We start from the raw sequence: 72,089 nt of genomic DNA, 5'->3' as shown, positions 1-72,089 counted from the left end.
TGCTCAAACAGTTCCACCACGGCTGCGTCAATGCATCCCAAAATCTTCGGAAAGATGATCAAGCCATACATACCTAGTGCAAAAAAGTTCTATAGTCTTCCATTCATCAGGGTGGTCATTCATTAGTTTCCTTATGTGGATCCACTCAATTCCCTGCCTGTTACCTTTGTTTCGGAGTCGGTCAGTCACCCACTTTTCATCAACTCCTGCAATCTTAGCCAGTCTATTCTTGAAAGACTGACTCTTGATTTGTTTGATGTAGGCTCTCTCCAGTTTAATGCTTTCACAGTACAATAGTGTAGTATACTCCTCGATGGTAGGTACCATGTCCTCCTGGTTAAAAGTGAAGCAACTGTATCCCGGGTTCTAGAATCGAACCAAGGCTCTGATTAAGGGCTCATCGGTCTTAACATGAAGCAAAAGTGCAATGACACCATATCACTGACTGAACTTCTATTTCCAATCATTCTTCCAACTGCCCCAGATGTCCCGAAGCTCTTGCATGTCGTTCTGCTTTAGGCTAATAGAGGTGTAGCTAACCAGTTCTGACACATAGCTTCCTTGAAGACTGTCTCCCTTTTCCTTCTGAGTCTTCTCGGACCATAGTCGTACCTCGGGGTTTTTAATCTCTCGTATTACAACACATTTATCCATTAATTTAGATTATTTTGTGTAATAAATATCTTTTTAGGGATCAATGGCCTCTTGTTATGATGCAAATGATGAAAACAAAATAAAAGAGGACAAAATAAAAAAAAATTAGTGAGGTAAATCAAAATAATAAAATGAAAAATCCTACCCCACATGATATCTACTCGAACATGCTTAGTATTCCTACTCGGACATGATCTCTATCCCGCATGCTAATTTTAAACAAATCCTAACCGCATATTTGTCTAGTTCGCATGCTTTGAACAGAAAGTAAAGCATGAAATAATTCTGGCATCCTAGGGTTTGAAATTAGGTTTTGGGGTAGGCTCTAATTCTTCAAAGTCTCCCGGTTTAGGTGCTAAAAAACGGTACCTGAGTTCTCCTTGTTGGTGCCCCCTTGGGCGTGCCAGACCCTTAGTCCTAAACCCATCACAGGCTCGTGTGGACTAAGTTAAACTCGAGAGGACACATTCCCTTATGTCTATGCGGAGAATAAATTCACACGAAGACATAAGGTATATGAATCCCGAAGGCTACTTGCTAGACATATGCGGTGAATAAATTCACACGAATGCGTCGCTTTCACCCCACTTAAAACGGGTTCGGAGTTCGGGTTTAGAGCCTTAGATGAAAAAAGACTTTAAGGGCTGAAATCATTGAGAAAACGGTTAGTACAACTATTTACTCAAAAAAATATAATCAAAAGTAAGCAATAAAGATCGAAATGTTACCTTAAAATTTAAACTTACCCTTTTTGTTAAAAAAAACAACTGAAAATTACCTTAGCCTGACTCACTTGAAAGTCCCTAGCAGAGTCGTCAACCTGTCGCAACCATATTTCGGTTGCGACCCCGGGATTGGGCTTCGACTTGAAAAATGTGGATTGGAGTCGCCACCGATCATTTATTTAAAAATAAATGGGTTGATCGGATACCCTATTTCTTACCTGATATGCATCTTACCAGAAATATGTCAGGCTCGGGAGTCGGTTACGGTCAAGGAAGGATTAGCACCCTTGAACCGCCCTTTCGGTACTACGTAATTTCCAGTTGTCTTAATTAAGAAAATTGTAATTTTAAATTAAAGGTAAAATTTGATCATGAATTACTTACCTCTGATTAATTGACGAAAATACCCTTAAAAAGTCATAAGATGTGTTAGAGGGAAAAAATGAATAAATGAAAAAAAAAATGAAGAATAAAAGTAAGTAAAAAAAATAAAAGGAAAAATAAATAAATAAATAAATAAAATATGAAAAAATATATATATATAAGTAAAATAAAAAATATAATCATAACATAATGATAGTAATATGAAAATATAATATAATATAAACAAATAAAAAAACCAAAATAAAAATAAATAATATATAAATCAAATATAAAAGTAAACATATAATGATAATTGCTTATAAATAAACTATTAAAACATACATATATACGTATAATGATAAAGTAAAAAAACTAGATAAGATAATTACAATATATATATGATAATAATACGTTTAAAAGTAAAATTTAAAAAAAGTATATATATATATATATATATATATATATATATATATATATATATATATATATTAAAAAAATAACCAAATGAATATAAATAAATAAATAAATATATGTATATATAATAATAATATATAGTGTAAAAAAATCAATTGAAAATCATTTAAAAAAACATACACATATATATTTATATAATGACAATAATATAAATAATAAATAAATAAAAATATCCATACAATAAATAAAAGGACTAACATAAAAAAAAATAAAGATTGGGGCTAAATTTGAAAGACAATTAACGTTGATATTGCACATTATGGGGATAAAAAATGAACACGCCTCGGGGTAGATCTAGGTTCAAAACTTCAAAATCCCACCCATTTTTGGTCATCGGCGCAAGCCACGTTTTAGATTATTCGAACCAAATCTCAAGAAAAATAACGTGCACATACGAGAAATGAACGAATCAAAAAAATGCTACCTTTTATTTCCTTTTCGAATAGTTTACAATAACTTTGCCTTTGTATTTTCCGTGTTTTCCTCTGTATTTTGTCTGTAAATCGTGTGTTACAATAGTGAGTTACAATAGCTATTTGTAGTGCTTGTGGATCTTATTTTTAGGAGTTTAAATCATAGTAGAACTCTATCTTATTTTTAGGAGTTTGAATCCTAGCAAAATTCTATCCTATTTTTAGGAATTTGAATCCTAATAGGACGAAAAGGTGTGTTATACTACCATTTGTTTGAATTTCCAGAATTATCCCCCCGAACTTGTATATGTCCGTGTATAGTTCATCTTTGATAGTTTTGTTGCGATGACCTGTTTCAAATTCCAAATGAGAATTCAAGATTGCTGCTTTTATTGTTTGAAATGGGGAAGCTTTGAATAATATTGAATTGAAGGAAAATATATAACCTGTACCTGTTGTCAACTCTATCAGGTACTTGAACCCGAAATCGGCTATATGAGGTTCAAAATTATCATCGAAGACTATGTTACTTGACTTCAAATCTCCATGAGAAATTGCAGGATTGCAGTCATGGTGAAGGAAGCAAAGTCCCTTTGCAATTCCAATTATAATTCTGCACTTGGTTGACCAATCTCTTGGGATTCTTACCTTCTCAGCCAAATTTCCATTTGGCAAGTAATCATACAAGATGTAAGCCATATGCTTGTTGTAGCAGAAACCAAGTAATCTGATCAAATTCCTATGCCTTGCATTTCCCATTTGTGTTATAAATTCCGAGACAACCTTCATTCTCTTTGGCTCCCATTCTATCTTTCTCACCAAAACTGTTATTCCGGTAGGTAACACTGCTTTGCAAACGGCAGCTGATAGCGGCGGCAGTTCGTCCATGGACTCTTTCGAATCGAAACTCCTCAAAACGTCATTTGCTTTAAACTGAGGGAGTCCGATAAAAGAGTCCATTTTCCATTGGCCTTTGCTTCCTTTGCGGAGATAAACTAGCCAGAAAACCAATGTTGAAATGAGAATGGCTACTCCTGCAGAGAGCAAAAGAACTAACCTAAGCTTTCCAGTGCCTTTGCTTCCAAAGATGGCCATTGAAGCCGCACATGATCTGAGAGGTGCACCACATAGCTCTGGGTTTCCAACATATGCACTTTTATCCATTGATTGCAGTACTTTTTCAGAGGGAATGGAACCAGATATATCATTGAATGACACATTTAGAAGCAATAAGTTTGTAGATTTCCCAAACTCTCCGGGGATTGAACCACTGAAATTATTATGTGACAAATCCACGAAACTTGTAGCAGGAAGATTAGCAAGCTCCTCTGGTATGTGACCGATCAACTGATTGTTGGATAAATTAATGATCTGAAGTGTCTTGCAATTGGATATACTCTTTGGCACAACTCCTGACATATTGTTCATCTGCAGTTCAACAAGAAGCATGGATTTGCATGATCTGAAAGGAGGTAGATTCCCTGAGATGTTACAAGATGATGCAGAGAAATTTTGAAGAAGTGGCAAAGACCATGTTTCTTCAGGGACCATTCCCCCTAGTTCTGGATTGTTAGAGACATTGAAATATTGAAGCTTTGAAGCTTGAAAAATATCCGATGGAATTCCACCAGTAAACCTGTTCCTGGAGAAATCTATGTATGTTACATCTGGAAGATGGCTCAAAGGAATTTCACCAGAGAATGAATTGTCCTCGAGTCGAATTCGAACAAGCGAAGAACAATTGAATAAAGCTGAGAGATTGCCTGTAAGCTTGTTGGAAAACAGGATTAAATTAAAAAGCTCACCGCCTGCGCAGATATGAGGTGGAATGCTGCCAATGAAGCTGTTGGTTGAAACATCCAACCATCTAAGTTTCGAGGTCTCGCCCAAGTTTCTTGGAAGTGATCCAGTGAAGAAATTGCTCCATATAAACAAAGTATCCAGTGATGGAAGTTCTTCTATACCATCTGGGACAGTGCCATTCATTTCATTGTACATGAGACTGAGCAGTCTTAGATTCTTCAGTTCAGAGAAACTCTGGGGAATAGGCCCAGATATCAAGTTATCAGAGAGATCCAAGTAGGTGAGAGGTAAGATTCTGCTGAACTCTCATGGAATCAATCCAGTGAGCTTGTTTCTGAATAGAAAAAGTGACTGAAGCTTGGTGAGATTCGAGAGCTGGATCGGGATCGAGCCCGAGAGATTGGCACCAGCAATATCAAGATACTGAAGCTCACTCATGTTGCCCAGTTGCCATGGGATGTTCCCTTCATAAGAATTGTACCCAATCTCCATATGTGTCACGGTCTGGAGATTACCCAATTCTGGTGGTATGTTTCCAGAGAGGAAATTCCCAGCTAAGTGAAGAAATTCCAATCTCTTGAAAGACGCTTATGCAGATGGTATTGGTCCACCGAAGTAACTCCCTGCTAAGTTGAGAACCTTAAGGGATTCAAGCTCGGGAAGCTCAACAGGCAATGGACCTGAGAAACTATTGCTGAAAGCATCGAGAACAACAAGGTTTCGAAGACCGGAGATTCCTCCCGGGAAATGGCCAGAGAAATTGTTTCTGCTGATATCCAAGCTTCTTAGACCGGTGAGGTTGAAGATTTCAATGGGAATCTCTCCAGAGAATGCGTTTTGACTGATGTTGAGTTCAACAAGCTCAGTGAAAACACTGAATTGCTTTCCGGGTAATTTACCACCAAGTTTCTTCGTGGAAAGGTCTAAACCAATAACAACGGTGGAGTTGTTGTCGCATTTGATACCAGACCAAGAACATGCATGAACTTTCCCCGAACGATTTTCACCATGACGCACTAACCAATCGTCCAGGCTGTGAAAATGGTCGATAATCTCTGATTTGAAGCTCAAAAGAGCGTCTGAATATGGATCAGCAGCTAATACCACTGCGATTAACATGGAAGACAAGAGGAGTGGCCACAGGAAAATCTCCATTGGAACTCGCGGGGAAGAAGGAAGAGAGACAAACTATACTGCAAGTGGTGTTTTTACTGTGCTTTTGTTAGATGGTCTTGGTTGCATGGGAAATGGCGATTAGTTGAGATACGAGAGAATAATATTGGGTTGCTTTTGGGCACAGCATGGGGACATGCGGTCCTACGTTTATTCGGATGATGTTTGCCATCACCGAATAAAGCTTTCTTTGAGCCATCTTTAATTTGCTTACTTTTCACTGGAGAGAATCCTATACAATTTGTCGCCATTTTCTTAATTTTGATTAGTATATGAACACTGTGGGCCATCACTAAAATCATCATAATCCATTGAATACGTTAAAAAAAACTCTTTCACACATTATAATTAGATAGAATTCGAATCGATTTGAATTAATTAAAATTACGTTTTGAAATTCGAAAATATAATAAAAAAGAAAAAAAAGTTTTTATTTATTGCATGATCCATTGCAATTGAAGCTAAATTGCATAATAATAGATACAGGTGAATCATTAACTTTTTACTTTATAATTTAAATTATAATATTTCTATTTAGTTAGTACTTATTTCCAATGTATTTCGATTATTTTGTAACATGCAATGCAAGCCATGGTAGTATATGCATGGACAAAGCTAAAGATGTGCGATAGGATCTTCGTATCATCTCATGCTGTTGAAAAGACAGGAGCAGGTGCGGAGATGGTAAGGCTAAAGACGAGAGTTGTAGTAAAAAGCGACACAATTTCCATTGATTTACGATGAGCTTAACCCCTTTTTTTTTCTTCCTTTCAAGTAAACTAAATTTTATGGTAAATTATACGTTTATTACTTAAATATTAAATTTAAGTTTATTTGAATATTTAAACTTTTAATTTTAAAATTAAAAATTTATATATTAAAATAAATTAAATTTGATAATTTAAGTACTAAACGTATTAAATATTTAACCGTAAATATAAAAATAAAATAAAAACTAAATATTATATGTAATTTTATAAAATTAAAACTTTAAATATTAAAATAAATTAAAAATTAAATAGATTACCCCAAATTTTAAAGCGTACAATAAAACAATGGTAAGCCCTCTCTCCTTCCTTGCAATGCGTGTTCCTTGGCAGTGACGGTTAGTCATTGTGGTCCACATGCAATCCAATGATTAAACATACAAAGAGAAAGTAGGAAAGAAGAAAGAATCCCTATCCCTATCCCTATCCCTATCCCTATCCCTATCCCTATCCCTATCCCTATCCCTATCCCATAGAGGGAAGCGGCAACTAGCAATAATGGAGGGTTTTATGATTAAGAACAAGATTTCAAGTTGAGTAACCCTAAACGGTAAATTTGACCGCGCTTCACTTTTTCCATCTAACTATAGGCTTAACCCTGGGTAGAGTTTCATCATTTGTTCTTTGTTTGTGGTTTGCTTGTTAATTACTCCTTCATATATATGAAAATAAATGGGATTCTCCATATCTATAATGGTTGATTTTTTATTTATAAAAAAACAACAACAACAAAAACTACAAGAGTACTGTTTTCAGTGACAACAAATTTTGGTCTTTTATGTTCATTACTTGGGGGGGAATGTGGTTTTTTGTTTCCATGACTGAATGTTGGGAGCTTACGTCCATAGTCATAATGGAGGATAGCGGGAGGGCTTAAATACTTGGAACCCACACCCATTCACGAGAAACAGAAGGTAGGACAGAATCTGCAGAATTTCACAGTGGCTCCGTGATGCTCAAGAATTCCACCTGCGTGTTATAATTAGGTTTCAATTTGTTTGGATAAAATAAAAATCTGGCCTTGTGAAAGCTATGAACTCCACAAGAAACAAATGCAGTAAGTAGCCCAGAGTTAGAGGGAGCTTTCATGTGCCGTCAAAAGCCTAACTTTATCACTACTTCTTCCCTCCTTTAGGTGCTATGGCTCATGGGGGCACTGCCTGGAATCTTTCAAACTAAAGCGCTTTCAAAGCATCTTAGCAAACAAGTTTTATTTCTTAAAGATAACATTTAACTCACACGAGGGGGAATTGAGAATCAACTAGTGTGTATCAATAGCTATAAACCATAATTAGGGGTGAGAGTTTGATGTAAAAAAGAAGATATGTAAATAGTTTTCACCCTGACATGATTGAAAAAGACCCTGCACCGGCTGCATGCATGGCCGTGGGATGTGGAAAAAGAACACATCTTTTTAGGGTAAAAGAAAGAAAGTACTGAAGTTGAAATGAATTAGATACCCACTCAAGTAGTCAAAAAACGGAGCATAGTTTGGTTAATGTTTGATTTGATTTGATATCTTAAAGTACAACTAAACATGTTTACCAACTAATAGAGCATCTCTGTTTTTCTCATCGGTAGTGTTACCCTTGTAATTGAAATATGACCATTGGCAGCCCTTTAGTTGGGGCATGGCTATGGTGTGAATGGAGGGTAATTTTGTGTCTCCATGGTTTCCTTTAATGAGAAAGCTTGGGGAACATTTGGTCAAAAACAGGTGGTGCTGAAACAAATGAGCCAACACAACGGATAAATATTCAACAAGAAAAAACAGTGTATTGTTATTTTATACACTCCACTTCCATTTTAACTAATTATTTTAAATAAGATATATATAAAAATCTATTGGCTGTTTAAAAGTTACTCTTAACTTTTTAATATTAAAATGTTCATTACTTTATGTTTACCCCCATATTTAAAAAAAAAGTCGATTACTATAAATTGATTAGTATTGATGTAGGAATTATACACATTTAATAATTTTTTATTTATAGGCAGATATATGTAAATATTATAATCATTTGTCTTCCAAGAGAAAAGAACACATGTTTCACCAATTCAATCTCCTCATCATTTTCTTTCAGAAAAAAATCTCAGCTTTTGGCAAAATGAACAAACAACCGGTATTCCAGTTCAATTCCAAGAAAAACACAATTCTTTTGTAACATCCTCAATACCGGGTTAGTGATTAAATTGTAAAATTTCAGAATTTGGTGATTAAAGTTGAAAAGTTGAAAAGTTTAATGATTTATTTGAAAATATTTCTTAAAGGGTTGTTAGTAATTTTTAAAAGAATTAAAGGGCAAAATAGTCATTTGACTTGAAAATGATAATAAAATGATATATAAGCATGTGGGGACAAGGATGAGGAGATATTTTTCTCTACTTCTTCTTCTTCTTCTTCTTCTTCTTCTTCATGTACGAGAGAAAGAGAGAGCCAAGCTTGTAAAGGTAAGTTTTCTAATTAGTTGATTATTTATTGAATTAAATGTTGAATTTTGATCATTAGATGATAACTAAGCTCAAGGAAAGCTTAATTTATCTTAAAATCAAAAGATAAAGGAGTTATGACAGATTAAAGAAAATGGGTTTTTAAGTGAAATTTTGAATAAGAATGTTTAAATGAATTTGGAGCATGAATTTGACTTGTCATCTATGGGAATAAGAAGTTAGAAGTGTTAGAATTAAGTTTGGATAACATAGAAAATTTAGTATGATTCTTAGCCTTAAGAATTTGGATGAAATATGGAAGATTATAAGATGTTGGAATGATAGGAATTTGTTAAATTTGTTATAGATGAATTTAGTAGCATAATAAGGATTTTATACATGAAAATTTGAGTGAAGTGTTGATGATTTTCGGATGAAATAGTCTATTCTGGGCAGGTGCATCGATGCACAATGAGTGTGTACCGATGCACTAAGACAAAAGTTGAAGGTGCATCGATGCATTAAGGAGTGCACATCGATGCATTAAGGAGTGCATCGATGCATGGGAATTGCAAACCTAATTTGGGTATCGATGCATCCATAGTGCATCGGTACACTCCTAAAGGAAAAGTAAATTTTTGGTTTATTAAATTAGCCTGAGTTATTAACATTAAGTTATAAGGTTTAGGATTCTGATAATCGTCTCAGAAATTATGTTTATGTAGATATTGAGCCTAAACAAGTTCTGGAACAATCAAAGAATTAGGATCGAATCAAAGCAAGGCTAAGGTGAGTGCAATTTAATTTGTACTTATGTTATAGAACGAACATTGGTTTGCGATGAGCCAGTGATGGAGTTACTATGGTAAGAAGTAACTCTTAAAATGTTATGATATGACATGCGAGTTACATGAACAAATGAAAAGGGTATAAGCCATATAAAACGATCTATGTGATTACATGCACATGTGATATATGTTACATGATATGAACATATGTGATACATGTTATGATGAGATAAATGCTTACACATACATATGGTATGTGAAAGAATAAAAGAAATATGTGATTATAAGATCAATGATTATACGTAAATGTGATACGTGACAGAAAAGAAGAGATATATGTTTATAAGAGAAACGATATGAATAAGTGATGTGAATATGTGAACTGTTATAAATGATAATGCCCATGTTATGTGATATGAGAGCTTGGGGTATAGTTGGCATGCCAAGAGTCGAGGGTTTATCTATGTTCTACGGAACATATGGACTGAATTACCTATGTCTTTCGGGACATATAGACAGTATACCTATGTTCTAAGGAACATATGGACAATTTACCTAGGTTATTCGGGACCTATGGACAGTTGCCGAGGTTCTTTATGACCTCTGGATAGGTCATTCGGGACAATTATACGAGTTGTGGTGACAACACAGTGGTGCACAACCTCAATGTACTCACATACCATAAGGGTGCGTTTGGTTCACGGAATGTAAGATTACCAGTGGGAATAAAAGATTACCAGGGAATAGGATTACTGGGAATGTTGTATTTTGTGTTTGGTTGGTTTAGCAGGAATGTAAGATTACCGTGTTTGGTTAAAGGAATAAAAGATTATTAGAATGTATATTTGACCAAATTGTCCTTATTATATATTTGTTTTTTTAACAAGTTGGAAAATATTTATATATTTTCTTTTAAAAAAATTAAATTCATAAAATTTATATATTTTTTTTACAAAATTGAAAATATAAAAGGTTAAATTAAAGGGTAAAATTTTGTTTTAACCCCTAAACTTCATATAAAATTTTAATTATAGATTTTTTTTATAAATCTAAAATAGTTTAAGGATAAATTTGTAATTTAACCTTCGTAGAATTTTTATTATTCAATGACAGAATAAGGATATTTTTGAAAGAAAAAAAAAATTAAAGGGCATTTTAGTCCAAAACGCAGGTAATCCAACAATACCTAAGAAAAGGGAGGTAATGACATTCCCGGTAATATACCCCAAAAATCCACTATTGGTAATGTAAGATTACCGGGAATGACATTCCCGGCCAACCAAACGAGGGAATGTGGATTCCATTCCCATGGGAATCTCACATTTCCCCAACCAAACACACACTAAGTTCTCACAGTTATACATGGGCTAATAAAGAGACAATAACAAATATAATATATGAGATGTATATGTTTGTGGTGATATGAAATGTATTATATGAATTACATGATGATATATATACAAGTATGTATTTTGTTATGTGAAATGTTCTATGATTTATATTATATGTTTTATATGCCTCACTAAGTCAACGACTTAGCGTGTGATTGTTTCACGCATAGGTTCTGAGAAGAGGAATATTGATAAGAGTTATGCAAGTCATGTCAGTTCTCCTTTCCAAAGACCATATCAGAAAAGAATTGAATAGTAGGTATTTTGTAATAATGATAGTGGTTGACATGTAAATAAAGATGTGAAATATGATATGTTCTAATCGGTTTTGTAAAATTATATGATTGAATTTTGTAATGTTTTAAAGTATATATGTACATGGTAAATGTATAGTAATGAAAGGTTAAATTTTTACGAGTTTTATGAACGTTTTACGAAAGTTATTGTAGCAGTGCATCGATACATAATCGATATTCGAAATTTTTCACTGTTCACGGTATTGTTCATTACTGTTCAGGTATTGTTCATATCATATAGTACTGTTCACAAATACATTTTTTTTCCAAATTTTCATGATGAAGCATAATTTAATAGTATTTATTGTATTTTCTTAATATAAGTTCAAATGTTTAGTTATTTTGTAAGGAAATTATTTTAAAAAGTCAATGTGACATCTCGAACTCATATCCGGGTCGGGTACAGATTGGGGTGTTACATCTTTCTCAACAAAATATTGTAGCAAATGATTCTGGATTAAAAGATTACAATGAACCCAAAGGGCATTGAAAAGAATTTTAATGTATGTGGGAATATTTTGTACAAAATAATATCATACCGTTCAAGCTTTCAAAGTAAAAAAAAATATTGTTCAAACGTAAATACACGTGGCTTCTTTAGCCACTGATTTTACCAAATGCTAGTCTTCTGGAAACAAGTAAACTACATACTTAAAAGATACAAAATTTGGGAGAGAAAATGTCACCAAATTTTTTGGAATCCAACTCATCGAACAAGTCTTGTACTTGACCCAGGAAATGCTTAAAATTGGAGGTTACTCAGTTGTTGCAACCTTGGAGCACTAGATGCTTAAAGGCAGGCAGAGTAGAAGTGGAAATCCTCACCATCCAGTGGTATGGCAGATTCAAGCCTCACACGATTCAGTCGAACACTGCCTAGAATGTACTCGGGCAATTCTTCCTCCACGTTTGCCTGCAGAAGGAAAGTATCCAGGCTTAAGATGTGTATTGTTAAGGGAACAATTCAAGCTTACAATGCACTTTACATCTATGTTACTTGGATTAGGGTGCTAGAGTCGGATATGGTTATAGATAGGCTTTTCTAAGGTTTCCCATGTATTGGAGGATCTTTAGAGGTTAATATCCCCATACTCATGTGTCAGACACGGGTACCTCAAGAAAATTAAAACTTTAAAATTCAAGTAGCTACTCTTCATTACTATAGGACTATTTTTTGTGTTTTTCCTTTTTGTTCACAGAACACAGTCTTCTTTTTTTTTAGCTTCTAGAACACACACACTCTTGAATACTGAGAAGAGAACACTCAACAGATAGTTCTCAAGCATGCCCCAAACTTTCCCAGCTAATTCCGCATATAATTCACTTGACATTGCATGATAATAACCATTAAAAAGTCCCTACCATTTACTAGCTCAGTTATAATGCAAAACCAGACCCGCATTTTAGAAGACCGTAATTACTCAGGTGAACAGTACGACAGGACACAAACCTCCATTAGTATTGCAAGATCTACTACTAAGCTTGTGACATATCCAAGGACGAGGCCAATAACACTTCTTGCTACTGATGATGACCCGATGTCCACGTCAATCTGTTCATGATAGAAGATTAGCAACAGTATAGAATCAGAAAGACCTCATCTAACTAATCAATAAAACTTATACCAGTCTAGAATTGCTCGTCAACTTTGAAAATTACAAGAATAGGCTTAGTTAAATATGTTTGGTCATTGAAATATATATCACTACCGTGTAACTAAGATTATAGAGATATCAAAATGCTTTTGATCATGATACTATGTGGGCAATTGCATGCTTAGTTAAACCATGAAATTCTCTGTTCTCATAAATTTTTAGTTTCTGGATTAAGTGGATCAATATCATACCTATAATAAATTGTAGATTCAACAATAGTAAAGAAAATAGAAAAATCTTTGATTGCGTTACCTCCAAAAAATTGTCTTGCCTGAAATATTTGCATGCAACAGCTTTCCCAAGAAGGCAAGCTTTTGTTCCAACCGCACGCTTGACCATCCAATACCCCTGTGTGCATTTAGCAATAACTAAGCTTTTCACTGGCATTAGAACAGTAGATAAAATCCAGTTATATGTTTACAGTATAGCATTCCATACCTCAACAATGCTTGGTATCAGTTTAAATCTTGCATCACGAAACGCATCTGTTCCTTCCACAAACATTTCCAGCAAAGAATCTTTATTCACTGGCCTGTCAGCAGCATAGTAGAGGACCAAACTATAGTTCGGTTTTGCAGGAATCTGAAAGAAAGACACCAAAACATATATCCTCTTTGAAAAACCAAAGTAAAGTTGTTGCAACGTGAAAACTAATTCCAATAAAATCCTCCCCTGCAATTATTCTCATTGTAAACCACCAAAGTCGGTATGCTTGGGAGAAAGTAGAAACTGAAAGTGAATTTAAAAGATCAGAGGATGATCTTCATTGACCATCTACAACAATAAAATTGTTCAAAATTACAATTTTGTCTTCATATCATCTACTATATACATGGGTATTTTGAGGATTAGCATTTCTTTCTATGATCACATCATTTGTGTTCAGAAATTTGACCTAAGCGTCATTACCATTATGATCTCAAACTACAAGTCCCAAGCAAACATCTTTCAGCTTTTAATAGTTAGTTTAAAAAACTTCCAGTTTCTGACAGGTTTGTTCAAAAACATGTGCTGATAAAGTAGGTAGAAATGCGTCCACATGTACCTCGAGATTAATCACAAGGACAAACGGAAGTTTTTTCCCTGCGTCAGACTGAAAATGAAAAATAGCAGTTAGGTCATAACTCATAAAACTGTCTTTCAATCATGCAAAATCATGCAGAATGCCTCCAATATTCTCGATTTAGCCTTTTCCAACTGTGAAGGAACATTTTTGTCCTGTGTGACAAAGAATATGACTTTCGTTTGTCTACCCAATTAGGAATACATAGATGCAAGAATAGATAGCGTGGCTGTCCCAAAGCGAATTATACAGTCCCTAACAGCTTGTAAGCGTACCAAACAATTTGCTTATGGTATTATCTTATGTAAAAACAGTCGGGTCATTCTCAAATTAAAATTTTGCAAACTGAAAGGAATTCTTATATACATATATCCGCTAGGAATTTTGATAGCTATTTTAGCTAAGTGTCATGATACATAAAAGATGTTTGCAGTTGAGATGAGGATGTTGCAATGGCTACGTCGGTACACCAGAAAAGACCGGACAAGAAACAGATGTTTTGGGGAAATGTGGTTAGTGAAATAGGAGATGTGCTGAAAGTTGGTAAGGACCTTGTTTCTTATTGTTAGACAAAGAAATATAACCTGGTGTAATAACAGAGAAAGCCCAACGTCGATTAGATTCGATCGATTTCTGGTGGATAATAACTTTGTGGCGGTTTTTCCAAACATTTCTCAGAAGCTCCTGTTGAAATCTGTCGGATCATAATGCAATCGAGATTGCAAATGAAGGTTTAAATTGGGGTCCCAAACCTTTTAGATTATATAGTTATTTGCTGGAGGGTGTAGGCTTTGTCAACATGGTGGAATCGGAGATGAAGAATCTAAAAATGGAAAACAAACGCAGGGGTATCATGAACATCCTCAAAGGCACAAAAACAACAATTAAAAAATGGCCGGACAGCAGTTCCTCTAGAATAGCCGAGTCAATTCGAGAGCAGAAAAAGAAAACCTAAACCTTGGAGTTGGCCTATCAACATGGTCCTCCTCTTTTAAAACAAGGGAGTCTCTGGTCTCCTATAGGAAAGAGTTATGGAACCTGAACTCTCGGGCTAAATGGGCAAAAGATGGAGATCAAAATTTGAGGTACTCTCACATATGTGCTTCGAATAGAAAAAGGTAAACTCTATAAAATCTTTGAAAGTTGCTGGGAGGATTATTGCGGACACTGAGCAGATCAGAAATTGCGTTAGTGAGTTCTTCAAGGAAGCCTATGACACGAGTTCCACCTTGGGAGTAGAAGATTTGAATCTGAATTTTCCCAAGTTGTCCAATGAACAGGCTGCTTACCTAGAAAAACATTTATCGGAGGAGAAAATTTGGGAAGCCATAGCACTTTCGACATTAATAAAGCGCCAGGATTGGATGCCCCGAATATGGGTTTTTTTAAGAAATTCTGGTCAGATCTTAAAGAGTTCATCCTGAAATTTTTTAATGATTTTTTCTCGGGCAATAAGTGGGAGAATGGGATTCACCACGCTTTTATCACCCTGATTCCAAAAAAAAAAAACCAAATCTAGAAGTCATGGAAGATTATAGGCCAATCAGCCTGGTAGGAGGCTTATATAAAATCTTATCGAAAGTACTTTCCGGGAAATTGAGATTGTGCATTGATTCTATCATCAGCCCTGCGCAATTTACCTTCATCCCGGATCCTTGGTTGCTCCTTTTTAGCAAACGAAGGGATTAACTATTAGAGGAAAAAAGGTTTGCAAGGTGTGGTGCTTTAAAGCAGATTTTAGAAGGGCTTATAACTCTATTGAATGCCAATTCTAATCTGAACTATGAAAGAGATGAGATTTGGTGAACAATAGGTTTCGTGGATTGTTAAATGCATCTCTTCGGCATCTATTTCAGTTCTCGTTAATGGAGTGCCAATGGAGAATTTTCCAATGGCAAAAGGTCTTCGTCAAGGTTGCTCCTATCACCTCCGTTGTTCGATTTGGTCGGAGAGGTGCTTAACTTGATGCTGGTCAAGGCGGTCAATTTGGGGATTAACTTGATGTTGTTCTCGCAAGTTTCTTGGGTGTGGAAAGAAGTTGTCAATAACTGCTTTAAAAATGATAAGTTTGAGGAATGCTTCCACAATCATACCCAAATTCGTGTGGGAAATGGAGAGGCTGCTTCTTTTTTTTTTGGCATGACATTTGGTTATGTGGGGTTCCTTTGATGAAGTGCAATTAACCAAGATTGTTCATTCTTTCAAACAAGGGAGAGTTGTAGAGTTTGGGAGCAATGGCCCTCCGAGGTGGACTTAGAACATCCAAGTGAGAAGAAACTTATGCGATTGGGAGTTGGATCAATGGATAGAACTTACGTCCTTGCTAAATAATTTCAATCTTCATGAAGCAGTGAGTGATGGATTATCATGGACCGGGAATGAGGAAGAAATCTACTCAGTTTCTTGTAGGAAGCTGCTATCTATAACATGGAAGGAGAGGACTAGCTTTGGACCAATCAAGTCTAGACGGGGCTTGCTCCACCGAAGGTGGAGACTTTCATCTGGCAAGTGATTCGTTGAAGGGTGGTGGTTAGAATAGAATTAATAAAACGAGGAGTCCCGGGGGTGGTCGACCATTTATGTTCGTTATACAACCTGTTTCCCGAATCGATTTTTCACTTGTTTCTCGTTTGTAGATCAGCCTGGGAACTTTGGAATCAATTTTTCCAATTCTGGAAAATCTCATCTGTCCTGATATTCCCACCCTAATTTCAGCCTGGAAGGACCTAGTACCTCTATTGACTATTTGGAAACTTATTCCTGGTGCTATAATTTGGACAATCTGAAAATTCAGGAATTCCGTAGTTTTCGATAATGGACCGGCAAACACATCTCTTCTTTTCTTTTAGCGAGGTTCAGACTTGCATCATTGTTTTCGGCCAAGTATCCAGAGTCTTTGATCCCTCTCGACCTCCTTATTGGTGATCCTTCCCTAGCAGATTCGTGCAATATTTTTAGCAAGAAAAAGTCGTCTCCCTTGCCTTGGCACCCCCTCCAGAAGGCTTTCTAAAGTTGATGTGGATGGAGCAGTTAATAAGGATGAAAAGCAGGAGGTATTGGGGATTATTAAGGGATTCCCGCAGTCGTATCTTAGGCCTTTCTCGGAACCTACTGGTCCGGACCCTCCTGCATTGGCAGAATTAAAAGCAATTAGATCTGGTCTTCGTCTCTTCGCTTCGGCAAATTGGGGGTTAAGGGTCGTTTGATATTGGAGAGTTTGTAGGAATCTCTAGGGTAGATCAAGGACCCCTCGACGTGCCCTCCAAGTTTTTAGTCCATTGTTAAGGAAATTGAATCTGTTGTTAGGAGTGATGAGGTCTTAATTCGTTTCATTCAAAGAAGCGTTAATTGGGAGGCAGATGAGTTGGCAAAAGTAGGAATTAGTTTTGTTTGACCCAGAAATTTCTAATGGTGTGGCACTATAGTTTGTAATCTCGGGGTTATTTTTTACCCCTTTTTCAATAAAAATCAATGTATTCTTTTCTCCCTTCCGTTTTTTGTCGTTAAATCTTATGGGTTTTTGACAATTATGAAGGGAGTTTTAACAACCTTCAATTCTTGTCAAAAAAAAAAAAAAACTAAGATTGTTTACATCACCAGAAAAAAACTTTGAAACTTTTTAGTTGTTTCTTATTGTAAGACAATATATATGGTTTGAGAAAAATTGAAGAAACTACACACTATTGAGATCAACGTAAAAACTCAAAACTTCGAAACTTTCCATTGTTGGTTCAAAAGTTGATCCATCAGTCCAAAATGCTAATCAAGTCGGGAAAAAATTATAAAAACTCAACTGAAGGCATCGTTTAGTTCCAGCTCAGAACTGCCATAAAGTAAATGTACAGAGAAAAAAACAAGCATGCAAATTGACTTCCTGCTACATAAGGAAAGCTAAAGATAATTTTCTACGAATAATAGTACATATGATAAGCAAAACCGAGATAATACATAAGTTTTGCTTATATATATATATAAAAAGTATTCTTTTAGCGTAAGATTGTTTAGCCATAACATGAAAAATTGTGAAACCTGGAAAGCCACTAGTTCATCTTATAGATTTTAACACTCAAAGTTCAGAAAGTAAAATGCACATATCAAGAAGGATTCCATAAAATTATATTGGTCTTACTAATCTACACAATGATTGCTGAAAAGTGTTTGAAAAAATAAAACCAAAAGAATCCAATCAAAGCAGCAAATTTAACATGACTTTCATACACACTCCACACTTGCAAAGAAATGGGAACAAAGTTTGAAACCTATTACAATACCTGAACTTGAGACTTTGGATGCAGTGCAATTTTGTCTGTGGCTTTATCGACTTTGAACCAGTCACAGCTTGAGCTTGAGAAGGGGCGCCCACCAGTTATCTACAAAAAGCTTGTGGGTTACTAAATAAACAACGTAAAGAACAAGGAAAGTGAAGCAAAAGTTACAGATATACTAAATAAACACAAGAAGAGGATTTCAACTATAAAAGGAAAAATTTCATCATAGGAAAAACCATGCTTCCTCAGTTTTTGTATTTGAAGCTGCAGTTGTGCAAGCAGAAAACTCATTAAGTACAGTTAAAAGCATATTATAAAAGTTTTTCATTTTGAAGTTGTAGCTTCAGTTGTTCAATCACTGTATTTGAAGCTGTAGTTGTGCCACTAATGCATGCAAATGTCAAGTCAATTTCAGTTAATTAATCAATTTTAGTTAATTAATCAATTTTATAAACTAGACCTGGCAAAATTAGGTAATTAAACTGCATCACACGAATTCCTAACAGAATTAATAACTGGCCTACAAAAGCATATGTATCAATAGATACACCAAGCAGACAACAGCTGTCATTCCGGTTTGTATCTCTTTTTTTCCAATCTAATAAGCCAGACAATATTAATTTCATGCTTTGATGATATAAGATGATGAAAACAGTGCACTCAGAACAAATAAAAGAATGAAAAATGCATGTCAAATGATAACAAGAAAAGGAAAATCTCACCTTGGCACTATTTTTTAAGTAAGTCTTTCCTCTAATCATAAACCCCGCACCACCAGGAGAAGTCCAACAATTTGTATCATCATCATCCTTTCCCTGGTGGAGAGAACCATTGAATTGACTTGCATCAACATGGATAGGGGGTACGCTAGGGTCTAGTTCCTTATTTGCATCTGCACTGACGTAATACTTGGTGTACTTAACAGCTCACAAAGGGATCAGCGTTAGAAGTTTGTTTAAGCTATAAAATATTATCATTTGTTGGTGACACAACCAAAATTGAACAAGGAATGCATAAATATAAAAAATATTTCCTGGATAAAGTCTTACTTTTCAAATTAAAGTAAAGCAGGTTAATCTTTCCAAATACAGATTTAATAAAAGAAAGAACCTGAAGTTTGCTTCAAAGATGAGCTTGAGAGGGTCGAAGATGCAGGCTTCTCCTTAATTGGCTTTTCCTGATAAAGTTAGAGCTAATCATCGATAATAGACTTCTTCAAGAAAATGATTAATAAATAGGTTACATCAATTCACAGATAGAGGCCTTCCTTTTTATCAAAAAAAAATCACAGATAGAGCAATAATTTTAAGTCTTCTTATGGAGGAGAGGAAGGCACTTGTGTTTTTCAATGAGGTGAAGAGGAAAGGATACCTCCTTTTCTGGTTCATCATCACTCTCTTCATCTTCTGTCGTTGAAGATTCGGCACCAGAAATTGCATCATAGAATTCATCTGGCAACTCGCCATCAGGATGTTTGGATTGCCCATCTATGGAGGAAGATTCACATTTAAGTGATGGATTTGCTCCAATATATTCTTTTAAACCTGAAACATTAACAAGAAAACATAACTGACACTTCAGTGATTGTGGCATAAAGTAAATAATATCAGTAAGAGAAGCCTGCAGGTTTTGATTCGGCTTTAAATATTTCTTGAAAATGTCATGTATATTCATCATTACCACGTCTCTGCCTTTATGTAATATGCGAAAGTCCTTATAGTGACACTGTCAGAAACTCAAACAATGTATATTCAGCATAAACCTAAAAGTGGCTAAGACAAAAAATAATCCTGTCCAATAGATTCTATCAGTCACTGCTGAGGTAAACAAAATAGGTCCATCCTGCCTTGAGCATGAAAGTCCTAGGGATATGAAAGAGAAGATACATATGTTGGATATCAGCGAAGTTGGGTTGTCTCAGCAGATCAAGGAAACATTACTGACTTGACAACAATGAAGTGACTGCCACATATGATATCAGTGAAAAAACCCTGCATGTTTTGATCCAGTTTTAATATTTCCCGAAAAGTTGGCATTTATGTTCTAATTGTTGATAGTATCTGTGTCTGTGTGAAATCTGAGGACGGGATAGTACTCTAGTTGAGAAAAAACCATCCCTTGATCATGAAAGTCCTAGGGATAGGAAAGAACAGCAGTGCATTTTGGAGATCAGTAAACTCAATTGTCTTAGTTTAACAAGTCTCTAACATGCACAAAATATCTGAAAGCCCATCTATCTAACAGAGATACCAGACCTGATATGCTGAGACAGCATAATGCTATATGTCTCTAAGTCATTAACTGTTAGCATCAGATCAAAAGGCAGATAATAAAGACTTGATTAGATAACTCAACCTGCCACCTGGGATAATAAAGCATACGGAATGGTCTTTTCAAACTTTGAGCTGTTATTTTTCTTCCATTTACCCATCCAGCATTATGAATCTCCAACATATGTGTTAGAAGGCATTTTTCAGTGTTTGAACCGTCGGGTCCATTTAACTTCTAACCTCCCAAGTAGATGCTGCAATCCACGGAAATATACATGTGAATTACGAACGGATATAAAAAGTATTTATATCAAAAGTCCCATATGAAACCTATGAAATCATTTAGTGACATAATCACTACCTTAAGAAAAATTAAAGTTCCACTGAATGAAACTTGTCCCTAAAAGCAGAGCATTTGGTAATACTAGAGAATATAGAAATATTTACGATCAATTACGTAGGGAACGTGCAGAGTCAACGGAAGAAAGATAGTGGCATTGCCTCTTATGCTAAAGGCCCAATGTATTCAAGCTATAGAGATTATAATGCTTTAGACGGAAAATACTTATTCCAACAAGCAATATAGATTCTTACGTTTAATCGTTGTACGTTGGTATCCATTTCTTGGAGGACGCTTCTTATGTACAGCAGGAAACTGCAAAATTGCTGCCGATAAATACTTGTCAAATGTGAGTGAAATGGAGGCAAGAAAATGTTAGTTTTCATATAAATAATTAAAATGGTTATTTGCAGGTCATCTTACTATATGCTCCATCCTGCCCTTGAAACCATTGCCTAGAAGACAAAATCTTTCTTGGATTGCCATCTACAAACATGTAACACGAAGAGTAAATGCAAGCCAATAACCAAAAAGACTATACAGGCTCGATCTAATTTAACAAGCTGATGGCTGACTGAGGAACCTAACATTGTTCAACTTTTAGTTATCTTTTTATGAGAAAAATAGATTATGATGATACATCAACCTGTAATCATCCATTTAATGAGTAAAATAAATTACGAGGATACATCAACCTCTAATTATCCATTTAATAGGAAAAATAAATTACAAGGATAAATTAAAACAAAGTACAAATTAGGACGTGCATGATGAAATCCACTTGATATCTTTGGAAAATGGTCCTCAAAGAGTTTAAGTAATCCATTCTGAAAAACTTACCTATAAGATATTTAGGATCATATGTTCCATAGACAACATCATAATTTCCATCATAAGAATCTACAAGCTCCAAGTCACCTGTCAGCATATCCCACCTGTAAAGATAGTTAGTAGGGAAATCAAACTTGCATTACTAGGAAATATGGGATCATGGATGGAACAACTTACTCGTATCTCCTTTGGCGGTCCGTGTTTAAGATTACTTCTAGAACAGTGTCTACACTTGCATCTACAATAGCGACAGCCTTTACAAGAGAAGCTTTTCCACTCTACAGATAATTTAAAGAACATTTAGGAAAGAGCTTGAGTAATCCATCTGATGAGGAGAAATTGCAAAACTTTGATACTGTTAGGTAATCTGAAGAAAATTGGCTTCTGTAATAGTTTAAGGTGAAGAAAGCTGCAGTGACACAGGACTCAGATATTCTAAATCTTCCTGTACATATATTTGTCAGCAAAGTGAACGAGATATGGTGAAAGTTCCAATTACATGGGAAATTCTATCATTATGCTTTTCCTATATTTAAATAAAATAAAAAGGAACAGAAACAATAAGTATCATGGCATAAATACCTTTGAGTCAGACACATCCTCAAGGATTCTAACACCTGAAACCAAAGTGAACAATTAGATGGTTACATACCTTTTCCATTAGGACCATCCTGTTCTTATTGAGAGACCCTTAACATACCATTACGAAGAATGAAATCTTTCATTTACTTATCTTAAAGAGAGGAAAATTTCAAATCTTATTCCGACATGCTCAGAAACCAATGCATGATACAGCCTAACAAAATTCTGACAAAAAGGAATTGCTTAAAGGATAGATTTGAGTCTAATCAACCATTCCAAGTTTTCCAGTTATGCGTGGATTATTGTCTGTGTTGCTTTTATTTATCACACTCCAATCTAGACAGTTTCAATTCCAGTGGCACTCTCTATGCCTTTTTAGCTTGCCATTTTTCTTTTGGATTAATGCATTTACCTCCCCCCCCCCCCCCCACCAAACAAGAGAGAAGGTATAAGAAGTATACCATTGATCGTACGAACACATTTCCATTCATGTGCTTCAACTGCATCTCCAAACTCCCCTTCAAAGTCCCCAAATGATCCACTATTTCCCAAGCTTGAGCCTTGCCGCGAAAGCGTCTCTGGACCACCTATGAAGAGCAGAAATAAAAGAAAATCGTAAATCTTATATGCACTATAAACTAATCACGGAAAGTTGAGAAATCATTACTATGTACTATTATAAACATAAAGGTTATAGTAAAATAAAGGATTATATAATAAATAACTAAAGTATACTATCTTTTTCATTTAAGTATCTAAAGTATTTTTTGTCAAAATAAGTATCTAAAGTTATCTTTTTAGTTAAAATAAGTACTTAAAGTATTTTTTTGGTCAAAATAGGTACCTAAAGTATTCAATTTTTTTATCTAAGTACCTAAAGTATTTAATTAATGCCACATATCAACTTTTTTAGGACTTAGATGAAAAAGTTTGAATAGTTTAGGTACCTATTTTGACATAAAATACTTTAGGTACCTATTTGGACCAAAAAAATAACTTTAGATACTTATTTTGACCAAAAAAATACTTAAGGTATGCAAATGAAAAAGAGAGTCTACTTTAAATACTTATTTGTGAAATAAACCTAAAATAAATAGAAAGAACGTCAAGTGAGAAAATGATTTTGGAAAGAAAAGCCTTCATATAGTTCATTCCTAAATTTAACTTCAAATATCCCAACACTTTTTTTTCTTAAAAGTAAAAGAATTTTTTTTATTACTCAAAATTATCAAATTTCTCCAAAAAGGTATATGCAAGATTTTCGATGTGTCACAAAGTTAACTTTCTCAGAGCTATCCAATTGACCAGGAATACACATGAAATATTAACTTACTATGATTCAGCTGTACTTTTATTGGTAATATCTGAAAGGTTCATGCAGTCAATTGCATTTCAAATGCTTTTGTAATTATGCCACAAAGTGGGACACAAAAGAATATTCTTTGAATATTAAGAATTTCGAAGAACTGACGAACCAAACTTCTCCTTTAGAAACTTAAAAGAAGAAATGACCAAAACCATAATGAAGATAAATACCAACTCACCTTGGCCAATTCTTATAAGCTTTTTTAATCCAGATGCATATCGCCTTACTCGAGGTCGATGGCCTTCCAAATCAATGCTTCAAAAAAAAAATGAGATATACATATTTCGATCAGAATATAAGGAAATGTCGATAAAACAAAGACATGCATGTAGAGATCACTTGATTTTGTGACGGTAGCAACTTCATTTTATTCCTCTCACAGATGAGCATCCTTCCATTCATAGTCTCTTCTCAACCTATCAATGGAACTTTCTCCTTGACCGGTTATACATAAATTTGTCTAAAATTGATACTCTAAAATAGTGACTACAAGTCGGTTAGTAAACTCAAGTAAGACTACTAAAAGATAGTCAAGGAGAATTGCTTACTCCGCCTCCATGATTAATTTGTTTCTGGCACCTCCTCCTCTTGAAAGCTCATATTCAGCCTTTGAAAAATAGGTAACGAGCGAATAAGAAAAAATCGTGAAGAGTAAAAGAAGTTCAAATCTTCTAAGAAAGCAACCAAATCATATACCATTTTATGTGACTTCTTTGTACCTGGTTCTTGGCATAGTCAAATGCCTCAATCCATTTTTCGATTCTTCAGCCGTGGTACAAGCAATCTGCAAGCAGGAAATCTAAGTTAGCCATGAACCACTTCAACGCACAAGACTATATGACCATCAATAAGATAAGTGACCCAAAGAGTTTAGTCTATAGAAAAATGGAAAGTTGGCATTTGCGATATGCTATGGAGTACACGTCATTGGAGAACCAACAAAGTGCATCATCATTCACTGAAGGCAAGAAGGATTTTCATCCAAAAAAGTTATGGTTTAGATTACTGAAACAATGACAACTATGGGAGAAAGGTAACCAGGATTTTAGAGCAGCATGGTAGAAGAGATTTTCCTTCTGGCTATTGTAGGGAACTGGGGTACTATTATCTCTTTCTGGGCAGCGTGGTTTAAAGATGGATTATCGCCACACTCGTGATAATTTGAAGTTGAAAAAGTTACAAAGAACAAAGTCAGCTTTATCCAGTAACGTAAACTTTCTAGATGATTCAGTAGAACTCTAAAAGATAACAAGAAAGCCAACCAGAAAGGTAGAGATAAAGTCAATCAGTTACAAGTTTACGAGAAAACCCATAGAAATATTAGGTCAGGTCTACCACACATTTGTATGACCTGAAAGGTAAATCCAATAAGTCAACAAAACTCGAAGAATTATACATAGCAACAGAATGTCATGTCATGCATGATAAAAGCTAGGATCTAGCAATCCCTGTCAATTGGATTGTGTGAAATGAAACAAACTTACTTCTCCTTTCTTGGTCTCATCCAATCGACCGTAGAACTGTATAGTGTAGTATTCCTACAAATTGTTAACAGAAAAAAAAGAACACTGTCAATCGCACGATTGAGCTTCACTATTGATTAACCGTACAAACAGTCCCGTCCCTGAGCATGGGCAAAAGGGGCGCTTGCCCAGAGAGCCCCTCTTCTCAGGGGCTTAAAATTATAAATTCACATATAATTAAAAGATGATTTAGTCACTCTTCTATTATTTTATTTTTATTTTGATCATTTAATTTTTTTTCTTTAAAATCATACTTAATGTTATATTTTTTTAACTGTACACCATTAAAAAAATTAACGGAGAAATTGATGTAACATTTTTAAATTATTTTTTATTTTTTCCACTTAACTAACATTTTTTTGTTATTTTTTTGTGTTACAAGTATGTTTATAAATTTTTTTGATGTTAAATTTAATAATTTATTATAGTTTAAAACGTAATATAAAAATAATTTACAAATAAATTTATTTAGTTTGTTCGTTCTTACAATTCAATTTTTCTATACTTGTTATTAGGGGCCTAATTTCTATTTTCGCCCCATGCCACTAAAATTTCATAAACGAGCTTGCATACAAACATTTGAATATCCAGTCGAGCTGCAAACCAAATGATTAAACTAAATCAACAGTTTAATCAAACAAACACCATAAAGTGAAAGTGGGGAGAAAGAGCCACATTGTACTGCCTGAGAGCAAAGTTTTGAAGAAAAAAATTGTGAATAATAAATATGAACGTATATAAAGATAACTAACACAGGTTTACCTCATTTCCAACTTTTCGAACCCCTGTCTCCTCCACCATTAGTGTAGGCCCTAGATACCTTTCCTAATAGGTTCTGGATGAGGAAAATGTTAGCAACCATAAAAACAACTAAGTAATTGTTTCTTCGTTCACATTGGCAAGAGCGATCAATGAAGAAATGCAAGAACGTGCTTTAAAAAACCCATATACAAAAGTTTATTCGAAGGGCTCTCTTGCAGACTTTGCAGTTGTACTGTCAATTGTCAAAGCCCCGAATCAGAATTCTAAAGACTACCACAGTGAATTCGTTCTGGTTAAAATGAATTATTCATCATTGATAAAGTACATTACGTTTTGATACAGTAGGTGCCTGTTGAATATATTTACAATTTTAATCAGCTTCCTACAAATTCCGAACTCCAATGCATCTGTCTTTCAAAGAATTGCAAATACCTAAATTATTTTCAAACTTAAATAAGAATTAGTTTTAAACTTCAATAAGAAATATATCAAAATTTCACCATATTTGATCCTCAAAATGGAATAAGAATAAAATATTCAGACGGATACACAATCACAATCTGCAATAAACTGAAAACAAATAAGGAAAAAGAAATGTCGTTACGTACAGCCGGGGTTTTCTTGAGGATCTCTTCTATACATCTCAACGTATTTTCCTCTTATATAGAGGAACCGATGATGGCAATACTCATGGCCGATCGAGTTGACTCCTACATGGTACAACCCACCCCGAAATACCAAAGCGTCTTCCTCGTCCTCGCCGTAGCTCATGCTGCGTTCTGTACCTATGTCTACTGCCGCTACGGTTAAAGCTGTTGTCACGGCTAAGTTCCAACTCGGTTCCTCCCTCGCCTGATCCCGCCTTCGTATCCATCTCTAAATTCCTGCTCCATTACAAATTCAAATTATTGTAAATCGATTAGATTCATACGCTTTCTTCCCACGAATTATAAAAGGGAAATTGATGATTTGACTGTGAGCGGGTGAGAGAAATCTTAAGCAGGAGTGGTCGGGCGGGAAGGAAGGAATATTTTCGTTTAAGCCCATCTATTTTTTTTTCCATTTGGACATTGGGAATATGGGTCCATTTAACGTTATGTTATTGGGGTTCAATTATACTTCTACTAGGAAAAAAAGATTAAATATACAAAAGGTGTCTAACCTTAGTCAGTTTTTCAATTTAATGTCAAACATTTTTTTTCGTTTCAGTTTGGTGCCTGACCCATTAAAAATGCCATTTTGCATATTTTTTAGGATAAAATATATAAATAATCCCCAAACTTTTAGGGTGTTGTATTTTGGTCACCCCGTTAAACTCTTCATTCATTCTTCTTCTTCTGTCGTCATTTCTCAATAGTGGCGTGCACTGCCAGCACCAAAACGTTCCCCACCATCCTTTACCAAAAACCTTATGGTTATTCACTGTAAACCACCATCGATCGTTGTGGGTGGCCCTTTGAAGCTTCATAAACCCTATTATTGATATTCTTCATGATTCCGACATCCGTAGGTCGCACCGTCACCCGTTAAACTCTTCATTCATTCTTCTTCTTCTGTCGTCATTTCTCAATAGTGGCGTGCACTGCCAGCACCAAAACGTTCCCCACCATCCTTTACCAAAAACCTTATGGTTATTCACTGTAAACCACCATCGATCGTTGTGGGTGGCCCTTTGAAGCTTCATAAACCCTATTATTGATATTCTTCATGATTCCGACATCCGTAGGTCGCACCGTCACCACCAACATGACTATCGTCCACCCACGACCAAAACTCGACCACCCTCGCACCGTGAATCGTCGTCATTCCTCGTGAAAAATGACTTAAAGCTTCATCTGAAAACACTAAACCACCGCCTTTGTTTTTGCGATTTTCGCATTGATCCTGAGCTCTGTTCACCTCACCACCACCTGGTTCCCTGCTTTGTTCTGATCAAAACCTAGCCAATATTGTTCCCTCTCGTCCGTCATCGGGATAAGCTCTGGTTACTTTATATTTAATTTTCGGGGTGATCAAAATGTAACACCTTAAAAGTTTAGGGATTATTTATATATTTTACCCTAAAAATATGTCAACTTACATTTTTAATGGGTTAACGACCAAACTTAAAGGCACGTCATGGCTTAATCCATTTTGATTAACAGAATGAAACGTTAGGTACCAAATTGAAATAAAAAAACTTTAGACACTAAACTAGAAAAACAAATATAAGTTGGACACTTTTTTTGTATATTTAAGCCAAAAGAAAATAAGAAGTTCCAAAGTGGTCAACGTTGCCAAGAAAAATTCAGAAACCGCTCTCTCGAACGTTGGGTCACATGAGTACGACTTGGCTTACCGTTGATTTCTATAACGTAGCAATATCTGGCGGAGACGTTATAAAAACGCTGTCGCTTTTGTTCTTTTTCCCTCATATTTTCTAAACATAATTATAAATATAACTTTCGAATTTAATTTATTTTCTAATTTAATATAATTATTTAATAAATATTAAATTTAATTTCTCGCCGCTTGCCCTTTTTTTTCTTTACTTGGAAGCCGACAACACCAATCCTAGACGGCGTTGACCGCCTATATTCCTTAATTTTCTTAAATTTTTTATATCATATTCTTTTATGTTTTTAATAATTATAATTTTATGAAACGTTTTTTTTATTCTTATGATATGCTTTCATCTAACTTTTGACATATTCTTATTTTATTTAACGTCTTTTGATTGTTTTATTTAGTTTTTGAGGGTTAGATTTGACATCCATATAACTGATCAAGAAGGCATCTGCATATAATTTTCTTATGACGCATAGTTCTAGTTTACAATTTCTAGTGATCTTTTAGTAGTTTAATAATATGTTTTCGTTCGTTTATCGATAGATTTAAATTTATTTATATTTAACTATTGTTTGATTTTTTTTAGATTTTAACCTTTTTTTCATTTATGATCCTTCTATGATCTTAATTGACTAATTATTTAGTGTTATTAGTTATAGAAATGATGTGCTTATTTTATGAACTTTATCATAAATTTAAATATTTTCTCCTTTTAATAAACCTAACAACTCTATTTACAGAAAAAATATTAAATTTAATCTTTAACCTTTTGAAATGATTATTATTTTTAATGAAAAACGATTAAAATATTAATTTTACATAATCATTCATAATAATATGCATATACTTTATAATTCATTCCATACTAATAATATAAAAAATATTAACCTAAAACTATATGTAAAATTGAGTGGTTAATAATAAAATTAAGAGCTATCTAACATTATCTACTCCAAATCATTAGTTTAAACTGCATGTTTATATTCATGATACTTTTTGTTTGTTAAAAATGGCTGGCCCTTTTTCCCATATATATGGGGTAAGGGGAGGTAAGATAGTAGGCTACCTCCAACACCAGGTTAAGAGCAGCTTCCGTAAGAGACCTCCGAATTATGAAATGCCCTCCGTGGGACTCGATCCCACGACCTAAAGGCTGTCCCTTTGTTAAGGATATTATAAAATTATATAAAATTTATATATTAATGATTTGTTTTGTATATTTTTATATAAATGATTGTATCTGTTCAAAAATAACTCACAATCATTTAATATTGAAAACTTACATCTCCGACATTCATGGTGTTCGAGCCCAAGACCTTAAAAAATAATAACAATTTTTATACTACCGAGATTACTTGATTCATGCTATATATATTTATATTTATATACTTGTATTTATATTATTTTTATATAATAACATGAATTAAATAATTTTTGATAGATCAAATAAGATTAGTGGTAAGAATTATACTAATTCTTGATATTATGTGAAGAGGTATAAAATTATTATGCTAAAATTAAAAGAAAAATTGTATTTTTCTAAAAATAAACAAGGATTAATTATGAATGTTCATTTTTTTGAAATATGTTAATATTTCTCTAAAATGGTATACACAAATGTTTTAAATATTTTTATATATTTTTTTAAATATTGTTTAAGGTGTTATTAATTGTAGACACCCATTTTCTTTCAGGATGCCATATCGAAGAGAAACAATGGGAATGCCACATCGAAGAGAAACAATGAGAATGCGAGCCTTGATGGTTATGACAACCTATATGAGCGTAAAAGGAAGAGAGCGAGACGCTTATAACTCAAAGACGTTTAGAGTAGGGATAAGATTTGATGCTAAGATTCCCATGCAAGAAATTCAAAGTGCTCTGTGAATACAAGAATCTGAGAACCCACACGAAGCACTAAGGGTGCTTGATATAATTTCAAGGCAGCATGCCTTCTTATTCACCATTTTTTTATGACAATCAGAATAATTTTACAGACTCCATAAGAGGTAGCCTTGGCTGTAGAAGTTGTCATTTGACATGCAAGCCACGTAAGGAAGCCTTTCACTAAATATTGATGTGTCAACCACGATGATGATTCAACCAGTTACAGTAGTTAATCATCAACCAAAATGTAAAATTGTCTTACTCCCTCGAGTAAACAAAGACTAAAAGAACGCTTAAGAATCTTTGGATTAAAATTAATTCATACAATCAAGAGTGTAAGATCACTGGATTGAGCAAACAAATGAGAAAATGTCAGATATTTTCTATGAATCCATTAATGTCGGGGCATGATTGATTCTAAGGACAAGGCCAATAGACAAAGAATGAGACTTCGTCCAAGAAATAAAATAAGAACTAATTCATTTTTCATACATATTAGACATACTTAAGAGCATTACATTTATCATTTTTCGCATACATAAATTTTGCAGCTTTAGAGTCAAGTTTTGACTTCATGACGAAGGATACTCGATTCATAAGCGTCTTCAAAAATCGATGGTGGTTTAACTTAACTAAGTGGTGAGGAGCTACACCTCAACCAACTTGACCTATAGAAAGATTGACAGATCTTAGAATCAACTTCAACTCGATTTCGAGAGCCAATTCAGAACATATTCAATTTAGCTTAACTCAACGGCGAGTGACTAGTTTCCAGTTAAAGTTTTCAAGCCAGATTTCGACTCCATGACAGATGATATCCGACTGATAGAATACCTCACTTGGTGTAACACCCCGACCTATACCCGATTTGAATACAACTCTGAGGTGTCACATTGACTTTTAAAACATTTTGACTCATTTAAAATGCAACTAAAGCTTTACAGGGAAAACAAAACTTTACAAAACATAGTTACAAACATATCAGAGCATCTATCACTTACACATTTTTGTACATGCCAACAATCAAATCACATACTATTTAGTTTACTCTGATTTGATATCCTTTAGAGCCATGTAATCCTGCCCTTGCTTACTATGCTGAAGTCTCCAAACCTACGTGTGAAAACAATCACAAACTAAGTCTATGACTTAGTGAGGAAATACTGAGTTAGTAAAATAATAAAATGTTATGAAAATGTTTTCAAAAGAATCATTAACTATTATAACATCATACTCTTTATAAATTATAACATACTTTTACTCATTGATTAATTTATATGCATTATAATCTTGCTTATACATTTCTTTGAAACGTTTCGAATAAAACCAATAGACACTTCATTAATATTTTTATACTATTACTCATTGTTCAAATTATATCAAGTTTGTTTTATTAGCCCAACTTATATCGCTGAGAACTGAAGGTATGCAAGTACATTAAGGTTGTGCACTAATGACTGCGTAGAATTCGTCCCGAAGGACCGCGTAGAATTTATCCCGAAGGACAACGTAGAATTTGTCCCAAATGACCACATAGATATGTCCCGAAGGACCGTGTAGAACCCTCGACTCTTGGCATGCCAACTATAACTCTAATTCTCATACATATACTTTGGGATTTAGTTTTATAATTAATTTCAATACTTTATTCTTGTGTCTTTAATCCACATAACACTTTCACCTTTATTATTCAAGTATCTTTTATTCACATAAAGGATTTACTCATATAATTAATTTTCACATTTCTCACTTATCATTTATGTTCCATAAAACATATTCAAATTTTATTATTTATTCACATTCAAACAATTACTTATAATATTTCATTTCACATAGCATTATTCAATATTTTTCATTTAATCACATATAACATACATTCATAGTGATTCACATAATTATTTAATGTTTCATATCATTATTCAACTTATCCATTTACTTATATAGAACATATTCACATAGAAAAACTTCACATATACTCATAACATTTCATTTTATTCAAAAACATTTAAGGTTGGCTTATCGCAAGCCATCCTCTAATCATAAATAAAATAAGTAAATAGCACTCATCTTTGTCTCACTTAAACCTTAAGCAACTCTTTTTCACTTTCACTCCCTAACTTTATACGTCACATCGCTCAACATTTGCTTTCGATCGAATATAAACATTAACATAATCAATATAAATGTCGGAGCTCAATTAACATCTAACCAATTAACCTTTACTTAAGCGAAATGAAACACCTAATTAACATTTTCGACTGAATAGTATCAGTACTCTACCCACAATACCGATACTTCTCTTCTATGGTATCGATACCCACTTTAGTTCTGATACCATTTTAGTATTCTGGAATTCATTTTTCAATTACAGTATCGATACCTTCCTCTTGGTATCGATACCTCCACATCTGTATCAATACTATTTCAATCAGTATCGATATTTTTCATCGTATTCCTACTACTCCCTTACATTTTAACCTTATAGTATCGGTATTGTTATTCTAGTACTAATACCCTTACCCAGAATTCATCTATTTCACTTCGAAAATTTACCCAACTTCACTTAAATCTCCTACTTTAAACTTTATTCATACCTTTAAACTCATTTACATTTATTACCACTAACTTTATCCATCAAACCCCTTTTGCATATAAAATCTTCCATAAAACTCTTGAACTAAAAATCATACCAATTCTTCAAACATGTTCTCAATCCTTCCTAACGCTTCTAACATCTTATTAAAACCCTTGACAAGTCAAATATTCCTTTAGAATCCAATTATTCATCATTTTCTAACAATTCCCTTAAAACCCCATTTTACTAGTTCACCATTAATTCATCCATCTCTTAGTTTCAACTCATCTTTAAGCTTTATTAAGTTTCTGTATTACCCAAAGAACCTGAATCAAATAAAAAATGAAAAAATTAACCAACTTCAATTTACTTACCATAGAAATGAGAAGCTTACGGTGGAGAGGAAGAAGAGAAAACCAAAACTTCTAGGTTTTTCCTTTCTTTCCTTCCTTATTTCCCACATGCTTAAATAACTTTTAAAATATATTTTAAATTCATTCATGCTAAATGACCTATTTGCCATTCCATTCTTCCATATTTGATACTAAGTCCTAGACACAAATTCCAAAATTAGTCCTTAAACTTTTTAATTTATTCAAAATAAACCACTAAATTATAAATCCTTACATTTCAGTCATTGACCTGAAGTTTGGGGTATTACATTTGGCTTTCTCGCAAAGAGTAGTCACTCGAAAAACATCTCACATGGATTTCCTGTGAAGGGGAGTCATCCAAAGACTATCTCACCTGATTCAGACCCATAAAAGGAAACCACCTGAATAATATACTACTTGGCTTTCCCGCAAAGTGGAGTCACCCGAAGAATTAAGATCGACTTAAACCATGAAGGGGAGTAGTCTCAAGGAGTGTCGTCTAAAGGATTATAACGGACTTAGACCCGTGAATAGGAGACATCCTTCACTTAGAGGAACATTTCACAACATAGATCAAAGTGAGAAGGGTTATTTGTCAACGAAAACTTTCGAGTTCAATTCCATTTAGCTCGAGGGCGTATCAACTATATGGTAGCAGCGAAGAACTACTTTTCTGTTGAATTTTAAACTGAGGTCTTTAAACCAAGAAGAAGACCTATATTGGCTGCGATTTAGCAAAAAAAAACTATCTCTTAGCCTAATTTACAACATAGCTTAAGTCGAGAAAAGTTGTATGTCAATGAAAACTTTCAAGTTCGATTACATTCAGCTCGAGGGCGTATCAATCACATGGTAGCAGCGAGGAACTAATTTTTAGTTGAAATTCAAAACGAGGTCTTTAAGCCAAGAAGAAGACCTAGGTTGGTTGCGATTTAGCAACAAGGAACTATCTCCCAGCCTAATTTACAACATAACTTAAGTCGAGAAAAGTTGTATGTAAACAAAAACTTTCGAGTTTGATTCCAGTTAGCTCAAGGGCGTATCGACTGCATGGTAGTAGTGAGGAACTACTTTCCAATTGAATTTTAAACTGAGGTCTTTAAGCCAAAAAGAAGACCAAGGTTGACTATAACTCGACAACAAGGAGCCACATTCCAGTGCATATTTCGAGATTAATTTCAACTTCAACCGATGTCTTTAAGCCAAGAAGAAGACTAAGGTTGATTATAACTCGACAACGAGGAGCCACATTCCAGTGCAGATTTTGAGATTAATTTCAACTTAAAGACAAAGGATATTATGCTCAAGCCATCCAAAATTGACTCAACTTCACGACAAATGAGTCATCTGCAAGCTAGTTCAATTCAACGATGAACTAAGTTATGCAATTCGAATTTCAACTTCACAATGAAGGATATTATATTAGAAGAAGATCTAAGATCAACCATGATTTCAATTTCATGACGAAGAATATCATGCTCAAAGTCATCCAGGATCGACTTAACTTCACGAGGAATGAGTCATTCGTAATTCAACTTAATAGCAGGAGCTATTTCTAACTGAAACCTTCAAGTCAAATTTCAAATCCTCAATAGAGGATATTGGACTCAGAGGCCCATCCACGGTGAACGAAAATAGTGTATTTTATCTTTGCCCTATTCTCATGGCACAATAATAGGCAAAGAGGGGGAAGCTGTAGACACATATTTTCATCCAGGATAATATATATTATATATATTATATAATATATATATTATATATTATAATATTATATATATATTATACATATTATATATATTACATATATATATATTAAAGTATATTATTATACTTTATATTATATATTATGTTAATTAATATTATAGTATTATATTATATTAGTTATAGTTATATTATATTATATTTATTTACTATTTTAGGTCCAAATCCGGTCCAATAAAAGTCCAAAGGTCCAAGTCCAACAGGGGTATGAGGGAGCCCAATCGGGTAGGCAAGCCTGACCCAGCAAGTCAGCCCAGGAGGCCTAAGTGGGCAAGCCCGGTTAATTATGAAGGCCTGATCCAGCCCAATAACCCAAGCCCGTCTGCCTGACCCAACAAGGGTCAGGGTTACACACTTTAGAAAAGGCATCGCAAGCATGGCAGCCGTTGGATCGAATAAATTGATCCAGCGGCCCACAACGCATCAGGAGACCCAACAATCACTATTCAACAACGCATGTAGGCCACACGCTAGTAAGCAGTCGAGATTCCAAGGCAGAGTAAATTAAAATAAAATCGGGAGCATATTTTCCTGAGATTCTCGACCAACATGAATGATGGTAGGCCCGAGTAAATCAGGGACAAGCGAAATAACCCCCGTTATGATCGGAAACAACCCCGTCGGGGGGCTATATAAGTACCACACCGAGAAGAGCATGGGCTAAGAGACAAAAAAAGTAATAGACAAAATATATCACATAACATAAGTAAAGAAAACAATAACAACAATGAAACAAATCCAAAGCAAAAATGTTCATAAACCGAAGGAAAAAATCAAAGCCAAAGGCTTTGTTTCGTCGAAGATTGCCGGAAAGCGAGGAGCCATCATCAGGAAAAGGTAAAAATTTCAAAACTTCACGCTTAGATCTACGCCAGTGTGAGTATTTGTATGGTGTTTGGGCCTCAATTTTAGGTTTAGGATGTCAGGATAAGCATTTTAGGCTAGCTGAAATTTTTTCGACCACCGGTGGCGATGGCCGGAGCGGCGTCCATGTGACATGCATGGACGGTAAATTGGTTGGCCATTGGTCGGTGTGGGGAGAGAGTTGAGAGAATATTTTTAGAGAGGGGATATTGTTTTGTGAAATTTGAGGGGAAATGAAATTGTTTAGGTTTTAAGGGGTATTTATATGATGAACCGAAGTGTAATTATGAAAATTTTAAATTATTTCTACAATCCCTATAATTATAATGCGTAATTTATTTTGGTCACCTATTGTAATTTTTCCCTTGAATTTTGAATTAATTCATTTTAATCCCTCTTTATATTTCTTATATTTTGCAAATTGACCCTCTAACTTTTTATTTTTTCCTTATAACTTTATTTTAACATCAATTTGACCCTCAATTTTTAATTCTTCTCAGTATAATCCCCTTAATATTTTTTTTATTTAATTTAATGCCTTGATTTTTACTTTCTTTTATTTTATCTTGTTTAACAGTGATTTTAATTTGTTTTTAGGCAATTTTAAATTGGTCAAATGTAAATAATTTGGATCGAATTTTTAAATTTTAATTTCAATTGCAATTTTTTAATTTAGACAACCGGGAAATCAAATTGGTACCGAAAGGGCAGTACAATGGTGCTAATCCTACCTTGACTATAATCGACTCTTAAATCTGATTAATTTCTAGAAAATCGTAGAGCAAATAGAAGGTAAGTTCAGGTGTCTGATCAACCTAATTTAAAATGATCGATGACGACTCCATCACATCAATTCAAGTCAAAGCCTGATCCCGGGATCACCTGAAGGATGGATACGACGTTAACAAGATAATATGTGTTCATAATTTTTCTTAACCATTATTAATGTAAACACGTATTACAGGTGCATTCTTCGAATTTGAAATCTCAAGAAAGCATACACTCCCTTTGACAACTGAGCTCACTAAATGAACTCAAATATACTCAATTAATTGAATCAGTTCAAATTAAGATGTATTAATTATTTTTCATAACATATTTATGCTATTCTCATTTCATCTATTTTATTTATTTAATTTTAATGATGTGATTTTAACTTGATTTTTAAAAATTTAGTATTATATAGACTTGTATTGTATGAATATAATATCAATATAAATGTCATCCAAAGCTTTAGGGCACATTTGGTTTCATAAGATACCAGTCATTTTCATTCCCTTGGAAGTTATTCGAGAAACCTTGTTTATTGAATTTTTAGAGAATTTTTGGAAAATAAAGAAATAAAATAAAAGTATTCTTTAATTATCTAAAAAAATTTAAAATGAAAATTTTGAAGAAAATGAAAAACAATTAATTTTTGTTTCAATTAATAATTATATATAATCCAATTCAATATAGAGATTATTTTTCGAACTACCCTTAAATATCAAATCTGATACTTGAATTTGAGTTTAAACAAATATAGACGAACATATAATTTTATATTAGGGGAATAAACTTAAAATATTTTGTAGGGAACAAATTTATAAAATTTTAGGAAGATTGAAATAAATTATCAATAAAAATAGAATATAGAAGAATTTAAAATTTTCTTAGAGACGATGTAATACCCCAAATATCAGGTCAGGACTTTATTGAAAAGATTTAAAATTTTGATGATTTATTTGAATAAATGATAAAAGTTGAGAAAATAATATGGAATAGTGTTTTACACTAATTTGTAACAATAGATGAATAAGATGACATTTTGGTCTCTTAAAGGGAAATGAATTTAAAATTCATTTTTTAGTAAGGTATTAAAGTAAGGGAAAAAGGGAGAGTAAATCAACAAAAGCCATCTCTCTTTTCTTCTTCTTTCCCGTGGAAGACCTCTCCTCCATAGCCAAAGATAAAGTTTCATTTGGCTAGCTTTTCCTTTCATTTTTAGTTGGTTTTTGAATCATTGAGTATTGTATAGGCTTAAGGAAGGGTCAAATAAGATTAAAAAATAAGAGATGGTGAAATAATTGAGATTTAGAAAAATAGGTTTTTGAATGATATGTTATGATATGAGTTTTTATTGATGTTTACTAGTATATTTGACTTGTCAAAGAAGTAAATAAAAGATAAGAAGCATTAGATAGGTTTAAAAACATGTTAGAAAAAGTGGTATGATTCTTGGATTGAAGTGTTCTTTAGAGATTGTAGATGTTATAAGGAAAGTTAGCCAGGATAAGTAAAGAGGAGTTTGATAGTGTTGTTGGAGGTAAAAATAAGGGAAATTGACCAAATTTGGGTAAAAATCAGGCTGAAAATGGAAAATCTGGGTAAGGGTATCGGTACTAGAAAAACAGTACCGATACTATATGCTTAAATTGGAAGAAATCAACTGAACAATATCGATATTGATGCAATTAGTATCGATACTGAGGTGAGTATCGATACTATGAGGAAGATATCAATACCATTGATTACAGAATGTAGAAATGATATCAATACCATAATAGAGTATCAATACCATAATATAGAAGTATCGATAACATGGCAGGGGTACCGATACTATTGAGCCAGAAATTTTAAGTTAGGTTGAAATTGTTATAGAAAATTTAATAATAGTACTTTTGAGTATTGTGTAAGTATAAATGTTAGGGAATATACTAACATTTGATATTGTACGTGTCTTTAATGGAAGTTTGATTAGATCGAAATCAAGCTCCAGAGTCAAGCAAAACGAAAGACAAAGGCAAAGTAGCTGAGTAATCATATTTGCGTTTTGGGATATATAATAACGAGGCAAGCCAGGTGAGTGCATTTATTATGTACTTATATGTTGTGATAGTCATTGATACATGTTGCTTAATGTATGTATGGTGATTACTGAATGACACTATATGTGCAACCTAATAAATTCATAATAAGTTTATGAATTTCTGTATGGGCACTGTGTGTGCAAAACTAAGAAACTCATAATAAGTTTATGAATTTCCGTATGGGCACTGTGTGTACAAAACTAAGAAATTCATAATAAGTTTTATGAATTTCCGTGTGGGCTATGTGTGAGCAAAACTAAGAAATTCATAATAAATTTATGAATTTCCGTATGGGCACTGTGTGTGCAAAAACTAAAAAATTCATAATAAGTTTATGAATTTCCGTATGGGCATTGTGTGTGCAAAACTAAGAAATGCATAATAAGCTTATGAATTTCCGTATGGGTGTTGTGTGTGCAAAACTAAGAAATTCATAATAAGCTTATGAATTTTCGTATGGGCACTGTGTGTGCAAAACTAAGAAATTCATAATAAGTTTATAAATTTCCGTATTGGTACTGTGTGTGCAACCTAAGAAATTCATAATAAGTTTATGAATTTCTGTATTGGCACTGTGTGTGCAACCTAAGAAATTCATAATGAGATTATGAATTTCCGTATTGACATTGGGTGTGCATTCCCACGTAATTCTTAATGAGGTGGTGAATTATTGTATTGGCACTACGGGTGCAAACTAAAGAATTTATAATGAAACTAAATAGTTAATTGATATTATGAATAATTACTAGAGTAGGAATTGTTCTAAAATAAAAGACTAAATGCCTAATTGTGCATTTAGTAGAAAGATGCCAATAATGCAAGTTAGATGAAATGTTAAATGCCTTTGGATGAAAGAATAAATGCCTAATTGTGCTTTTTGACATAAAGGTGCCATTAATGCAAGTTAGATGTCAAACGGTTCATTTTTGGCAGAAAGGTGCCGCTAATGCAAGTTAGATGAATAGCAGGGCATTACCAATAGGAAAGGATGCCATAAATAAATTGCATAACAATGCATTATCGGCATGAAAGGATGCCATAAATGAAAAGAACTAATAATTACTAAAGAATAATGGGGGAAAATGTATAGAAAGATGGGTATGGAGGACATAATAAGAATCATTACGATGACTTTATGGAAGAAATTTGGTTTAAATGATAGGGATTTTATCTGATACTTATAGAGTATATGATTTAGTTCGAAACCAAATAACCATGATATATTTATGTATATACTAACGTTTCTTGACAATATTATGTCTCACTAAGTAAATACTTAACGTGTGTTGATTTCACGAGTAGGTAAAAGCAGAGACTAGCCGAGTAAGGAGTGCAACAGTAGCTATCATCAATCTAAGGTTGACTCTCATCAGTAACAGTAGGACAACCATGTTTATTTTGAAAATTTCTGGCATGTAATTGAAATTAAGAAAAATTCTTTGGAATGTATTTAAAACGATAGCTTTGGTAATATGTTTCAATGACTGTTTTATTGTTGTACTAAAATGTTTTGGTTTTAAATTTCGAAACAAAATTTTATGGGTTTTACAAATGGGTAAATGTTTTTAAAAGTCATGTGTCACTTGTGTACGGAAACATATACTGGAAATGGGTGTTACAGACGATCACCATTCAATTTGAAGAATAGATTTATTTTATTTTAATCAAATATATTTATTTTTCACCAATTAGAGGATTATATGTGTCATCCTCTGGTTGAAAGAAAACAAAAAGATGTAAATTAGGGAGAGGGATTCAATCCAATGAGACATTGATATCCAACCAATCACCAAACCACTAAGCCTATTTTAATGTATAAAAACTTATATTCATAATATTTTTTTATTAATTTTTTTATCAAAATTTATTAAATATATTTTATTCTTAACTTAATTGAAAATCTATTTTATTATTAATTTAATTTTAGAAATATAATTTATTCTCAAATAAAATTTTAAAAATATTTTTTTTATTATATTAACTTTTGAAAGTATATATTTTATCTTAATTTATTAAATAAATGATATTATTATTTTAAATTATTTAATATTTTTTATCTTAACTTAAAAATATTTTAATCTTATTTTAACTTAAAAATATTTTATTCTGATCATAATTTAAAAATGTAATTTTTTTATTTTAAATTGAAAACAAATATTTTATTCTTAACTTAATATATATATATATATATATATTATTTTTATCTTAAATTTAAAAAATATTTTATTTTATTCCTAATTTAAAATATTTTTAACATATATTTAATAAGTTAAAGAAGAATAAAATATATATTTTAAATATTTTTAAATAAAGATAAAAGATGTTATCAATCTTAAAATATATCTTAATTTTGCATGATTTAATTTCTTGAAATCAAAGAGTGACAATAACATATATAGATACAGTTGTAATTTGAAACAAAGAAGTGGCTTAGGCTTGGTGGTTTGGTGATTGGTTAGTTTCTTTTGTGTCTTAGTTTCAAATCAATCTCCCCCCAATATGATTTCTTTGTTTAATAATAAATAAATAAATCCAATCCTCCAATTAAATGGGACAGCGTGCCACTATTTGATTTATTTTTCATATTTATTTTAATTTATTAATAGTATGATTAAAATGAGAGAATGAATAAATAACAATAATTAATTGCGTAATTATACCACAATATTTAACTGCACTTCACGATCAATGGTATAATTTAACCTATTTTTTTATTTGATTACTCATATTTATTATTATTGTAATTGTGAACAAACAAGGGCCAATTTAGTATAACTTTAGTAATTTTAAAATTATAATTTCCTTCCAAAAGTAAAATTGAAAATGAAAAATAGAAATCTTAACTTTTACGGTTGGTTTGAAACCACCGTTTTCATAGTAATTGTTTTATTTTTTAATTGTTTAGTATTAATTTTACAGTTAAAACAATTTTTTTACTAAAAATACCTTTAGAAAGTTTTACCAAATGCACCCTTAAGTATCAAATACGTTTTTCATATTTTCATTTGGAAAATTAGGGTCCGTTTGGTTCTTGAAAATATTTTCTATTTTGTTTTTAGAAAATATTTTTTATTTTCAATTTTTTGAAAATTGGAAAACATGTTTGGTTAATATAAATGAAAACTTGAATTCAAAACTAAAATATTAAAAATAATTTTGGTATCTAATTTTTTAAAAAAGAAATAAAATGAATAGTTATTAAATAATTAAATTGGATTATAATTATTAAAAATCATTACCTAATTTTAACATATGAGTTATACAAAATAAAATAATAAAATTGATAAGAAATTTCATAACACAAAATTTATTTTAGTTTTTAATAAGAATATACTGTTAATTCATATTAAACATTAATTAAATTTTAAAAATACACAAAACATTGTTATAAGTAATAGCACAGAAAAGTGTCATTAATATAAAAAAAATATGTTTAGTGGTAACTCAGACCCTCAAACTTTTGAGAAAAATAATTAGTGTAGAATTATTTTTCACCAATCGTTAAACTTAGAAAAATATTAACCTAACCCTTTGAACAACAGAATCAAATGTTTTCTGTCACGGGCTTAAATGAAAATTCACAAACTTACACGACAATCTAAAATATTAATGTGATAATTCACAATACTGTTGTGACAATACTTTATGGACAATGATGTAATAGATGCACCTAATTGATTATTTTAGAAAGTTTGAGGACTTATTAATTTTTTAAAAATAAAATTTATTTAAATTAAAAATATAAAATATATCGTTTATTAAGATATTCAATAAATTAAATATAAAAATACTAAAAAATTAGATGATTAAAAAAATTAATTTAAGGATTACATTGAGTATAAAAAAGTTTAGGGACCATATCGCATTTTTTACAAAAGTTTGAGGGTTTTAGATATCATTAAATCAAAAAATTATTGTTAGAATGATTTAAGGGTAAACTACGTCAAATACCACTCATCTTTAAGCTCGGTCTCGAAAATGCCACTGACGTTTCAATTTTATCAATTTTAACACATACGTTTATGTTTCACTGTAATTTTACCACTTCGCCGTTAATCCATTAACGAGACGAAGAGATGGCATCTTTGTTAGGTAATGGCGATAACATGGCTCCCTCATCAAAATTACGTTGTTTTTGACACGACCGTTTTAATGCTCAAAAAGCTCAAAATGACATTGTTTTGTTGATGAAAAAATATTTTTATGGGATTCAAACAGTAGACCTTTAGAATCCAAAACTAAATACCCAACCAACAAACTAACTTAAAAACATAGTATAATCATAACAAAACTAATATAAATAAGGTCAGTTGAACGCAACTGTAACGCAACGTTGAAGAAGAAACGGTCAGAGAGGAGTGCGAGGAAACATCATCATCAGTGAATGAAGCAATCTCAGTTTCTTCGGCATATTCTTCTTCCATGAGAGAAGAAACAGACTCACTTCTTTTCCTGTCCTGTGGTAGCTCCTTCGACAGGCTGCCTCTCAATGAAGAAATATTATGACCCTTGTAAATTCGATCAATTTTAATGAACAAGATTGGCTGAGGAGTGTTACTACTATAGTTCCTTTTTCTGTTCATCGAAACAGTAACATCAACCGTCTCTTTGATAACACCATATTCGGCCAAATCCACTATGTCGGTCCCAACAACTGGATCTTTTCCCTTCGAGGTTCATACAAGTTAAATTCTAAGAAATTCTTATGAAACACATCAGCATCCCGGCATTTAACAGACATGTCCCTCACTAGATTCACGGCTAACGTAAATGACTCATTAAACTCGATCTTTCCCTCGCCAACAATCGAACCGAGTGTGGGCGAAGCAGTTTTGGTAGACCCCGAATTACATTCACCATTTTCCCACTGAATCAGGACGAAACGAAGTGATCTCAGTGACCGTGACGGTGCCAGGGTTTAATCTCCTGAATTTGGATTAGATACTCAACGCGAACCTTCGGCCCTCTCCGGTTCTTTGCATTCAAACCAAGAACCATTGCTGCACAAACACACTAGTATTTGATCTTAAACTGTTCAATCCACAGGGAAATTGAATTCCTGCAATGCAGAAAGCATTATAATTTTAATAGAGAAAACTATGCATCAAAAATTAAATGCACAACTATTTTGTAAACCCCAAATACAGTTAAAGAAAACCATTTTTCCTTTCAACGTTTCCAACATTTTCTCAGCAACCAAACATACAAACGTATATCTCCGAAAGAATAAAACACAAACACATACTCAAAAGCAACCGATTTTTCACTTTGGATACACTGAATGAGGGAAAAAAATTTACCAGTAAAATTAGAAGAAGAGCAAGAACAATAACAATGGCAATGCAGAAACTATAAGACGGAAACACCGCGTTTTATAGTGGTTTCCAGTTTCCATAGTAGAAGAATAGTTTTGTTAATATTATACCAAGTTCTTAAGTTAGTTTGGTGTTTGAGTATTTAGTTTTGGATTCTAAAGGGTCTACATTTCGAATCCCATGAAAAATATTTTTTTCATCAACAAAACGACGTCGTTTTGAGTTTTTGAGCATCAAAACGACGTCGTTTTGATGAGGGAGCCACGTCATCACCGTCACGGAACAAAGATGCCATGTCATCGTCCCGTTAACAGATTAACGGCGGAGTGGTAAAATAACAGTGAAACATAAATGTCCGTGTTAAAATTGACAAAATTAAAATGTCAGTGACATTTTTGAGCCCGAACTTAAAAATGAGTGGTATTTGACATAATTTACCTATGATTTAAATATATGTAAGTTAAGTTAAAAATCTATATATATATTTTTTTGAATTTTCAAAATAATTTTAATAAAAATACAAAAAACTATATTTTTTTATGTTTTCGTATTTTTATTTATTTTTATCTTTTAATAATTATTTTTCAATTTTATAACTAAAAACGTTTTTTCAATATTTATTATTTTTTTATAAAAATAAAAAAAATTTATATTTTCTAAAACTAAAAAATTGCTGTCCCTTTCTCCCATATATATAGGGTAAGGGGAGGTAAGATAGTAGGCTACCCCAACACCAAGTTGAGAGCAGCTTCCGTAAGAGACTTCCGAATTATGAAATGCCTTCCGTAGAACTCGATCCTACGACCTCAAGATTAAAAACCTTGTACTCTACCAACTGAGCTGGATGGTCATTTCTATTTTCTAAAACTAAACGTATCCTTAATTCAACATATTTTAACCAATGTAGGAGCCGAGCATAAATATTCAAGGTTCCAGGTTTGTGACGTTTGTCAACTCGTCAAAGTCTCGTTGGCCATAAATAATCTCTATATTGAATTGGATTCCAGTTTTCTTCCTTGAACTGTTTTCCCGGGATTCAATCACCGAATTCTCAATCCTGGAAAAGATACAACTCATGCAGCATTAAGTTCTCAAGGTCAATCGCAAGTTTTCTGTGGAATAGATATACAGAATCCAAACACATACTTCGTTTCCATTTCACATTTTCTATGGAAAAAGAAACTGAACTGCTCTCGCGCCTAGTCGCGAACCATCTACACCTAGCACAACTCGAGCCGTTACGAGCCACGATTCTCGCTCTACGAACCAAAGACCGTGAACTTGCTCGAGCAATCCTTCAAACGATCGTTGCCAACTCGGGTCGGTTCGAGAACATTGCCTGGTCACCTTCTTGTCCATCACCAGCTCTACTAACCTACCTTTCAACTCTCGAACTCTTGCAATTTAATAATCCGACATCGATATGGAGCTTCGATCCCGACACATTGCGAATACGAGCGGAATTTTTGTTGTTAGTTCAAGTTTTGATCGATAAGATATTGGCTAGTCTGAGAAGAGATGTTAACTTGGATAATATTGAAAAGAAGGAAAGTGAGAGTGATGGTTTTGAGGAAGAGAAACCAGAGTTGTTGGATAGAAGTGAGGATTTGAAAGAGGGAAATGGTGAATTGGGAGATTGTGTTAGGGTTTTAGATAGGTTTTTGGAATTGGGAATGAGGAGATTGAGACCGGATGTAGTCATGGATGGTTGTGATGATGGTGGTGGAGAGGAGGATAAGGCTGTTTTGGAGAAGGTTTTGATTGAGGAAGAAGAATTGGTTTGTTTGAGGAAGGTGATCATGGATTATGCAGATCTTTTCGATGCCTTATGCACGAATATTCAGAGGCAATTGAAAGGGTTGGACGATGTTGATTTGGGGATGGCTATAATGGTACGAAGAGAGAAGGTGAGAGTGGATTCATTTGATGAGGAACATAAGGGAGTTCTTAGTTTAATGCAAAAGAGTGTTCAGTTGGCTCATCTGGATACTATGAAGGTATCTACGAAGGATGGGGATATTGAAGGAGCAGTTTCACATATTCGTTTTCTTCACCTTGATCATGGAGTCGAGGAGGTTGTGTATCGGTAAGTGCATTTATTGATAAAATGAGTTTGAAATTTACAATTTCACTGCAATATGTTTCTCTTTCAAGATGCTTAGCTTATTTTATCTAGTCATTATTAAATAGGGAAGAAAACAAATTATCCAATTGTGGTTGTGGTAGGTATGTTCTTTGTTCTACTTCTTTTGGTTTCAGGAAGTGTTGTAATCCAGTGTGGCTCTTGATTAACTTCACTATTTTTCTGTTTGGCCTCAACTATATAGATAGGATCAGTGTTGAACGCTCCTTAAAAAAATATTGTAGATTCTTTCTCAACTTTAAATCTTATCAGGCTTGGTTTAAGCTGCAGCTTTTAGGCATGGAATTTGGTTTTAGCATCTTGTATAAAGGATGGTTATGATATTTTAATTTTTAAGATGTCCTATGTGAACTACCCAAGTAATTTTTCACTGGTATTTTCTTTGGAAAAGGGGTTGAAGCTAAATACCAACTTAACCAACCAACGGGCTGTTTCATCTGCCACCATAGACCTTTAACATTGTTTTTGTCATTCCATCAGAGGTTAGTTTACTATTAAGGTGATTCAAAGGGTGGAAAACAGACATAGAAAAGGGGAAGAGGGTGGGGGTGTAAAGAAGAAAATCATATATAAAATTCTTGTCTATGTAATTAAATAAAAAATCACTTTTCTTCTTGTTGTATATTCCATGATGAAATCACACTTTCAGAAACAAGTTTTGTTTTAATTGGAGTTAAACCAAGTCAGTACATTTAGAGTGACTACTACTGGATGTACTAGAACCATTTTATATATGCTGAAGATGGTTAGATGCCAGAGAAATACAATCTTATATAATTAAAGAATACATTGTGGCAGAGCAGATACCACATTGAGTTTCATCTTTTTTTTAGTGGAATTATAGATGTTTTTAAGCATTCTTTTGTCTACTACTGCAAACATTTTCTTAGAGTTCTTCAATAACTTTTTTCCTGGAAGTAAATTCATGAAGGTTTTACTGACAAAGTTTATTGGCAAATTAACCTTGTGTGCTTTATCTGCTCAATAATTTTATTCCCTAGATCTCTTAGGTGATTTGAATGACTTTATTTTTCATTCATTCTCTTGTATTTGAATGACTGTATTTGACATTCATTCATTCTCTTGTAGATTCTACGTGTAGTCCCCTAGATTCATTTCTTTTCTGGTTTCAATGACATGTCTTTGGCATTGGCATAATTTCATCCATCCTTAGTTTTTTTTATTTACATTCCTTTGATATTTCTAATAAGTCACTCTTAAAAGATCTACTCAAGAGGGTTTTATCAGAAATGGAAATATTTGGAGAGTCCAGGCGTTCCCAAGAAGAAAAATTGTTACGGATTTATGAAGAAGCTTTGTCATCAAATTGCAGGCATATTGTTCAAATAATTCAGGTATTACCTTATTTTATCTTCTAATGGTTCCCCACACTCCATACTGGTGACATCCTAGTATATTGCCTATAATTCTTAGTACGAACCATGCTGGATTGCTTAATTTGAAGTCTGCTTGGGAGATTCCTTATGATAGTTTGGATAGTTTCATACCATCGTGTTTGGTGACAATTTTAACTCTCACTACTTAACTAAATAAAATCCTTGAGAACATCAGAATTGGTAATTGCATTTCATTTTTTTGGGAGTGGGGGGTTGGGGTTCTTGTGATGTCAATGTCAAGCTAAAACTAACTGAACTTCCAAATACAAGTAAATGTTGTTCTAGTAAAAAGATCTAAAACTATTAGTTAAATCCTTCCCTTGTTCGCACTTTGTATTTTACCGTGCTTTCTTGCAGGTTATTCACGACGAGTTGCTTATTCAAAAGATTGAGATGCATAGATCTCTTGATAACAACCAAATTCCACCACCTCTTGAGCATTTTCAAAAGTATTTAGTGGAATTGAAACCTAATGCAGATTTAAATAACAATCAGTGGCCCTTGAATATGGCATCAAGTTCTTGCATGAGAGATTTGTTCCATTATGCTCGCATTTCTGGGTTACATGTACTAGAGTGTGTGATGAATACAGCTTTGTCTGCCATAAAAAGGGAGAACATTGAAGAAGCAACTAATGTAAGTTTCTTATTTTATGTTCAAGTCAATGCACTGACCCAAAACATATCAGGCATTTTTTTGTGTTGATCTCTTATTTTGTCAATCTTATATGCATCTTTTAAAAAATATGGTTAGGTTCTTGTATTGTTCCCTCGCCTTCGGCCCCTTGTAGCTACTATGGGTTGGGATTTGCTATCTGGTAAAACAATTTTGAGGCGGAACTTAATGCAATTTCTTTGAATAAGTAAATCACATGCGTTTAAGCTGGAAGAATATACTCTCTATGGAAACCGATCAGATGAGGTAATTCATGTTTCTGAACTTTCATGATGTAATAGTTGAATATTCTATAGATAAGAAATACAATTTTTATAATTTATATTCTTGACAGGTATCTTGTGTGGAACATCTCTGTGATCAATTATGTTATAACCTTGATATTGCAACTTTTGTTGCTTGTGTCAATTCTGGTCAACCATGGAGTTCAAAACTCTCATTACGATTGTCTGGACATGAAAACATAGTATATGGAAATGAAGATGCTAAGTTAGACACGTTCGTTGAAAATTTTGTGTTGGAAAGGCTTTCAGTTCAAACTCCTCTCCGGGTAAGGCTCCATAACCACTTTTGAGTACAATTTTATTCATGATACTATGAACAGTAATGTGGTATCTGACACAATATAAAGCACTTTACGCTTAAATTCATCATGAAAGCTTTGCCAACTAGATGGGCCAAGATATATTTTCGAACACGAACAAAAAACCCTGAAAAACATCTCTACCATAATTTTCTATAAGACTACGGGTAGTTTTACCATCAGATAAAGACTAATCATCATGTTGTAAGAATCTAAACGGTCATTAGAATCATTCAAATCTTACACTTGGCTAATAACCTGTATGCACCTGTAAGTAGTTGTATATTTTTTTTTCTTAAAAATATCATTTTCTTTTGAGGTTGATGGATACTACATGGAACTTGTTTGGTCTAGGTTGCATAGTTTTGCATCATTCTTTCTAGGCTTCTATTAATAATGACTTGTTACTCATCCCAGTCGCGAAAGGAGAAAAACTAACTGTTTGTCAACACGTTATGATGCTATGTGATCAATAGAGAAAGCATTAAGATAATACCTCTTTAAAATGTTTTAAGGATAAAAGCAGGTACTTTCGCCTCGCTGGAGCTTATAAACAGTGATGAAGAAGATGGAAATGTTAATACAAATCCTTCATTTTTCCTTGAGGACAAGTGAGTTTTCATGGGGGAAGTATTGATACGGTTGCACTACCTAGAAAAGTCTCAATTACTTGGCCTACACAATTCCCATGATCTACATGATGCTTTTTTTTTTTATAGAAATAGGAGGCCTCATTAAAAACCTCCCTCATAGTGGTTCCTTTCCCGAAAGAAAGAACCAACCAGCGGAAGGAGGAAAAGAGTGTCTTAATTTATTAATATAACAACATTACATAAGATTTAACAATTACACCAGAAAGCAGAAACTACAAAAACGAATAAAACAGCCTAAAACCAAAACCAAACAATCACCCAATACCTTCCTTTGCTAAACTATCTGCCTCACAATTACAAGCCCTTGGAATCCACTTTACTAAAGACACCTTATCATAAAAAAGAGAAAATCTCTTTAACAAGAGAATTAAAAAAGACAGGAGCCAAAGATGGAGACTGAATCCACTCTATTGTCGACTTACAATCACTTTCAACAATCAACCTACCAACAGAAACCCAAACTAAAGAAAGAAAAATTTCAATGCCTCTTTTAATAGCTTTTAATTCAGCAACTGGAGGGGGCCCTTGACCAATACTTTCCGAAAAAGTCATTAGAGTGCAACAATTCCAATCTCTTAAAATACCACCTATTCCTCCGACCAACCCGTCAAACCTTATAACTCCATTAACGTTCATCTTAAGAAAATCCAGTTGTGGGGGTAGCCAGCAAAGCACAAGACAACTCTTAGATTTAGGAACAGAGACACTATCTGCGAGGGAGGGATCTCCAATCAGCACATCCTCCTGGATAAGAACATGAGGAAACTTGGCTAGAAACCACTTAGATAACCTAAATCTAACTATGAAGAAAAGAGATATCCTGTCCAGTGAGGCACTGCCAAAAACAATTGCATTCCTAGCTTTCCAAATGGACAAAAAAACCCGGAATAAACTTCCAAATCATCGAATGCACCCTCAATTCGGACCACGAGCTAAGGAGGGAAGGAGGATCCTTGGGCAGAACTACAGATAAATCCCAAAAGATGATAATCTTATTCTAGAGTTCCCAAGTGACAGAACATGAAATAAAAAGATGTTGCACTGATTTCTCATGCTGCCTACAAAGCAGACAGAGAATATCACCACCAATGGGCACCCCCCTCTTAATCAACTCTACTCTGACTGCCACTTTATGATGAAATAACTGCCAAAGGAAAGATTCAACACGAGGAGGAGCTAGACCCAACTACACCCATTTCTTCCACAAATAATTATTCCCAGAGGACTCATTAAGGGCCCTTCTACAAGATTTAACTGAGAACAATCCATCACCACTTGCAGACCAAGATAGGAAATCTTCCATTGAATCGGTCAAATTTATACTATTCAATTTAAACAACAAATCCACCCATTGGTCCAATTCTCAATCACACAAATTTCTCCTAGTTTGTATGTTCCACACCCAACCATTCGACTCAAAACAACCGAACTCAGCTACCTTACCCAATTTGTTTGGAGAAAGAGCAAAAATCCTAGGAAACAGATTTTTAAGAGGTGTGTTATCAATCCAAACATCTGTCCAAAAAAAAGATGGACATACCATTACCCACTTGCAACTTCGAATTCGATCTTAGGCTCTCTCCCTCCGAATCATTCTTCAGGTAGTTATTAGCAATACCTCTCAAAATCCATGATGCTTGAGGAGAAAAAACCTTGGAAATAGACATGGTGTTGCAACTGACCTTATGCTTACTGCACAACATTATTTTCCATAACAAGTTCTTATTGGCAAACTTCCACATAGGGATGGCAACAGGCCGGGTTCGAGCCGGGTATTGGTCCCCCCATCCCCGTTTAAAAAACCATACCCATCCCCGCTTAAAAAACCGCAAGGATTTAAACGGGGATCCCCATCGGGTAATCGGAGAAAACCGTGGGGAAACGGGTATCCCCATTTAGCATAAATGGTTATTTAAACAGGTATCGGATTGGGTATATATATATTTAAATTAAATATATAAATTATATATATTTTTTAATTTAAATTAAATTTTTATAATATATATATATATATATTAATAATTATTTTTAATATTTATCGGGCCGGGTATCGGGTTGGGTAATCGGGGCAGGGATTACCAAACCCGTCCCCGTCCTCGTTTAGCATAAACGGTTTTTCCCCGTCCCCGTTTAATTCGGTTTTCGGTTTTCCCTTTGGGTTCGGATTTTTTTGCCATCCCTACTTCCACACCCATTTTTCCAGTAGAGCCTGATTGGTAAGATTCAGATCCAGAACTCCAAGCCCACCATGATTTAAAGGCTGACAAACTGTACTCCATTTCACCCAATGAATCTGCTTCTTCTCCTCAGCATCTCCCCAAAGCAAATTGGCCATCAAAGAGTTTAATTTCTAGCCAATTTTGCTAGGCATTTTAAAAAATTGAAAGGAAAAAAATAGGCAAGGAGGATAACACCGATTTCAGAAGTACTGACATGCCTGCCAAGGAAAGACGTGAAGATTTCCACCTAGCAAGTTTCAAGTTAAAATTCTTAATGACCAGATCCCATAGGATTTCAGAATTCCTTTTAGCATCGAGAGGGAGGCCCAAATATTCTGTGGGAAAAGAACCAACTAAACAACCTACGGCCAATGCCCAATCATTTAAGATGGACTATTCGACATTAACACCAAAAAGTTTACTCTTCGCAAGATTTAGATGTAACCTCGCCATTAGACTGAATATCCTCAAAACTCTTATGACATTTTTAATCTGTGTAAGGGAAGCTTGACATAAAATAATGAGATCATCGACAAACTGGAGATGAGATGAGATTACCGAAAAGGATTTTCAAACTTTCCGATAACGAATCCATTAAAAAGACCCAGATCAACTTCTTTAGACAACATCAAATGAAGCAGCTCACCTACTATATTAAACAAAAGCGGAGAAAGACTGTAGCCTTGTCTTAGGCCTTTTGCCATTGGAAATTCTTCTGAGGGGGACCCGTTAACAAGAACCAAAATTGAAGCTGAAGAAAGACACTGTGATATCCACAAACACCATCTTTCACCAAAGCCCATCTCTGACATAGCTCTGAATAAGATTGACCATTCGACAGTGTTATAAGCTCTACGAAAATCAACTTTGAGAACAACCCCTTCAAGCTCTTTTTTTCTCCAATAATCTATACCTTCATTGGCAAGGAAATCACAATCCATCAACTGCCTGCCCGGAATAAAAGCAAACTGGGAAGGACTAATAATATCATTAACACAACAACTGAGTCTCTTAGATAAGACTTTGGAGAGAATTTTATATAAACTACCAACAAGACTAATTGGTCTGAAGTCATCTAAACACTCCGGATTTAACTTCTTCGGAATTAGGATAATAAAAGCATGATTGACCCCATGCTCCCAATCCCTTCCACAATGGAAATCTTAAAAGAATTTCAGTAAGTGCTCCTTCAAACTGAGCCAACATTTCTTGAAAAAACCCATTGTGAAACCGTCCGGACCAGGAGCTTTTGCACTGTCAAAGGATGCAATAGCTTGCCACACTTCCATCTCTGAAAAGTGCTCCTCAAGGCGTGAAGATTGATCCACTGACAATTTGGAAAATCCAAACATAAATCCTCCACTTCCATAGTTGATTTGGAATTATATGCTGTCCTGAAATAATTAGAAATATGGGACTTAATCATTTGAGGATCCGAAACTACCTTCCCATTTATCTTCAAGCTAGAAATGACATTGATTTTATTCCTATTCAAAGAATCTCGTATTTCTATCCCCATCTTTGATCCATCTCGATCTTGATTTCTTAAACAAAATGCTTTCTTCAATCCTATGCAGCCTCCAAAGATTCTTTCTAAACCTCATCAACTGATCCCATTCCTGAGTAGAAAGACTATCACCTTGTGCCTTAACTTCCAAAATAGTAATTTTACTTTCCAACTCTGAAATAGAGTCTGAGACCCCATGATATTTGCTGCCTGACTAGTTTCTGATTGCCTTTTTAGTTCCTTCTATGAACCATTAAGCTTATTGTGTTTTCATTCTTGAGTTATAGATACATTTAGTGCCTCGTTTTTCGCAAAAGTCAGGATGGCCGAGTCTGTGGCGCCAAACTCGAAGTTCTGGTCTTCGAAAGAGGGCGTGGGTTCAAATCCAACATCTGACATTTTCCTTTAGAAAATCTGATAATAATTTAGTCTTTTTCTTTATATTATTTTATATAATAATATAACTGTGAATGAATGATACAACACAAGTCAGGATGGCCGAGTGGTCTAAGGCGCCAGACTCAAGTTCTGGTCTTCGAAAGAGGGCGTGGGTTCAAATCCCACTTCTGATAATTTTTTTTTAAAATTCGATTATAATCTAAAACGCAATTGTTTTTCTTCTTTTACATTATTTTGTATCATAACCTAACTGTGAATGAATGATTCGCTACAAGTCAGGATGGCCGAGTGGTCTAAGGCTCCAGACTCGAATTCTGGCCTTTGAAAGAGTGCGTGGATTCAGCCCACTTCTGACATTTTCTTTTAGAAAATATTTGTAAGTGTAAATTTTTCTTCTTCTTTTGCATTATTAAAAATCTAGTCCCTCCAATTGTGGCATGAAAACACTATTTCCAACTTAATTAACAATTTTGTTTACAACTTCTAGCTACCTTTTTACCCTCTATATTCCTTCATGCTCACTTAACAGGATGAAGGAGACATATCCTTCCATCCTAAGATCCCCTCCATTTTTCACCCTTTTCACTCCCTCTCCATTTTCCTTTTTGTCTAACACAGTGTAAGGATTAAGATGGTCAATCAGGTGTAGTTGAATCTTACTATTGATCTGATCTTATTTTGTTCTTAGTCTAGTTTGGTAGCATTTGTTTTCATCAAAAGCAAAATATCAACTTATGATGGGTTTATAATCATGCAGATGAACATGATCGTGCTATTTATGAGGGTATAGAAGTAACAAGGCAAGACTTGTTGAATCTAATTACATTGGTTGTTTATCTTCATCTTCTTAGTTATCATTACTGCTTTAATCGTTTAATCTTCGAATACCTGTAAAAAAATGCATAGGTCTTTCTGTTTGAGCTTCTAAGTAATAGTAGGTTCTCTAACATAGCTGAGTTATTTATTTAATTTGTTACGATAACTGTTAAAATGCCAGTTACTGGGCATTTGTCTGCCTGCCCTTTCTGGCTTTTGTGTTTTTCCTTAATAATGTATTTGTATAGTTGTAGTTATTTTTCAATGGAATTGCTACAAAACCCCAATGAGTATTATGTAAAATGGCAGTTTAAGAATGAACCAAGTCAGCAGATATGCAGATTGTTGAGTTTTTGTTCTTCAAGCTTAGTTTGTAAAGCAGAAAGCATTGTCCATATTGGTTTTTGGATGTAATTTATGAGAACCATGCATGGTTAATTCGAAGTATAACATATTCTAACATCACCGCCTTAGACCTTGGTCAATTTTCTTACTGTGCACCATTAGTCTTTGGTATCCTCTCTATTTCTCATCTCAGGCATCGCAACTATCATCCCCCACTCCATCCTCCTTCACATTTGTCAGAATAAGATGTTTCATTTTCTTTAAGTTATTCATATATTTACTTCATCACTGTTGAACACCTCAGGATGGCCGAGTGGTCTAAGGCGCCAGATTCGAGTCCTGATCTTCGATAGAGGGCGTGGGAACAAATCCCAATTCTGACATTTTTTCTATTCGAATAATCGATTGTAACTCTAAGAACTTTCTCTTTTTTGCAATATTTTTATTTTAAATTGTAATGAATGAACAATTGATCGCCACGATGGCCTAGTGGTGCAAGTTTAGCCAGAGTTCTGGCCTCCATAAGAGGGCATGGGGTTCAAGTCCTATTTTAACATCCCCCCACCCCCAAAATAAATCTGATTATAAGTTCGACATTTTTCTTCTTTCTGCTATTACTCTACAATTTAAAAATAAGCTTGAAGCAAATAATGTAATATCTTAAGAATGAATTAATTATGGATTTCGGAGGACATTGAGTTCGTTGAGTCAGCTTCCTTCTTCAATTGTGGATACGCATCTACACAAGGCAGAAAGCCAGGGACCTAACTGAAAGCCTGTCCTATCCTTAAAGCCAAATGAAGGATAGGACGTTGCATGCACTGATAGTTCAGTGCTTTAAGTGTAATTGGGGAATAAGGGTACAAAACTCTTTTGACATATAGTAGTTAGGGGTCGACCTTCTCTTTGACGGACATAGGAAATTCAGAAATAGTACCGAGAAATTGAGTAAAGGATGAAAACTAGAATTCTTTTTTACTAGATTGTGAAAGGAACAAACTGGATTGAAAATATCATCTCCGTAATGGACTTTTGTAAATTCAGACTGATCGGTCAATGAATCAAATACTAATAATTATACCAAAAATTTATACAAGAGGGCATCTCAAATTTTCGGGCATTTGTCATTTGTCTCCCATAAATATATCCAAGCTCTACAAAACTATTAATTTACTCTTTCTAGCTAAATTGGGTACCTAAAAAAGGAATGATTTAGAGCTTGATGTGCAGTGAGACGTTCGGATGGATCGTATTTCAATAAACCTTCCAACAGGTCGGCCAGTGAATATCTTGAGCTCTCTACATGTTGTGATACATTATTCTGAAAAAACTCGTTTGCTCAGGGAACAAAACGAATAGATGTCTAATTGGAAAATTTTGTCTTGAAATATTTGAGGTCTAGGTAGGAGGGTTAAAGCTAGAGCGGTAAGGAGGTGTGTTGAAGAAAAGAAGCCTTCAATATTTTTTATCCAAGAATCGAAATTGGAATCAGTGAGTCCTTCATTATTGAGAAAATTGGGAGGCAAATTTCTGACTAGTTCGACAGTATCTTCAGCTGAAGGTTCTGCTGGAGGCTTTATTACTTTGTGGAATGAAAATGATTGTGTTGTTCAGGAAGAGGTAATTCACAACAGATTTGTGGCAATAAGAGGAATTATTGTAGAGTCCTCATTTTCCAGCGTCCTAAAAGGGGTACAGAAAGCTGTTAAGAGTTGGTCAAATAAGGGCTACTTAGAATTTCCTGGAAAAATTAGCAGTTTGGAAAAAGAAATTCAGAAGTTAGAGATTGATTTGCAGCAAGACTTACTTGGGGTGTCTATGAAGCAACTAGTAGAGGCAAAAAAACAATTGCGGGACCTTTATAAAATTGAAGAGTCTATCTGGTTTCAAAAATCGAAATTTGGAAGGGGATAAGAATACAAGGTTTTTCCATCAATGTGCAGGAGGCAGAGGTAGGAGGAATGGTATTAAGTCCCTCAAATTGGGGAGTGAAATCATCTCAGATCCAAGTAGGATAAAAGCATCAGTGGTGGATTTCTATAAGGATCTGTTCACGCAAAAAAAATACTCTGGAGGCCGAAGAGTTGGACTTGGATTTTCTAAAACTTTCGACTGATCATAGTTTGGCTCTTGAAAAGCCATTTTTTGAAGAGGAAATATGGGATGTAATTGCCAATTCGGACAACAACAATCGCCTGGACCTGATGGGTTAAACTTAGGGTTTTTAAGAAATTCTGGCCTAGTTTGAAACAAGTAATGCTGCTGTTTTTTAAGGATTTTTATGAGGGGAAGGAATGGGATGAGGAGATTAATCACTCTTACATTTCTCTTATTCCTAAAAAGGTGAATCTGGAGGCATTAGAAGATTTTAGGCCTATTAGCCTTGTTGGGGGGTTTTATAAGATCCTATCTAAGGTTCTAGCAAGGAGGTTGAGCCTATGCATTAACGAAGTTATAAGTCTCTCCCAATTTGCTTTTATCCCGAGGAGACACATTATGGACTGCTCTTTTATTGCAAATGAAAGTATTGACTACAGGAGGAAGAAAGGATTGAAGGGAGTCGTTTTCAAGGTGGATTTTAAGAGAGCTTATGATTCGGTGGATTGGGAGATTTTGATGAAATTAATGAGCAAAATGGGGTTTGGTGTTAGATGGTGCTCTTGGATTTATAAATGTGTGTCAACGGCTTTCATTTCAGTCCTAGTAAACGGGAATCCAACGGAGAGAAATAAACCTTTAAGAGGACTAAGGCAGGATTGTTCGTTATCTCCGATGTTGTTTAATTTGGGAGGGGAGTTGTTACATTTATTGTTGGCAAAAGTAGTGGAAAAGGGGTTGTTTTCGGGTTTCGAGCTAGGTTCTCTTGATAGCTCTTTCAAGTTATCCCATTTACAATTCGCGGATGATCTAATAATTTTCAGTAAGGCATCAATTCATGATTTGTTGAATGTTAGAAGGGTTTTGTTGATTTTTGAATTGTTGGTGGGGTGGAAGCTTAACTTAACTAAGAACATAATTTTGGAGTGAACGTGGAGGACGAGGTTCTAGATGCTTGGGCAAAGAAAATTGGATGTTCTAAGGGTGCTTTTCCTTCGGAGTCTCGGGTTACCGTTGGGGGCCAAGAGGAACTCTTTTGCTTTATGGGAACCTATTGTGCAGAATTTTATAGTGCATTATCGTTGGAAGGCTAAATCCCTATCGTTGGCGGGAATAGTTATTTGGTGAAATCGGTTTTGTGCTCTCTCCCCATTTACTTCTTATCTATTTTTCGGATACCAATAAGTTTTTCAACAAGCTAAACTCGATCATGGCATCTTTTTAATGGGGAAGCTCGGCAGGAAAAAATAACATTCATTGGTTGAATTGGAAGTTGGTGTGTAAGCCAAAGAAATTGGGAGGTTTAGGGATTAATTTGTTGATTTAGAACAGGGCTTTATTAGGGAAATGGGTTTGGAAATTTGCTTCGGAGAAGAGATCATGGTGGAAGATAGTGATGTGCAATGTGAATAATTTGAACCCAAATTCTATGATGATTGGGAACAATTGCTCAGCCAGAGCTTCTTGGATATGGAAAGGTGTGGTTAATAATTTCTTTTCTTCTGATGATTTTGGGGATTACTTAAGGAATAACATGTGTTTAAGAGCTGGTAATGGGGAATTAGTGCAGTTTTGGAATGATATGGCTGGGTATGGTTTCTGAAGGAGATGTTTTCGAGACTTTTTGCTTTATCAAAAAATAAAATGGGAAAGGTGGCAGAATTCAGGTTGCATAGTATATCCGGTTGGGTTTGTGATATACAATTAAGAAGGAATTTGGTGGATTGGAAGGTTGAGCAATGATTGCAGCTAGGTAATGGAGAGGGTTGTTTTTCAGCTATATCCTGTATCACAAAAGTTTTTGATAAGGAGGGCATTAATAGAGAAGAGGGTTTTTAGGGCAGGCACGTTTGGACAGGGGTTGCACCTCCTCGTGTAGAAGCTTTTGTTTGGCAAGTTGCACATCAAAGAGTAGCAGTTAAAGAGGAGCTGTTGAAGAGAGGTGTCGTTGGGATTGATCATCCTTTATGTCCGATTTGTGGGAAGTGTGAGGAGTCAATTTCACATCTGTTTCTGCATTGTGAGGTGGTTTGGTTTCTGTGGTCCATATTTTTGAGGGACTGGAACGTTTCATTTGTGGTTCCTAAGAATATGACGGATTTTTTTATTTTGTGGGATGATTTAGTTCTGAGATCTAATATTTGGAAATTCATTCCAAGGGCGGTTTTGTGGTCAGTTTGGAAATGCAGAAATGAGATTGTTTTTCAAAAAAAGAATGTGGATTCTGCTATGCTGTTCTTTCTTGCTAGATACAAAACTGCTACTTGGTTCGGGGTGAATTTTAAGGATGTTATATTCATTTCGATTCCCTAGTTGGGGATCTAAAACTGGCAGATTCGAATGGTAATCATAAAAAAGGGTGTTATACTCCTAAGTGGGTACCTCCTCCATAAGGCTTTCTTAAACTCAATGTTGATGGAGCTATGGCTAAGGGTTGGGATAAAGGTGGAATAGGTGGTTTGATTAGAGATGATAGGGGTTTGTTATTGGGTTCATTCTCAGAAAATATTGGAGGTGGTCCTCCAATTCTTGCAGAACTAATGGCGACCAAAAGAGGTTTGACTCTCATCGAAGAAGTAGGTTTCTCTCCAAGTCGGAAGATTGTTTTGGAAGTGGACTCCACCACAACTTTGAAGTGGATTAAACATCCTGACCTCTATACCCCACTATTTCAGAACTTGGTTAGAGGTTTAGCGTCTAAGGTGGAAGGACATGGCATCATTTCAAGACATATATTGAGAGCCGCCAATTGGGAAGCGGATGAGTTAGCAAAGGCTGGTATTGGTTGATCAAGTAGTATTCTGTTGAGGTTTTTGTGTTCTTGTGTTTGTCCAGTTTTTTAGGTCTTGGTCTTACTGCTACAGGTCGTTCTATGTTTTTAAGTTTTATGTCAAGCTGTCTATGACTACGAATTGGTTGTACGTTATGTTTAAGGGTAATAAAATTCAGAGGTGCTCTTGTCCGCCTTCCGATGTCCTTCATGTTACTGATATAACATGAAGGATATGAAGGGGTTTTTAATGAGGCCTAACTTCTATAAAAAAAAACTTACTTAGCCCTTCGAATCATATGCTCAGGAAGAGGTCCTAAGACCTTCTCCATCATCGCCAAATGCTCCAAGTTCTCATGAGTTTGAAATAATGCCTCGCCCTGCACAAAATTCAAACAAAGTATGCTCCCATTCCAGATACAAATGAAGCTAAATGTGTGTAGATATGCAGGACCAACCATGCATAGTTCAATAAGTATACAACCAACACTCCACAGATCACATGGATAGCTCCAACCTAGACCTGCACCAATGTATTTATTTATAAATGTATAAAAAATAATTCTTCCATTTGAAGCTTGAAAGGGGTCAAAAGTAATTCAAATCAGAAGTATTAAGAAGATTGGTAAAAAGGAACCAACAGAAAGTCAAAAATCAAACTAATAATCCAGACCAGCAATTGAATCAATGGAACATACTCAGAGACATGCCATTAGAAAGGAAGGCCTAAATAAATTTCCAGTTAGCATTTTTCAGGTAGTCAATCTAATCATTGCACTCTTAAATTCTATCATGTGATCTTTGAACAGACATCCTTAACGCAATTAGCATCTGGTAGTATGTCAACGGAATGTGAACTTTTACCTATCTTGGAAAGCGGGAATAAAGCATAAGACTCCCAGTGACCTTCTATACTTGGAATAGAACACAACACTATAAAACTAAGGGAAAACCACATTCTCATTTTCCAACACAATAATTGGTTACCTAGAATAATCTCAGGGGCTCTGTAATGCCTCGTGGAAACAACGGAACTAGGATTCTGATTAAAAAATGCAGTACTACCAAATCAATCAGCTTAATGGCACTTGACATTGGCAAGCTCCTGAAATGTGTTTCATCTGAAAAACTCCTCTATACCATTCGAAGCATTTTCATTGTCATAATGAAGTTTGTACCCACATCTAAATGGTATAAATCATTAATTAAGAAGGGCAAATACCTTGTGGCCAGGAACTTTGCATATTCAGAAGATACAAGAGAATATTTTCTGGCTTCAGGTCAGTGTGGATTAAGCGTAAATCATGCATATCTGCCAGATATATTAAAAGCACTGAAAGATGTTAAAAACAAGGGCCAAAATAAGCAACCTAACGCTAAGCCTGACAAACAAACAGGCCAAGAAACAGAACAGGAGTGTTTAGAAATGAGATATGATGAAATAGGAGGCAAGAACAATCCACACACATGCTACGGATTCCAAAAGTTGACGTCCAAATTCCCGAACAAGATCCACAGGAAATGGAAGTATTTATTTCTCTTTAGAAAGTCAAATAAACTTGGTCCAAGCCTCTCAAATACCTGTTAACACCATTAAAATGAATTCACAGGAAGGTTTTTTGTTTAGTCCCAATTTACATGAATGAAGTCCAAGAGGACAAGACAAAATAAAGGTATTAGAACACATTCAATGATCCATCCGACACTTTGAACTCAACTAATTCGCCTATAAAGGGTCACCACAAGCACAATTAATTCTAAAAGAACAAGCAAATTCAACCTTAATCAACTTCTTTCATACTAAAATGATAAGCTAGTTTCTTGCTTAAATAAAGTTACCAATACTAAAACTTCCAAATGCCAACTGGAAAGGAACGCAATATCCATAAAACTTAAAATGGAGGACACGTACTGTGAGGCGTCTTTATCATTCTTAGCCAGATGTTCAAGAACATCAACTTCAATCATTGCTGCATCACGATATCTGCTAATGCTTCTAACTACCTTAGTTGCGACATGCTCCCGATTTTGGCGGTCCCAACATCCCAAAACTCGGCCAAATGTACTACAACACAAGCAATTTTGGCTGAAATGTGCTACAACCAGAATCACAAAAATTAAAAGATCTCAATGCAGAATACTTGACAGCTAACCTTCACCCTCTTATTGAGGATTTATCTGTTAAAACATAATTACAAAGATTATTGATAAAAAAAAGATCATATATAAAGACAAAAGTGAATAATTGAGGTTGGGGGAGCTTACATCTTGGAGTGAGATTTTCACCGAGATTAAAGACGTAATGGCCTTTATGGTCATCATCCCTTTCGGGCACTGACTAACGTCGAGACGTCACAATAGCTTTTTGTGCCTAAACAATTTCCAACGCAAAAAAGGTCAGATACTTGTTTCACACCCAAGTGAACAACTTTGTCCCTTTAGGTTAGGTTTCTCCCTTCTGATTCTGGCCAGGCTCTAACCTAAGCCTAATTTTCTTAATTTTGGGATCTTGATAAGAGGAACCAAACTCTAGACGAGACGGTGCCACGTCCCAACCAAGACGAAGTCGTTTCTGGTTCGCGCCTTCTCCATTTCTTCTACTTCCAGTTTCCAATTTTGCAACGCGAATTTGTAAATCGCAACTGAATTTCAAATTCGAACTGAATTTCAAATTCACAACGCGAATTTAATTCGCAACAGGTTTTAGTTTCGCAACACAAATGTTTTGGGTATATAACAACACAGCAGCAACAACTCATAACCTAAATCCCTAAATCGCAACTCATTCCATCTCCATCTATCACTCTCTCCGGCGACATCGTTCTTAATCCAACGACATCCTTCCCATCTCTATTTTTTACATAATTTTATTTCTATATAATTTTCCAATGATTTCTCTCCCAAATTATCAACTATCAACTTAATAAAGGTATGTTTTTCTCTAAGTTAGTGATGATATCTAGTTTATAGCTCGTTTGTTTAGTAAATTAATTTACAATTTTTAGAATGAAATCATCTAATGTTGATCTGTTTGGATAGATTGTGTTTTGGAGGGTCATGGGAGAATGTTCATGGTGTTTTACAATATGTTCCTTTACCCATGAATCTTCAACTAAAACTGTCATTTAAAAAGTTAACTTATGAAACTTTAATGTTACGTGTTGCAAAGAAATTGAATTTAGAGCCTCTAAGTGGATTTAGGCTATCTTATCTGAGAAAAGGTAAAGTTTATTTGTTAACCGAAAATAAAGATGTTGAACGATTCATTGCTTACATTAGTGTTTCGTAAGAAGATGATGTTACATTGTATGTTGTTGAACCTAGAAGTAGTGAAGTTGGGTCAGTAGCGGGTAGTAATCGACTAAGTTCTTCAACCCAAAATTTAATGGTTCTACCACAATTTCATCACAAAGCAAATTTTGTTTCACCACATTTCCAATACCAAACACAATATTAAACACAATCTCAAAACCCACAACATTTTCCTAATCCAAATCCCAATCAACTTTCAGCACCGAATTCCGGTTTTCGTATTGACCAGTTATACGATTATGAGCCAACAAAAAAAATGTGAGTACTAGTCAGTATTCGAAATTTGATCTTGGTCAATACCCGGACTTTGATCTTGGTTAATACTCGGATTTTGATGATGTGATGGAAGAAGAAACATACACTGCATGTAATGATTTTGATATTGGTCAATACCCAAATTTTGATGATGAAACAGCCGTTGCCGAGGAAGATGTTGTTGATGATAATGAAGAGGAAGTTACGACTGTGAATGAACATATTGAACATTCATTCTGTAATTCATATAACCTTGAAGAAGAAAAAGAAGAAGAAGAAGTCCCCGAAGAAAGGAAAAAGAAGAAAATGCCACGGGAGTATAACTGGAATATGCCAGAATTACTTCAGATACCGAAAGAAGAGTTGGTAAAGATATCAGTTGATTGTTACACAAAAGTTATTTGTATCAAGAAAGATGATTGTTTTGATACAAAGGAAGACTTGAAGATAGCTTTGTATACGAAATGTGTGGAAGATGGCTATCAACTAAGAGTTAACAAATCAAGCAAAGATCGTTTCGAAACAAGGTGTATGATTGACAAAAACTGTACGTGGCGTATGATTGCAAAGAGGATAAAAGATTGCGAAATGTTTCAAGTTAGGACTTTTATTGATAAACATACATGTTCAAGAACCCAAGTTTTTCCTCACCATAGACAGGCAAACAAAAGGTGTTGGGTGGTTTTTTGGCTGAGTTAATGTTTTTGAATAAAAGGGTATATCGGGGACATGAAATTATGACTGACATGAATGCTCGGTTCAAGATTAGTATCTCATATTCTCAAGCTTGGAGAGCCAAATGTTATGCCTTGGAATTGTTGAGGGGGTCGCCAGAAGCATCGTTTGCCCAACTGCCGGCTTATTGTCACAATTTAAAGCTGAAAAATCCTGGGTCGGTAACTCATATCAAAACAAATAGAGATGGATGTTTTGAGTTGCTATTTATCGCCATTGGTGTTGCGGTTACTAAATAATTATAATTTTGTTGACTCATTTTTGTTAGTTGCATGCATTTCACATTTAAATGATTATATTTCTTGTGTATATGATTTTGTAGATTCGTTCGTTTATTACTTGCATGCGCCCAGTTATTATAGTTGATGGAGCATATTTGAAAGGTCGATACCTTGGAGTAAACTTATTAGTAGTAGCCATGGATGCTAACAATGGGATACTGCCAATAGCTTACGGGGTTGGCAAATCTGAAACCTCTGATTCATGGATATGGTTTATGGGGCATATTAGGGATTGCATAGGTCCTATTAGCAATCTGACAATCATATCCGATAGGGAAAACTCAATTGACAACGCTGTTAGAAGGTGTTTCCCATATGCTTTTCATGGACTTTGTGGTGTTCATTTGTACAAAAATCTAAAATCAAGGTCTGCTGGTATAAAAAATCACAAATGGACATACTGGAAGGCTGTAAAAGCTTATCGGGAAGTGGATTTTAATAAGCATATAAATTGTTTAAGACGTGTTTTGCCTCAATGTGCTCAAACACTAGAAGATGCGGGTTTGAAATATGGTCAAGAGTACATCAACTTGGAGCAAGATATAGTTTCATGACGTCTAATAGTGCAGAATCAATCACGCTCTAAGTCGTCATTCCCGGAAATTACCCATTACATGTTAATGGAGTTTTTTTCGAGCCTCTATTCAACAGTGGTACTACAAGAAAAGAAACCATGAAGGTATTATTTCTTTAATTAACTTATATATTTTACTAAGTATTATTTATTTAAATTTACAGGAACATTGGAACGTCGTGTTACACCATGGACTGAAAAAAAGATAACAAAACGTGTTGCGAAGGCAACGTCCTGGAGAGTTGAACCATGTTCAAACACTTTGTTTGAAGTATTGGATAATAACTTAAATGGGCTTGTCGATCTAAATGCAAAGACGTGTAGGTGTAAGAAATGTCAAACATCTGGTTATCCGTGTAGCCATTATAAAAGTTGCTCTTCATCTAAACCAAGATGATTCAAGCGCATACACTATGGATTGCTACACTACAGAAGTATATCGACAGACTTATGCCGAGATTGTCTACCCATGTCCACATCCTTCTGAGTGGGACATACCAGATGACTTGCAAACAATTTTACCACAGTCATGTACAGCAGGCTACCTGGCCGATCAAAAATCACGATCGTATACCGTCTAAGGGTGAAGAGAAGAGGATATCGATATGTAGTCGGTGCAAGGAAAATGGTCATACAAGGTTGACCTGTGGATCACCAGTGCCATCACAATCATCTTTTCCTCTACCAAAAAATGGATCCTCATCAAAATCCAAAGCTCATATGGTGCCAAGCAAAAGGAAATCAAAATCGCAATCAAAATCAAAATCAAAATCCCAATCACACCGGCTTCACTTTTGGGACTTATTAATTAGGTGATTTTTAAATGCAAACGTTGTATTATGTGTATTTTATGTGTGAATGCATACATTTTCAGTTAGACATTCATTAGTAACTAAGTTTGAACATTGCTATGATCTGTTCAGTTGTTATCATGTTGGGATTTCTCTTGTGTTTGATTGCTTGGATAGCTGTTCTCTTGCTTCTTCAAGTGTCCTTAGCTTGTATTTATAGCTTGGAATGTGTTTGATGTTGTATATACCTTGATGTTGTATGTTGCGATCAACGCGAAAGTCAAATTCACAACGCGAAATAAACGTTGCGAATTTGACTATCGCGTAGCGAATTTGACTATCGCAACGCTTATTTCGCGTTGCGAATTTACCTTCAACAAGTCTTTTTTACCTTCAACATAATGCAGATTGAAAATTAAACAACAAATCAATTAAACATTATTGTGGGTACATTATTTGAACATTGTTATGGGTACATTTTTTGGAAAAATAATGTTCCGGACTTTATTAGAAATAACCCTTTTTCATCGGATTAATTTCGTTTTTGTGGGTACATTATTTGAACATTGTTATGTATAAATTTGTTATGTATGTATGTTTAGGTTTGATTATATTGTATGTATATTTTCATTCAGATGAGATGAGCTGTGTATAACAAAACAATCTATCTCTTCCATGTGAGTACTTTATTCCAACCATGTGACAAGTGTGACAACCCCATCAACTCACAACTCAGCTTTAAACTCAATCAATATTATTTTTTAGCTTGATGGTTCATAAAGCATGTTACTTGAACAGTATGAATCAATTATGCAATTTCCATGTTCAATTTAACACTGCATTTCAAATTCATTTCATATGTAATTGGAGTTTGAATTTAAATTTCAATTTGAGTTTGAATTTCAATATAAATTTCGGCTCCATTATAAATATTAGCCCAAGCCAATATGCATGTTATCATTGATTATTCCTAATTTCCATTATTTTTTTTTCAACTTTAAACGCGAGGGAAATCCCGACCATCGTATTTTTTGGTCAACTTTAAAGCGTCAGAAACGTTTCGGGCGTATGATCTGGGTGGTATACAATAATGCAACAATGGAAACTAAAAATCCTGATAATTGAGGGCTACAACTTGTAATAATAACAAAAATAATAAGTCCAAAATGCTTCTGAGTACCACCCAAATCATAAGTCCGAAATGCTTCCGATGCTCATCAAAATCCAAAGCTCATATGGTGCCAAGCAAAAGGAAATCCAAATCCAAATCTCATATGGTGCCAAGCAAAAGGAAATCAAAATCTACAACTTGAGTTTGAAAATCGATATGATCTGTTCAGTTGTTATCATGTTGGGATTTTATCTTGTGTTTGATTTTTTGGATAGTTGTTCTCTTGCTTCTTCAAGTGGCCTTAGCTTGTATTTATATCTTGGAATGTGTTTGATGTTGTATATACCTTGATGTTGTATGTTGCGATCAACGCGAAAGTCAAATTCGCAACACGAAATAAGCGTTGCGAAAGTCAAATTCGCAAACTGAAAATCGCGTTGTGAATTTGACTATCGCAACGCTTATTTCGCATTGCGAATTTGAGTTTCGCGTTGTGAATTTGTACCTTCAACAAGTCTTTTTTGCCTTCAAACATAATGCAGATTGATTTGTTTTAGAAACAACAAATCAACTTTTACAAATCAATTAAACAAGCAAAAAAATAATTCTTATTTACAAATCAAATTAAACAAATCAACTTTTACAAATCAATTAATCAAAAAATAAATCTTATTTCCTCATCAATTAAACAAATCAACTTTCAATGTAAAATTCAATTAAATAAAGAAAAAAAAGTGTGCCCCAGACTGTTGTTTATGCACAAATACATTTCACGCAGCTCACTTCAGGATTAACCTGCAGAAACCAAACATTTGCTCAAACAACACTTTCTACACATCTAAAACCAACAAATAGAAAATTACTGAATTCTAGGTACTTAACCAAATATTTTCAAACCAATTAAAGAGTATATATGTTAACAACACTTGCTCAAACTTACAAATTGTTTATGTACAACTTTCAGCACGCAGATGCAGGTAGGCAGTGTCTCGTATATATCGATCTGGCCATATAATGCCGAAACCACAAGCCTACTGCAGCTCTATCTCTATTTGTGGAGGTAGATATTGTATATTTCCTATCGTCAAACGTTCCAAGCACAAGCATACGAGAGGACCACAATCCCCTCTGGCTCCCTACGTTTGTTGTGGCGCAGTCTCGTCTCTGATCATTGTAATTTTGAACTTCTTTGGCTTCTTGTTTCCAGATTTTGTCCAATAATCAATCGTATTCAAGTATTTAGCCAAATGATCGCTCCATCTCTTTGTAATAATATCTCTCAAATCAGACAATGGTATGTAATTCAACATGCTGTCATATACCATTGTCTTCAGGGATGGGAGCTGAAGCTCGACGAGAAGCCAATGACGATGTTCCAAAACAAGGATAAAAACCTGCAATCATAAATAGTTGCGCACATCAAATAAAATTTATGAAAACCTTTAAAATATTCAAAAAATAAATACTAACCTTATCGACCTCCCACCACGCAGGATAAAGTTAGCTTTTCCATTAGCCAACTTATATGAAACATCTCTCTGATCCTTCAAGTGAGCTGCGTGAAAAGACGTCGGCATAATAGTCTATCGAGTACCTCTTTTCTTCAATTTCCTTATTATTAGAAGACGTGACACCCATGCATCAATATGTTGTTTTATAAAAAAATAAATATATTAGTGAATTTATTAATAATTTAAAAAAATTTAATCAAAATGCAATATAAGAAGAATATAATACTTACCCCCTTCGAGGTAGCCATTATCTTCAACCCCTAATAAAATACCCCACCAAGACCGATCAAGAAACAAATGAATAGCATCGTCGATTTGGCATAGGTCAGAATAACACCCCTTGCTCCGCTCATGTAGATAAAAATCAACTGCGGTCTTAGCCCAAAGGGTATTATCCGTAATTGTGTCCGGTAGTGTTTCCATCTCTTGCTGAGGAATGGTACTGGTCGGTAACTCATACGAAAGCCAACACGCATCCATCATATCGGATACGGGAGGGGGTTTATCAATATGTCAACATATGACACCAAATGAATCGGGCTCTTGAACGGCGGGCGAGACCACTTGAACGATGACAGGGGCCTCTTCAACGGTGGGAGCGGCTTCTTCGATGATGAGAGGGGCCTATTGAACGATAAAAGGCACCTCTTTAACTCATACGAAAGCCAACACGCATCCATCATATCGGACACGGGAGGGGGTTTATCAATATGTCGACATATGACACCAAATGAATCGGGCTCTTGAACGGCGGGCGGGACCACTTGAACGATGACAGGGGCCTCTTCAACGGTGGGAGGGCTTCTTCGATGAGAGGGGCCTCTTGAACGATAAAAGGCACCTCTTGAATGATGATAGGTGCATCGGGCTTATTCTTACGGAGTCTTGGCACTAGTGGGGTGAACGGAGACGTAATGGCACGTGCACAACGTCTGATGCGTGAACCCCGTCGTGCAAGAAAAACCCGACGTAAAGCATCTACCTTATCGGGCCGCTGAAAATAAATTAATATATAATCAGTAAAAAATAAAAATAATGACAAAAAAAATTTATTTGCATTTTTAGTATAGTATTAAACAAATTTACCTCATTGCGTAGAGTATTAACCCATTCTGCAACAATAAAACAATTAGTAGAGCGGCAACCTCATCACGTAAGGTAGATACCTCACCGCGTAGCACACCATTGTCATCGCGTAAAAAATCCACCTCACCATGTAAAGATCGAACCTCATCACGCCATGCACCATTATCTTCACGTAAAGTACCGACCTCATGACGCAAAGCACCGACTCATCACGTAATTCCCCTAACTCATCCCGTGGAGGTGGAGAATAGGGAGATAAATGTCATGGCCTCTTTACCGGTTGCCTATCATGAGGTGATGGTGGAGAAGAGGCTCGATGATGTGATGGAATAGGTGATGGTGGAGGTGGAGAAGAGGCTCGATCAAGTGATGGCTCTCGAGGTGGGGGGTGCTCATCATCCGTCCCATCAAAAAACCGCTTACTAGCTTGCCACCAATCAGTGGCAAGCTCAGCCTCTGTGGGTGTCAGCCTCTGTAATGGATAGTTGGCCACCTAACAATATAAAAGCTCAAACAAAGTTAAACTTGTACTAGTAATAACTTGTTTAAATGGTATTATTTGTGTGTTAACTTACATCATTCATCGTCGTATATGGAAGTAACTCTTCCCAATCCAACATGGATCATCTTCCAGGTAATAGCCTTAGGAATATCATTTGATCTTTTTATCGATATGTCTGCATGCTGGGGAAAGACTCAAATATCCAAATCTACAAACAATATAATACACAAACATTAGTAATTGTTAAATATTAATTATAATTTTGGAAACTTATAATATAGAAATTCTTACCTTAAAGGCCCAAGTAAAGCCTATCAAGTGTATTTAGAACCATCGCCCCACAAACTTTTTCGGTCCTCAAAGGCAGACGACAACTTCTTCCAGGTAGCTTTCTAGATATGAACCCCACGGAAACAGGTTCCATGTATTTAGGTCCTCTACCAATAATATTAGGTCCTCGGAGATTGGTTGTCTGCCTCTTTGCCTAAAAAGCCGACATGAAAAAGTAATAAATGGCTACTCAGACAACATCAAGGTCATCTATCCGAGTAAAACCATCTTTATCAAATAATCTCTTCAAGTCGTCGACGTGTTACTCGGCTTCGACTTTGCCAGCTCAGAAAAACCCGATATAACCATGATGGGCGGGCGATATGACTAGTGTACCGACCTACATCATCGTGTCCGAAGCGTAGACCGGTGATTAAGCAAAACTCTCCTGTACAAACAAGTATACGCCGGTGCCGGAGGAAAATGAAACCATATCTCCTCATCACCACGTTGTACCCCCTCGGGTAGATCGTTAGTCATGGTCTGAAGAAACAAATGTGTCAACATAGCATCTCCACCCGTATGTTGCACTTTTAGCCATGGCCCGAAGCAAGTATCCTCAAACAATTTTCTTTGTAGAGGTGTAAGCGTCGACGCAATTTTAGTGGCTATGCTTAATTTATTAAGTCAATGCAGCCAAAAAATTTCAAAAACATAAACATACCAAGTTAGATATACCAAAAACTACAAATTATACACTATAAACAGACATGATATTAAACAGTGAAACAAAGCCAAATATTTCAAACTAGCACGGTATTCACCCAAATCATTATTCCATCATAGTTCACAAAATGCATCAGATAACATTCCAGAAGTAAGCACTTATATAAACATTTAAAAGGACAACATATAGGTTTAGTAGGTTCAAGGACAACATAAAGAGTAGTAGTTATTCTTGAAACTAAAATTAGCAACACTATGAAGTTAGTATTTGTCTTTGTTTTTTGGTTGAAGTAATACAATTCATTCAAGTTTCAATTTGGCGAATAAAAGAAGTTTCTGAAACTTAAATTCGCGTGTGAATTTGGTGTTGCGATTTAGGGTTTCTTTAACAAAAAGAAAAAACAAAAAGACAAAACAAAAACAATACTAACTTCAAGGTTAAAGACTAAATAGTTTAGCAGTATTGGCAGCAACCGAATGAATTTAGCAATCTCAGTGAAATGGTTAATATAATAATAATACAAAAATTTCAAAATAAAAAGAGATTAAAAAAAACTAACCCTCGGTGGTTGATTTTCATTTCTGACCGTGAATGGTTGTGAGGGTTGATCTGAGAGATGGAGATAGACGAATTTCGTTGGAAATGGGGACTTATTTCGTCGGAGATGGGGACGGATGTCGCCGTAGAGAGTGAGAGATTGAGATAGGACTGAGTTGTGCTTTAGGTTTTAGGTTAGAGATGATTTGCGATAATACTGTTTACATTTGTCTTGCGAAATTAATATGTGTTTCGCGTAAAAACATTTGACTTTCGTGTTGCGAATTTGACTATCGCGTTGCGAATTTGACTTCTGTGTTGCGATTTACAAATTCGCGTTGCGAATTGTCTTTCGCGTTGCGAATTTGGAAAATCGCAATGCGATTTACATATTCGCGTTGCGAAATTGGAAACTGGGTTGCGAAATTGGAATTCGCGTTGCGAAATTGGAATTCGCGTTGCGAATTGTTGGTCATTTTGGAAAATCCAAAAAAGTTGGTTAAATTCGTATATTATAAGGCATTTTGGTCACTGAGGTTATTTTTTTTAATAATATGGATTTTGGGATTGAAATTTGCGCGGCTCTTTCTGATTCCAATATATATTTCCTTACTTTTCTCTCCCACTACGGCGGTCTCGTTTTCTTTTACTTTGGGCCTAAAATGTATTTTACGCCACACCTCTCGTCCTTTTAGCCCAAATGTTTTGGGTTTTAAGTTTTTCATTACGTTAAAGAGACGTTTGGATGGAAGATTTTAGGATTCTTGGCAGGAATATTTTTTTTCTAACTAAGGATACATATGTTTGGTTGTGTATTCTATTAAGTGAGGGTATATTTCTTTCCCAACAATAAATATTCCTGGGAATGTTATTCCTCCACACCCATTCAGTATTCTTTTATTC

The 72,089-nt window shown here is 34.6% G+C and overlaps 2 protein-coding genes, 1 long non-coding RNA gene, 1 other non-coding gene and 3 pseudogenes across 4 annotated transcripts; 4 read left to right on the top strand and 3 right to left on the bottom strand.

Annotated features, from left to right (window-relative positions):
- The window catches only part of LOC120206400, a 13,616-nt pseudogene extending 7,831 nt beyond the window's left edge, over positions 1–5,785 (bottom strand).
- Positions 5,786–11,990: 6,205 nt separating this feature from the next.
- Positions 11,991–26,708, bottom strand: LOC120206368 (annotated as a pseudogene).
- An 18,351-nt stretch (positions 26,709–45,059) lies between these two features.
- Positions 45,060–47,579, top strand: LOC120206367. The gene is made up of 3 exons (XM_039206041.1): positions 45,060–45,976; positions 47,244–47,388; positions 47,499–47,579. The coding sequence occupies exons 1-3, from the start codon at positions 45,060–45,062 to the stop codon at positions 47,577–47,579; spliced, it is 1,143 nt and encodes a 380-aa protein (XP_039061972.1).
- Positions 47,580–47,821: 242 nt separating this feature from the next.
- LOC120206399 lies at positions 47,822–48,652 on the top strand. Its single transcript, XR_005524111.1, has 3 exons — positions 47,822–48,066; positions 48,184–48,351; positions 48,440–48,652. It is a non-coding gene; the product is annotated as an uncharacterized LOC120206399 (long non-coding RNA).
- A 4,903-nt stretch (positions 48,653–53,555) lies between these two features.
- On the top strand, positions 53,556–53,639 carry TRNAL-CAA. The gene has a single exon. It is a non-coding gene; the product is annotated as a tRNA-Leu (tRNA).
- A 5,508-nt stretch (positions 53,640–59,147) lies between these two features.
- LOC120206366 lies at positions 59,148–59,513 on the top strand. The gene has a single exon (XM_039206040.1). It carries the CDS (start codon positions 59,148–59,150, stop codon positions 59,511–59,513), a length of 366 nt encoding a protein of 121 aa, XP_039061971.1.
- Positions 59,514–59,772: 259 nt separating this feature from the next.
- LOC120206365 lies at positions 59,773–62,086 on the bottom strand (annotated as a pseudogene).
- Between the last annotated feature and the right edge of the window lie 10,003 nt (positions 62,087–72,089).

Source organism: Hibiscus syriacus, unplaced genomic scaffold (genome assembly GCF_006381635.1).
Source record: "Hibiscus syriacus cultivar Baekdansim isolate YM2019G1 unplaced genomic scaffold, ASM638163v2 tig00013738_pilon, whole genome shotgun sequence".
NCBI lineage: Eukaryota > Viridiplantae > Streptophyta > Magnoliopsida > Malvales > Malvaceae > Hibiscus > Hibiscus syriacus.
Note: the sequence above shows the minus strand (reverse complement) of the source record. Positions and strands in the feature narration are given on the sequence as shown.

Bases quoted from the DNA above. Each gene is read 5' to 3' on its own strand.
- LOC120206366 (XM_039206040.1), top strand. From the start codon at position 59,148: ATGGCTAAGGGTTGGGATAAAGGTGGAATAGGTGGTTTGATTAGAGAT.
- LOC120206367 (XM_039206041.1), top strand. From the start codon at position 45,060: ATGGAAAAAGAAACTGAACTGCTCTCGCGCCTAGTCGCGAACCATCTA. The intron at 45,977-47,243 runs GTAAGTGCATTT...TATTTCTAATAA, and splicing joins GTCGAGGAGGTTGTGTATCG to GTCACTCTTAAAAGATCTAC. The intron at 47,389-47,498 runs GTATTACCTTAT...CTTAATTTGAAG, and splicing joins ATATTGTTCAAATAATTCAG to TCTGCTTGGGAGATTCCTTA.